This window comes from Castanea sativa, chromosome 9 (genome assembly GCF_040712315.1).
Source record: "Castanea sativa cultivar Marrone di Chiusa Pesio chromosome 9, ASM4071231v1".
Lineage (NCBI taxonomy): Eukaryota > Viridiplantae > Streptophyta > Magnoliopsida > Fagales > Fagaceae > Castanea > Castanea sativa.
In genome coordinates, this window is record NC_134021.1 from 12,529,739 (window position 1) to 12,601,827 (window position 72,089).

The 72,089-nt window shown below is 33.6% G+C and overlaps 7 protein-coding genes and 1 pseudogene across 7 annotated transcripts; 2 read left to right on the forward strand and 6 right to left on the reverse strand.

Annotated features, from left to right (window-relative positions):
- Positions 1-3,320: 3,320 nt before the first annotated feature.
- On the reverse strand, positions 3,321-4,306 carry LOC142611085 (NDR1/HIN1-like protein 10). The gene has a single exon (XM_075783117.1). It carries the CDS (start codon positions 4,198-4,200, stop codon positions 3,523-3,525), a length of 678 nt encoding a protein of 225 aa, XP_075639232.1. The 5' UTR covers positions 4,201-4,306; the 3' UTR covers positions 3,321-3,522.
- Positions 4,307-10,309: 6,003 nt separating this feature from the next.
- LOC142610849 (NDR1/HIN1-like protein 10) lies at positions 10,310-11,462 on the reverse strand. Its single transcript, XM_075782803.1, has one exon. It carries the CDS (start codon positions 11,336-11,338, stop codon positions 10,664-10,666), a length of 675 nt encoding a protein of 224 aa, XP_075638918.1. The 5' UTR covers positions 11,339-11,462; the 3' UTR covers positions 10,310-10,663.
- A 7,631-nt stretch (positions 11,463-19,093) lies between these two features.
- On the reverse strand, positions 19,094-20,247 carry LOC142610804 (NDR1/HIN1-like protein 10). Its single transcript, XM_075782745.1, has one exon. The coding sequence runs from the start codon at positions 20,124-20,126 to the stop codon at positions 19,449-19,451; it is 678 nt and encodes a 225-aa protein (XP_075638860.1). The 5' UTR covers positions 20,127-20,247; the 3' UTR covers positions 19,094-19,448.
- A 4,650-nt stretch (positions 20,248-24,897) lies between these two features.
- Positions 24,898-26,057, reverse strand: LOC142611338 (NDR1/HIN1-like protein 10). The gene has a single exon (XM_075783449.1). The coding sequence runs from the start codon at positions 25,825-25,827 to the stop codon at positions 25,159-25,161; it is 669 nt and encodes a 222-aa protein (XP_075639564.1). The 5' UTR covers positions 25,828-26,057; the 3' UTR covers positions 24,898-25,158.
- A 19,016-nt stretch (positions 26,058-45,073) lies between these two features.
- LOC142610065 (zinc finger BED domain-containing protein RICESLEEPER 2-like) lies at positions 45,074-47,320 on the forward strand (annotated as a pseudogene).
- Positions 47,321-51,431: 4,111 nt separating this feature from the next.
- LOC142608764 (uncharacterized) lies at positions 51,432-53,887 on the forward strand. Its single transcript, XM_075780445.1, has 4 exons — positions 51,432-51,704; positions 52,005-52,382; positions 52,565-53,212; positions 53,363-53,887. Exons 1-4 carry the CDS (start codon positions 51,432-51,434, stop codon positions 53,885-53,887), a joined length of 1,824 nt encoding a protein of 607 aa, XP_075636560.1.
- Positions 53,888-62,049: 8,162 nt separating this feature from the next.
- LOC142611199 (NDR1/HIN1-like protein 3) lies at positions 62,050-63,043 on the reverse strand. Its single transcript, XM_075783243.1, has one exon. The coding sequence runs from the start codon at positions 62,959-62,961 to the stop codon at positions 62,272-62,274; it is 690 nt and encodes a 229-aa protein (XP_075639358.1). The 5' UTR covers positions 62,962-63,043; the 3' UTR covers positions 62,050-62,271.
- Positions 63,044-70,531: 7,488 nt separating this feature from the next.
- Positions 70,532-71,453, reverse strand: LOC142609535 (NDR1/HIN1-like protein 10). The gene has a single exon (XM_075781136.1). The coding sequence runs from the start codon at positions 71,323-71,325 to the stop codon at positions 70,693-70,695; it is 633 nt and encodes a 210-aa protein (XP_075637251.1). The 5' UTR covers positions 71,326-71,453; the 3' UTR covers positions 70,532-70,692.
- Positions 71,454-72,089: the final 636 nt, after the last annotated feature.

Below are 72,089 nucleotides of genomic sequence, written 5' to 3' on the forward strand. Positions count from 1 at the left end.
AGGAAGAAGTGGGGGGTTTAAATTGTAGGTATGAAATAACACACATGATGTCATTTTTTTTTTTTCGTTGAGAAACTCGTCATTTTCTATTTTAGAGGCCTAATGTTAGGCTTTTTTTGGGCTTTTATCTAATTTGAGGTCTTGCCCTATATAGGAAGCCCAATGTGATTGCTCTAGCACAATTAAAAAAAAAAACCAACTAATTCACTCTTTTTTAGCTAATCAGTAAATTTGATACACGTTTCACTTATCACACCTATTTGGCCATCCACGCCACTTTTTTTTTCTTCCCCAACCATTTTTTTCTCAATCTCTTACTTTTTCACAGTTTCAAAGTTTGGTTTTGCTATAAATCCAACTTTTAATTATTTATAAAAAACAGAGAAAGAAATTATAGTTTACATTTATCTTTGACTTTGTATTACAATCACTATTGTTTATAATTTATTAGTTATATTAATTAGTAATTTATGTTATTTTTTTAATATTGTCTATTTATTTTGTCATCTTGAACTAAAATCCTAGTCCGCCATCGCATTAATAGACTATTACTTGAACCCTAAATCTCCACCCATTGAATCCTTCAATTTTTATTTAGATAGAAAACATGTTGCATTTAAAAGTCAAACAAATTCTGTGTTTTACATCCAACTAAAATTATGAGTAGTTTATAAATTAAAAAAAAAAAAAGAGGAAATAGGGAGAAGGGAATCTTTTTGAAGTATGGATGAACATGAATACTCATAAGTAAAACTTATGAACGATCTGACTCTGAGAATTGCGGAGCAAATCATAAGTGTCTTCAAAAACCATCGAGAAGTAATGCAACAATTGGGAATGACAAAGCTAGCCTGGCTGTTATTGGCAGATCAAAAGGCAAAAATAAAGTTCACTCGGATTAAGCTAATAGACTAAACTGACCACTGATAACAGAATCAAGAGCAGCTCTGTTAGTAGCAAGAAAAGCAAAGCAAAGACTGAAGAGAATAATCATTGAAGGCGATGCAATTAAAGATCATTTATAAAATGAAGAGGGTAAAAGTAATGTGGACGGTTAGAACTTGTGAATCCCACAATGGGACGACGGGTAAAGTTATACGACGACAAAACCCATGAACAGTGGACATATAGACAAATCACCTTCAGTGTACGGATGGTTCAAGAAGGACGGGCCGTCGGGAAAGGACGGATAGCCTCCTCGGATGGACACTAAGGTAGACGGGACCAAACACACGTGACGATGACATGGCTTACGTGATTTCCAAGAACATTTCGAATAATAATAACTTGTGAACCACGCTTAACCCTAGTCAATAAAACCCTTATATGGGAAGGGCCTCTTAAATCACGCACATTTATGAAGATTTTCTCTACAAGGAAATATTACTCTTCTCCAAGGAACCTAGGTCGGTCCCTCATCACTACAAAAAGGCTGTAACCCACAAAGAACAGGTATGCACAATTTACTCTAGGTCTGACACAGTTGTGACAATCTCTCTAACTTAACTTTTGTAGGGTATTCGGCCGGTACCACACCGATACTCTCTTGAAGTCTTTTTCTTTCTTGGTGTTGTGCAGGTGTTGTCGTGAGCACGTGAGAACTGTGTGGCCTACTAACGATTTTCGGCATCATCATAAAACAACACAAGTTCGCCCTCATTGGTCGGTAGAGAATACAAGTACTGAGATCTACTAATTTCAACTGTCTTTTTAGTCTTCTTCTAGATTCTCATGTATCTGTCCTCATTTCTTGTGGACAACTCATTTTGTATTATAGAAAAATTGCTACATCACTAACTAATTAAACAAAATATAGTAATTAAAACCCATTACCACGTTTGAAAAAAAAAAAGAATATATATATATATATATATAAATATATATTCGCTAACACATCATTCTATCTCAAAGAGAAACTAACTAAATGTCAAATTGAAAAACTATTGAAGGTAAGTCAAACCTTTCCTCTCAAGCTTGGTTCTTTGTTCAATAAAGTTTGTTTAGTTAGAAGAAAAAAAAAAGTATCATGCATGATTGAAATTAACATAGAGGATTTGATCTCCTCCATTTAAAATTAATTTATTTCATAGTTCAAATTATATATTATAAATTTAGAAGTGTATCTAGTAGCCACACCTTTTAAAATTTTAAATAACGTAACATTTTGTAAATTATTAAATCTAAAAAATAAAATCTTAAAATATATGGAGAGGATCATGCTCTATTGTCATTTGGTGTGCCTGAGATAAGTAGAACCAAGTAGTAAATGTAATTAAAGGTGAGGGCCATGGGGCATTGAGGGAACATTTATGTCAATAGAATACAAATTTGGTGGTTGGATTTGTACCTTACGGGAAGAATTTTATCAATAAAACAAGTCATTCTTTTTATTTTTAAAATTTTTTCTAAGAGTATAAAACGTGTCATTCATTTGTTCTTAAATGCTTATACCTACAATGCGTGTATTTCAGAGGCCACACACGTAACATTTTTCCATAGATAGGTTCTTAATGATAGGAACTTAGGATACTAATTTAGAAAATTATTAGACATTTTTGAAGTATAATGACGTGATATTCTCCTTTCTGTTTATTTTGATAATAATGTTTTCTAAAAAACTTAGTAATTTTCTAAAAAAGTATTTTCTATAAAATTATTTTACTTTCCTATATTTGGTAACAACCTTATATAAGTCGAAAAATAATATTTCAACTTCCCTTATTTGGCTTGATGTGTAATAAAGTTGTTTTCTAAAAAAATTAGTGGAAAATAATCACATTAAAAGTAAATCATTCTTTTTATGTTTACCAAAAATAGTTTTTCCTTTGACCAATTTTTTCTAATGCTACGAAATACTAAAAATGACAAAATTTAGGTACAATACTTTAAGTGTTGTTCTTTAAGTTCTTCTTATAAAAGTTATTCATGTGGCTACTTAACTAAAAAATACACTTCATTTTCATGAGAAAAAATCCACATAGCAAAATCTTAAAAAGGAAACCTATGAAACAACTCTTAAATATTGTACTCAAGTCTTATTCTACTGAAAAATATATAAAACTATCTTTACACAAGATTTTTCACCGAAATAAACAGAATAATACACTGTAAATAATGTCGACTTTAATTAATGTAATGTATTGCTATGTGTATTTTCATCCCAAAAAAAAAAAAAAAAAAATCATCATTTCTCTTCTAACAAAGTATGAGCGCCACCTTTTGCGGCAGTCACTATATTTCAATCATCCCACCTTCAACCATTACTTGGCTCAAACGTGCTTTAATATTTATGATTAAGAAAAAATTAATATTCCAAAAAATTAATATATACTCAATATGAATATATGATACGCATGATACACTAACATTATATGACAAGGAAGTCCAACAATTATTCTTAAATTAATTTTTTTTTAAAAAATTATACAAAAGATAGAACCTATAAAGACTGAAAGCCGATAAAATAAAGAACTACTAAGAATTATATTATCCTGAATCAAATGTAACAATGGTCTCGGGCAATTAGAACAAATGGACGTCGCACCCGGTAGTCTCAAATCGAGCTGTTGATAAATTTCCATTAGAACTCAATGGCACTTTCAGTCCACACTTAACCTTGGGCTTGTGATCCCCACCAATGAAGTCTCCAATCCTGAACCTAATACGAAGATAGCATTTCAAATCAATGCTATAAACCCCAAAACTTTTTTCCTCATTGAAGTCAAGCTCATTAGCTCCAAGCTCCATCCATTGCTGACCTGCAAACGTTGCATTCAAAATATGCGTACTCTTGCGTTCTACTTTAAAACCCCAAATCGTCAAATGCTCTGTATCGAACCTCTGACCCTCGTAGAACGCATTGGCCTCGATTTTGTCGAAGTAGATAGCCATCTTCTTGTTGGGGTTTCTGAGAGTGATGTTGAGGTCAAGTTTGTATTGAAGATTGTTGTTGTTGTTTGTGAAATTGAACTGAGTGAGCTTGGCATCCGTGATATGGACCTTGAACATTCTGGGTTGAAGGATAAGCCAACAGATGAAGATAGCAAGGACAATGATGAGAATCAAGGCCACTATGGTTTTCCAAAGGCAGCCAAAAAGGCAACAAAAGCAGCCACGGCCTTTGCGTTTGTCGGCTTGGTTTGGTGGTGGTATTGATGGGCCGGGGTAGGAACCATTCAAGTGGGTTTCTTTCTCTGCCATTGTTGACCACAAAATTAAGCTCAAGAAATTCACTAAAAGAAAGTTTTGGTTTTTTTTTTTTGGTTGGTGAGGAATTAAAGCTAATAGAAGATGATGGAAGAGTGGTACAATTTACAAGTGTGATGTGTGTGTGTATATATATATATATATATATAGCGGTGGACGAGTAGTGTTGAAAGAGAGGTGGTGGTAATTTCCATTGTCCAAATTGGTGAGCTACGGTTTGGCTACGCGGGGTTGCATGATACAGTGACATAGGAAACGCGTGTTTGCTTTGGAGAAGTTCTGTTCCAAATCCAACATTAGAATTCCAACAAAGGTGGATTCCAACAATACCGAAATCAATTTGGCGGCTTTGGATTGGGCCAACATTACCAAATTCAAGTTTATCTGCAATTGATTCTAAAAAAATAAAATAGTCTGCAATTGGGCCTCTTTGACTTTGGGATTACATTGGACCGGATTTAAAGATTTATATACTTATTTAAATTTGATAATTGGATAAAGGGGTATTTGGACCTAAATAATTTAACATCAATAGGTGTCGGATTGTTTGTTATATACGAGGCTCTTGGCAGTTTTAAAATTCCTTCAAAGTTGTTATAAGAAAAAAAAAAAAAAAAAAAACCTATCAAAAGTTATACATTCTTATGAGTGGACTTTAATTTTGTAATTATATTAAGATATTAGGTTGTATGGACCAATGCAATATAAACAATGTTATCATTTCTAAATTCAATTGAACTCAATACAAATATGTTATTGAATTTATTGTGGAAATTTAAAGTATATTGCCTAATAAGGAAGTGTACCTAAAATTTACCCTTGTGTTAAAAAACTTTTTTTTCCTTAAAATTAAAAAAAAAAAATGAAGGAATTCCAAACTATAATCTTAAATGCTTAAATGCTTAAAGCTTTTTAGTGCACTATTATATCCACTTTAATATGTTAAAATGTGGACATTCATGTATCAAATGTGGATATTGATGCAAAATAGTAGATGTAAACGAGTGTGCATAGATACTTTTTCCTATTTTAAAACAAAAGGAAAAAAAAAAAAGAAGCAAAAGCAAAAACAAAATGAACAACAGTGCAAATTAAAACATGGAAAACAATGAATGCTTTAGAAGATGGTGGAAGAGTAAGTGTGTATTTAGACTAGAGACTTGGCTTGGATCTAGTACTTTAAGGTATTAGATTTGTTGTGATGACATGACACACATGTCTCCTTTTAACCACGTATTACCATCGCAATGGCCTTGGATGCACGGGGGCAGCTAGACCTGAGTTTTGTCCTATAACTAGATATAACAATGGAAAGTGAAAATCAATGTTAGTGGTAATTTTGGATTTCCAATTTGGAAAATCATAAGCTGAGGTTTATAAATATGTGGCTACATGAGTGTGATGTGAGTTAAAACTTAAAATGTGTTTCTTAACGACTAAAATAAATATTGGGTGGTTCTCAAAAAAAAAAAAAATATATATATTGGGTGAGAGGTTACTTGTTGCATATTGGTAACACAACTAATAATATCGTTGAATTGTGGGCAATTGTGCATGGATTAGACTTAGCTTGGAGATTAATTGGCTAACGACCCATGGTGCATCGGCATTAGAATTGGTTTGTGATTAAAAGAATTTATTGGAGCATGAATGGACCGTCCATCCATGTCACATACACCACAAAGCTAACGGATTTGCAAATGAGTTAATGAAAAGGGTCGAGAGTTACCCAACAACCTGAAAAATATGATAATTGCCCATCTTTTGTGTACCAGTGTTAGGGGAATGCTACAAGTTGCCCCCATAGATTGCTGTCTTTTTGAAATACTCTTTTTACATATAAATGATACTCCCCGACACGTTTGCCTTGGAAAAGTTCTGTTCCGATTTATGTTGTGTGATTTTTTTTTTTTTTTTTGAAGACTATTATTATTTTTATTTTTTTTGGTTCTGTGTGAATTAATGCACAGTGCTCTGAACTTTCTTTTTGGACAATTTCCATTTTGATTTTTGAGAGGACTAGCGTGTGTTGCTCGGAAATAGATTTCACGCGAATTGAATTCAATGGGACCAATAAGAATGTATTAAAGGTATAGTAGAAATGGTGGGAATTGCATTGAACGGAGTTTTTATTTTTTTTATTTTTATTTTTTTTGAGAGTCATTTGAACCGAGTTAAATAGCTTTAAATATCCATTTTAAAGTTCCTTTGGCAAAATTGTCAAGGACCCAAGAGTATTCGAAATGTGATATGATATTACATATTCTTATAAGGTAAAACCGATCTCTCCCTGTAATTATAACTCCTGAATTACAAAAATAATTCTTCTAAAAAAATAATTAAGATAATAAATAATTTTTAAGAAAAATTTGTTACTTGTTTAACAGTTTTGTTAAAAATAACTGTTACTTCCTCCTAATTTTTTTTTTTAAAAACATTTAACTAGAAGTTAGGAATATCACCAAACTCTAGTGTTGAGGTACCCGCCTTTAGTAGACTATTCCAACTTTTAAATTTTTAATGGGTAAGGAAAATTCACATCAACCATGACATATAAGGAAATTAACGACAATAATCCAAAAAGTTTTGCAAAAATGATCGTCCTATTCTTGACTTTTGTGAGAAACATAACAAAATACAAAAGCTAATTTTTTCTTGAGTGACCCAATTAAGCATTTTTACTTTTTGGTAAATTAGGTGAATCAAATAGCTCAATGGAAAAATAAACTTCATCAAAGACTGAAGAGCAAATTAATAATTGTAAAAATAATTCATGTATGGGTGGTTTGATAAGGTTTTTTTTTTTTTTTTGGAGAAAATTTCACTAACTATTCCTGAGGTTTGGGCTAATTTCAACTAAGTCCAAAACAATTCAAAACTAACTGTTTCAGTCCTAAGTCCAAACGGACTATAACGCTGTTAACTCACCCCTCATCTCTCTCTCTCTCTCTCTTGTTTTGCTGACTTTGATTAAAAAATCTCTATAAGAAGAACAAGAACTTTCTCAATAAAAAAAAAAAAAATGCTTGAATGAAACCAACAATCAAAACTCATTGAATGAGGAAAACATAACAAATTTAAACCCAAACCATAAAACGTGCAATCAAGAATCAAGAACCGTGACAAAAAATTAGCTTCTCAACTCAAAATCCTAATCTAAAACCAAAACTCAGTCAATAAAAACATCCTCTTAACCGAACCCCCGAATTCACAAACCTTAGCAAGAAAAACCATTTGCTCTTCTTTGTGGCATTGTGACCATCCACCATCCACCATCCACCACCAACTCCCCCCCTCCCCCCACAGAGCAAACCCACCACCTTCGATCGAAATCTAACCACCCCTAACGCACACCATGTCATTGCTACAAACACCACAGGAGAGAAAATGAAAACCCTCCAAGGCCTCTAAACTCAAAATCCAAATCCAAAACCAAAACTCAATCAATCAAAACACACTTTTAAGAAAACCCCCAAATTCATAGGTCTTAGCAAGAAATAAATTTTGCCCCACTCTGTGGCTTTGTGACCGTCCACCACCAACCACCCCCACAAAAAACATACCATCACTGATCGAAACCTAACCATTCCTAACCCACACCACGTCACCTCAACAAACACCACGAGAGAGAAAACCAAACCCTTCAAAGCTGATCCACACTAAAACCCACGAATCACCACTTACCCACACCATGACGCCGTTGCAAAGACCACGAGGGAGAGAGAGAAGGGAGAGACTCCAACACCGATCCATACCAAAATCCAAAAACCACCACTTACCCATACTACAATGCCGTCGCAAAGACCACTGGAGAGAGAAGAGAGTGGGACGAGAGAGTAAGAGAGGTTTAAGAGTGAGAGGGATTAGAGAGTTAGAGAGTGAAGACTGAAAATTGTGGAACTAGAGAGAAGAAAGGTATAAGAGAGAAGCTAAAATAAATAACGCTGTTAAAATAGTTTTAAGTTTCAGGATTAAAATGATTAGTTTTGAATTGTTTTAGACTTGGTCGGCATTAGCCCAAATCTCAGGGGTAGTTCATGAAATTTATCATTTTTTAATAAAAAAATTTAGTTTTTTTTTTTTTTCCTTTTTCCATAATTTTTTTTTAAAAATATTTCCTAAACCAATATCCTTAAAGTATCTCTCTTTTTAGGATACACACACACACACACACACACACACACATATATATATATATATATTAATCATTCAATTCCAAAAACTATCAACTTTCCTTTCTTTCAGTAGGGAAATTAAAATTTCCAATGGGTAATTGATTATCAAGTTTTACTAATTAAGAAAAAAAAAATTCAAGTGTGTCTTAAAAAAAAAGGACAAAACTTATGTACAATACTTTAAGTGATGTTTTTTGGTTCTTCTCTTAAAATTTAGTCATGTGACTACATCACTAAAAAATATACTTTCATTTGTAATATATTTAAATCTTAAAAGAAAAACCTAAGGAACTGTATCTAAATTTTGCCTAAATTAAAAATTATAAGTGTGATATTGTTTAAGAGAAGTCTCACATGAAATTTCGGGTCGCTCTCACAAACTATTGACCGATGTGTGGGTGGGTATTTATATGAATATCTTAAAGGTCATTAATCAATTGCATGACCTACATGTTGATATACATCAAAACAGAACGCCATCCATAAGGAAATTTGGCAAATATATATGCAAATAGCAAAGTCAAGGTTAGGCCTGTATGGGCCCTACAAGGTAATGGCTAGACCCAGGAGGGAATCAAGGCTTGAATTGGGTTCAAAGTAAGGCCCAAAAAATGACCCAAGCCTTATTAACTAGATATCAAACAATGCACGAAGTCAAGTTTTAACACAACCCACGCATTCTAGAGTGAAGAGCCCATGAGCCTGCCCTCGCTATGGCTCTCAAGTACTTGTAATTGTAGGAGCGTAGATAATCTTTCCCCTGTTCCCTAAGGCCTGTTTGGATTGAGAGGAAAAAGATAGGGAGTAGAGGAGAGTAGAGTAAAATTGACTTAAAATAGATTAATTTTAGGTTAAAGCTACTCTACTCTACTTTACTTCCCTTCTTTCCCAGTCCAAATGGACCATAAACTTTTGTAATATGATTTTAAAAATAGCAAATTTTTAGACTAGCCTGTGTCATTGCTCTTCCTTTAACCTTTGAAGGTTTTCCACATAAAACGATATATAGTAATTGCAATCTATTTCATTCATGTACAATAGTATTATCCTATTGTTTTTTTTTTTTCCTTCCTCAAAGTTATTCTGGACCACAATTTTTTTGTTATAACTTTTTCACAACTTTAATATGACAAATTGTAAGTTGTTACTTATCACTTTTATATGAATTCATAACTCATATTCAGCCACATTAATATTGTTGCAAAAGTTGTGACGCAAAAGTTGTCTTCGCATATTTTCCTTTTACTTTTAACAATTTAATTGTATTTAACGTCGTGTGGACCCAATGGTGAAGTCAATTTTTTTTTTGGGATATATATATATATATATATATATATCCGTGGCTGAGTTGGGCTCCTTGGTCCTTTAGTGTCCTTTTGGATATGCGGTACAAGGCCCATATCTAGTTAGGGCTTATTAAGAATCCATGGGTACAGCAGTAGAGCTAGAGGAGTCAAGAGGGGGGGGGGGGGGAATGCCTCCTAGCCCGCCCAAAAAATTTTCTGTCCCACATATTATAATCTAAACCTTTTATGGGTCTACATTAACCAAAATAATAGAAATTCACATATATTGCACTCAATATTTATTGAATTATTAATAGTTTCATTCATAACTTGAGTTTTGGCTCTAAATTTTTTTTTTAAAAAAAAGATCACTCATGTGAGAAATATCTTAATAGATAAATACAATATTATGAATAAGCTTTTTTCTTGGTAGAGTTTTTTTTTTATATTTTATTTTATATTTTATTTTTAAATAATAATGTGTGTAAGTGCGCGTATTATATATAAATTTTGCCCCTTTCCCACTCAATCTTGGCTCTGCTTCTACATGGGTATAACTCATCATTGAAAACCGGCTTACAATGGGAGAGTACTCAAGAGTTTAGAAATAGTTAGTCCATGTGAGACGCTATCATCATAAGATAGATACAAAAATAATAACACACTATTTATTTGAATTCAAATATTGATGATATGACAAAATTTAATCCTATTAGTCTCTCACAAACTCACTAGATAAAGCTTAGCCTTTGCTCTCAATCTATACGGAGTGATACATTTCTTCTTCTTCTTCTTCTTCTTCTTTTCTTTTCAACATGGGATAACTATTTCTAATATAATTAGCATACATATAATCTGTTATTCACCAGCTCTATATCACGTAAACCCAAGTGCATATTTTACACAGAATAACAAAACAATGAAGAAACCATGATAAAATAAAGACTACTAAGAATGACACCATCCTGAATCAAATGTGACAATGGTCTCGCGCAATTAGAACAATTGGACGTCGCACCTGGTAGTCTCAAATCGAGCTGTTGATAAATTTTCATTAGAAATCAATGGAACTTTCAATCCGCACCTAACCTTGGGCTTGTGATCCCCACCAATGAAATCTCCAATCCTGAACCTAATACGAAGATAGCACTTCAAATAAATGCTATAAACCCCAACACTTTTTTCCTCATTGAAGTCAAGCTCATTAGCTCCAAGCACCATCCATTGCTGACCTGCAAACGTTGCATTCAAAAAATGCGTACTCTTGTGTTCTACTTTAAAACCCCATATCGTCAAATTCTCTGTATCGAACCTCTGGCCCTCGTAGAACGCATTTGCCTCGATTTTGTCGAAGTAGATAGCCATCTTCTTGTTGGGGTTTCTGAGAGTGATGTTGAGGTCAAGTTTGTATTGAAGATTGTTGTTGTTTGTGAAATTGAACTGAGTGAGTTTGGCATCTGTGATATGGACCTTGAACATTCTGGGTTGAAGGATAAGCCAACAGATGAAGATAGCAAGGACAATGATGAGAATCAAGGCCACTATGGTTTTCCAAAGGCAGCCAAAAAGGCAACAAAAGCAGCCACGGCGTTTGTGTTTGTCTTCTTGGTTCGGTGGTGGTATAGATGGGCCGGGGCAGGAACCATTCAAGTGGGGTTCTTTCTCTGCCATTGTTTATCACAAAATTAAGCTCAAGAAATTCACTAGGAGAAAGTTTTGTTTTGTTTTGTTTTGTTTTTTTTGTTTGGTGAGGAATTAATGCTAATAGAAGATGATGGAAGAGTGGTACAATTTACAAGTGTGATGTGTGTGTATATATATAGCGGTGGATGAGTAGTGTTGAAAGAAAGGTGGTGGCAATTTCCATTGTCCAAATTGGTAAGCTGCGGTTTGGCTACGCGGGGCTGCATGATACAGTGACACAGGGTTTGGAAAAGTTCTGTTCCAAATCCAATATTTGGAAGAGATTAGAATTTCAAAACTTGACCTTCCAATTTCCATTGTCTATCTATTGTGGATTTGTCCAAACAATACCGAATTCAATTTGGCGGCTTTGGGTTTGGGCCAACATTACCGAATTCAAGTTTATCTGCAATTGGTTCTCAAAAATAATAAAATAGTCTGCAATTGGGCCTCTTTGACTTTGGGATTACATTGGACCGGATTTAAAGATTTATATATTTATTTAAATTTGATAATTGGATAAAGGGGTATTTGAACCTAAATAATTTAACATCAGTAGGTGTCGGATTATTTGTCATAGACCAGGCTCTTGGCCGTTTTAAAATTCCTTTAAAATTGTTCTAAGAAAAAAGAAAAAGAAAAAAACCTGTGAAAAGTTATACATTCTTAGGTGTGGACTTTAATTTTGTAATTATATTAAGATATTAGGTTGTATTGACCAATGCAATATAAACAATGTTATCATTTCTAAGTTCAATTGAACTCAGTACAAATATGTTTTTGAATTTATTGTGAAAATTTAAAGGATATTGCCTAATAAGGAAGTGTACCTAAAATTTACCCTTGTGCTAAAAAACTTATTTTCCTTAAAATTGAAAAAAAAAATGAAGAAATTCCAAACTTTAATCTTAAATGCTTAATGCTTTTTAGTGCACTATTACATCTACTTTCATCTATTAAAATGTTGATATTCATGTATCAATTGTGGATATTGATGCAAATAGTAAATGTAAACGAGTGTGGATGGATACTTTTTCCTATTTCAAAACAAAAGGAAAAAAAAAAAAAAAAGAGCAAAAGCAAAATGAACAACCGTGCAAATTAAAACATGGAACACAATGAAAGCTTTAGAAGATGGTGGAAGAGTGAGTGTGTATTTAGATTAGGTACCTGGCTTGGATCTAGTGTTTTAAGACACTGGATTTGTTGTAATAGCACAAGTCTCCTCTTAGCCACGTGTTATCATCACAATGGCTCTGGGTGCATGGGAGCAACTGGACTTGAGTTTTGTCCTATAACTAGATATAGCAATGGAAAGTGAAAATGAATGTTAGTGGTAATTTTGGGTTTCCAATTTGGAAAATTGTAAGCTGAGGTTTAGCAATATGTGGCTACATGAGTGTGATGTGAGTTAAAACTTAAAATATGTTTCTTAAAGACTAAAATAAATATTGGGTGGGAGGTTACTCGTTGCATATTGGTAACACAACTAATAATATTGCTGAATTTTGGGCTATTATGCATGGATTAGACTTAGCTTCGGGATTAATTGGCTAACAACCCATGGTGCATTGGCATTAGAATAGGTTTGTGATTAAAAGAATTTATTGGAACATGAATGGACCGTCCATCCATGTCACATACACCATAAAGCTAACGGATTTGCAAATGAGTTAATGAAAAAGGTCGAGAGTTACCCAACAACTTGAAAAATATGATAATTGCCCATCTTTTGTGTACCAGTGTTAGGGGAATGCTAGAAGTTGCCCCCATAGATTGCTGTCTTTTTGAAATACTCTTTTTACATACAAATGATACTCCTCGACGCGTTTGCCTTGGAAAAGTTCTGTTCTGATTTTTGTTCGGTGTGATTTATTATTATTTTTTGAAGACTTTTAATTTATTTTTTGCTTCTGTGTGAATTAATACACTGTACTCAACTTTCTTTTTGGACAATTTCCATTTTGATTTTTGAGAGGACTTGCTTGTGTTGCTCGGAAATAGATTTCACGTGAATTGAATTCAATGGAACTGATAGGAATGTATTAATGTGGCTTTTGGTATGGGGGTAATGTTTTAGGATTCTCAGGAATATTTAAAGATTCCTATATTTTGTTACAAATCATGCCAGAGAATCAGATGTTAGGAGAATCTGGATTCCCCCTTTAAACTTCTCTTAGTAGGAATGTTGATTTCCTTTAAAATAGGTGTGTATCTAGATTCCCAATCTTAAAGGTAATTGTATTTTTTATAAATTGACAATTTTAATAATTTTTCTTTATAATTTAAGTAATTAAGATAAAATATAAAACAAATCATCAATATCTTTTCCTTTATCTTTATCTTTTCCCGCCAAAATAATATAAGTAGGATAGAAAACTCTGTTGATATATTCTTTAACAAAGTTCTATTTAGATTTCACTTGTGGAAAAAAAAAAAAAGTTTGAAGGGAACCCTCCATTATTGCTAGGTATTCACTTTTGATGTTGTGTGTGTGTTGCTCAACAAATTATTAATAGTTTATATTTTGTTTTTCATTATTTATTTAGGTGAATATTTTTTTAAAGGACTTGGTAGTTCACGTTCAAATCTAAGGATATAATGGGAAAAATAAATAATTCATTTAAGATTCTTGGGAGTAAACTAAACATTATCATCTCACATTTCTAGGAATCTCTAATAAAACCAAACATAGGAATAGTTATTTTTAGGCATCTAGATTGTAAAGAATCACATTTTTAGGAATATGGATGCCAAAAGTAATGTGGATTCCCCTGTATCAAACGCCATATAAAGGTATAGTAAGAAATGGTGGGAATTGCATTGAACCGAGTTCTTCTTTTTTTTTTTTTTTTCTTTTTTTTTTTTAGAATCATTTGAACCGAGTTAAATAGCTTTAAATATCCATTTTAAAGTTCGTTAGCAAAATTGTCAAGGACCCAAGAGCATTCGAAATGTGATATGATATTACATATTCTTATAAGGTAAAACCGGTCTCTCCCTGTATTTATAACTACTGAATTAAAAAAATAATTCTTCTAAAAAAAGAATCAAAATAATAAGTAATAAATAATTTTTAAGCAAAATTTGTTACATATTTAACAGTTTTGTTAAAAATAACTGTTACTTCCTCCTTAATTTTTTTTAAAAACATTTAACTAGAAGTTAGGAATATCACCAAATACTAGTGTTGAGGTACCGGTCTTTAGTAGACTTGTTGGAGAAATTACTAATAAAATGATATATTAATTACAATAGAAATATAAATATAAACAAACAATGTCGGACTGAGGCATGGAAATCTCACTCTCTTTAAGGAGATTCAAGCCCTCTGCGGTTGTCAAAGCCTAGAAATTGATGCAACAGAAATTCACTTCTAACTTGTTTCCTCTAGGATACAATAGCCCAAAAGTTTGCTGTGTAGCTCAAACCAACTTTGCATAAGTGGTTGAGCTCAAAGCTCCACAAAAAAAAAAAAAAAAAACACCTTTGTTTGGCCCAAAATCTCCAAGTATTTAGGAGAATTATTGAATTCATTCTCTCACACAATACTCATTACTTTAACTATTTATCTTCATTCACTCTTGATATGAAATTAACACGTAGCATAACCATATATATAGTCTTCCAATCCTTCTCATAACCTACATGTTATTTATTATTTTAGATAACTCTTCTAAATTTATTTAATTTAACTTACATACATGTTAACTCTTCCTTTAACAAATTCCACAATAACTCATCCCTTTATTAATCTTCAGTTGGTTTAAGTTTTAGCGTACTTTAAATTAAAATGCACTAACAATACTATTCCAACTTTTAAATTTTTAATGAGTAAGGCAAATTCACATCAACCATGACATATAAGGAAATTAACGACAATAATCCAAATTTTTTTGCAAAAATGATGTCCTATTCTTGAATTTTGCGAGAAACATAACAAAATACAAAAGCTAATTTTTTCTTGAGTGACCCAATTAAGCATTTTTACTTTTTGGTCAATTAGGTAAATTAAATAGCTCAATGGAAAAAGTAAACTTCATCAAAGAGTGAAGGGCAAATTAGTAATTGTAAAAATAATTCATGTATGTGTGGTGTGATAAGTTTTTTTTTTGGGGTAAATTTCACTAACTACTCCTGAGGTTTAGGCTAATGTCAACCAAGTCCAAAACAATTCAAAACTAACCACTTCATTCCTATGTCCAAACGGACTATAATGCTGTTAACTCACCCCTCATCCCTTTCTCTAATTCTCTCTCTCTCTCTCTCTCTCTCTCTCTCTTCTGTTTTGCTAACTTTGATTAAAAAATCTCTATAGGAAGAACAAGAACTTTATCAGTAACAAAAAAAAAAAAATGCTTCAATGAAACCAACAATCAAAACTCACCTTCATTGAATGAGGAGGAAAACACAACAAATTTAAACCCAAACCATAGAACATGCAATCAAGAATCAAGAACCATGACAAAAAATTAGCCTCACAACTCAAAATCCTAATCTAAAACCAAAACTCAATCAATCAAAACATCCTCTTAACCGAACCCCCGAATTCACAAACCTCAGCAAGAAAAAAACATTTGGCTTTTTTTGTGGCTTTGTGACCCTCCACCACCAACCCCCACAGAGCAAACCCACCACCTTTGATCGAAATCTAACCACCCCTAACCCACACCACGTCACTCCCACAAACACCACAGGAGAGAAAACCCAAACCTCCAAGGCCTCTAAACTCAAAATCCTAATCCAAAACCAAAACTCAATCAATCAAAACAGGCTTTTAAGAAAACCCCCAAATTCATAGGTCTTAGCAAGAAATAAATTTTGCCCTTCGTTGTGGCTTTGTGACCGTCCACCACCAACCACCCCCACAAAAAACATACCATCGCCGATCGAAACCTAACCATCCCTAACCCACACCACAACTTCGCCACAAACACCACGAAAGAGAAAACCTAAACCCTTCAATGCTGATCCACGCTAAAACCCATGAATCACCACTTAGCCACACCACGGCGCCACTGCAAAGACCACGAGAGAGAGAAGGGAGAGACTCTAACACTGATCCACACCAAAATCCACAAACCACCAATTACCCACACCAAAACCCACGAAACACCACTTACCCACAGCATGCTGCTGCCGCAAAGACCACTAGAGAGAGAAGAGAGTGGGACGAGAGAGTAAGAGAGGTTTAAGAGTGAGAGGGATTAGAGAGTTAGAGAGTGAAGATTGAAAATTGAGGAACCAGAGAGAAAAAAGTTATGAGAGATAAGCTAAAATAAATAACATAGTTAAAATAGTTTTAAGTTTTAGGAGTAAAATTATTAGTTTTGAATTGTTTTGGACCTGGTTGGTATTAGCCCAAACCTCAGAGGTAGTTAGTTAAATTTACCATTTTTTTTAAAAAAAATAGTTTTTTTTTCTTTTTCCATAAATGTTTTTTTTTAAATATTTCCTAAACCAATATCCTTAAAGTATCTCTTTTTTTAGGACACACACACACACACACATATACACATTAAACATTCAATTCCAAAAACTATCAACTTTCCTTTCTTCCAATAGGGAAATTAAAATTTCCAATGGGTAATTGATTATCAAGTTTTACTAATTAAGAAAAAAAAAATTCAGAAGTGTGTCTTATATATATAAAAAAAAAGGACAAAATTTAGGTACAATACTTTAAGTGATGTTTTTTAAGTTCTCCTTTTAAAATTCAGTCACGTGATTACTTCACAAAAAAATCTACTTTTATTTGTACTATATTTAAATCTTAAAAGATAAATCTTAGGAACAACATTTAAGTACTATATCTAAATTTTGTCTAAATTAAAAGTGTGATATTGTTTGAGATAAGTCTCACATGTAATGTCGGGTGGTTGTCACAAACTATTGACCGATGTGTGGGTGGGTATTTATATGAATATTTTAAAGGTCATTAATCAATTGCATGACCTACATGTTGATCTACATCAAAACAGAACGCCACCCATAAGGAAATTTGGCAAATATATATATATATATGCAAATAGCAGAGTCAAGGTTAGGCCTGTATGGACCCTACAAGGTGATGGCTAGACCAGGGAGGGAATCAAGGCTCGAATTGGGTTCAAAGTAAGGCCCAAAAAATGATCCAAGCCTTATTAAGTAGACATCAAACAATGCACGAAGTCAAGTTTTAATTCAACCCACGCATTCTAGAGTGAAGAGCCCATGAGCTTGCCCTCGCTGTGGCTCTTAAGTACTTGTAATTGTAAGAGTAAAGATAATCTTTCTCCTATTCCCTAAGGGTATGTTTGGATTGAGGGAGAGACGGAGGGAGAGTAGAATAAAATTGACTTAAAATAGACTAATTTTGAACTAAAACTACTCTACTCTACTCTATTCTACTTTACTTTCATTCTTTCTCCCTCAATTTAAACGGACCATAAGCTCTTGTAATATGATTTTACAAATAGCAAATTTCTGAACTGGCCTGTGCCATTGCTCTTCCTTTAACCTTTGAAGGTTTTTCACATAAAACGATATGTAGTAATTGCAATCTATTTCATTCATGTATAGCAGTATTATCATACTGTTTTTTTTTTCTTCCTCAAAGTTATTCTTGGACCTCAATTTTTCTATTATAATTTTTTTCACAACTCTGATATGATAAATTGTATGTGGCTACTTATCACTTTCACACGAATTCATATTGTAGCAAAAGTTGTGATGCAAAAGTTGTGTTCGTGTATTTTCCTTTTACCTTTAACAATTTAACTGTATTTGAAGTCATGTGGACCCAATGGTGAAGTCAAAATTTTTTTTTTGGTATTAATATATATATATATATATATATATATTCGTGGCTGAGTAGGGCTCCTTGGCCCTTTCGTGTCCTTTTGGATATGCGGTACCCCATATCTAGTTGGGGCTTAATGCCCTAGTGAGTAGTTGATCGTAAGCGGTCTTCATCTTGTCCACAAAGAATTTCGTCCCCTTAGCGGCCCAACGCATCAGTTATTAGTGAGCTTGGGCCCTTATGGCCCACCATAAAACATACTTCTAAAAAAGCCTTGAATCAGAATAATTACTCTTCATATTGAGATCATTTTGAGTTCTTTGAGTAACTTTCTTAAAATCTTATTTATATTATCTGACATATTCAATGAGCTACATCTAATAAATTAGGGTGATGGTTGGCTTTGATACTAAATATTAGGAACCCATGAGTATAAAGGCAAAGCTAGGAGAGTCGGGGAGAGGGAGAGGGAGAGGGAGAGGGATTGGGGGGGGGGGGGGGGGAACTGCCCCTGGCCTGCCCAAAAAATAGTCTGTCCCTAGCATATTATAATTTGAACCTTTTATGGGTCTATATTAACTAAAATAATAGAAATTCATATATATTGTACTCAGTATTTATCTAACTACTAATAGTTTCATTCATAACTTGAGTTTTGGCTCTAAAAAAAAAAAAGATCACTCATGTGATAAATATCTCAATAGATAAATACAATATTATGAATAAGCTTTTTATTTATAGAGTTTTTTTTTTTAAATTTTTTTATAATAATGTGTGTAAGTGTGTGTATCATATATAAATTCCCCCCCCCCCTCTCCCTCAACTCAAATCTTGGCTCCACTTCTGCATGAGTAGAACTCACTCTTAAAAACCGGCTTACAAGGGAAGAGTGCCCAAGAGTTTATAAATACATGGTTAAAATTATACTTAATTCATGTGAGACACTATGATCATAACATAGATACAAAAATAATAATACACTATTTATTTGAATCCAAATATTGATGATATGACAAAATTTAATTCACTTAGTCTCTCACAAACTCACTAGATAAAGCTTAGTCTTTGCTCTCAATCTATACGGAGTGACCGAGTGACACTTTTTTTTTTTTTCTTCTTTCTTCTTTTCTTTCCAAGATGGGATAACTATTTCTAATATAATTAGCATACATAATCTGCTATTCACTAGCTCTATATCTCGTAAACCCAGGTGCATATTTTACACAAAATAACAAAACAATGAAGAAACCATGATAAAATAAAGAACTACTAAGAATTACACCATCCTAAATCAAATGTGACAATGGTCTCGCGCAATTAGAACAAATGGACGTCGCACCTGGTAGTCTCAAATCGAGCTGTTGATAAATTTCCATTAGAAATCAATGGAACTTTCAATCCGCACCTAACCTTGGGCTTGTGATTCCCACCAATGAAATCTCCAATCCTGAACCTAATACGAAGATAGCACTTCAAATCAATGCTATAAACCCCAACACTTTTTTGCTCATTGAAGTCAAGCTCATTAGCTCCAAGCACCATCCATTGCTGACCTGCAAACGTTGCATTCAAAAAATGGGTACTCTTGCGTTCTACTTTAAAACCCCATACCGTCAAATTCTCTGTATCGAACCTCTGGCCCTCGTAGAACGCATTGGCCTCGATTTTGTCGAAGTAGATAGCCATCTTCTTGTTGGGATTTCTGAGAGTGATGTTGAGATCGAGTTTGTATTGAAGATTGTTGTTGTTGTTTGTGAAATTGAACTGAGTGAGTTTGGCATCCGTGATGTGGACCTTGAATATTCTGGGCTGAAGGATAAGCCAACAGATGAAGATAGCAAGGACAATGATGACAATCAAGGCCACTATGGTTTTCCAAAGGCAGCCAAAAAGGCAACAAATGCAGCCACGGCTTTTGTGTTTGTCTTCTTGGTTCGGTGGTGGTATAGATGGGCAGGGGCAGGAACCATTCGAGTGGGGTTCTTTCTCTACCATTGTTGATCACAAAATTAAGCTCAAGAAATTCACTAAGAGAAAGTTTTGGTTTTTATTTTTGTTTGGTGAGGAATTAATGCTAATAGAAGATGATGGAAGAGTGGTACAATTTACAAGTGTGATGTGTATGTATATATATAGCGGTGGATGAGTAGTGTTGAAAGAAAGGTGGTGGCAATTTCAACTGTCCAAATTGGTAAGCTGCAGTTTGGCTACGCGGGGCTGCATGATACGACGACATGGGAAACGCGTGTTTGCTTTTGGAAAAGTTCTGTTCCAAATCCAATTTTTGAAGAGAGTTGAATTTCAAAACTTGACCTTCCAATTTCCATAGTCTATTTATTGTGGGTTTGTCCAAACAATACCGAATTTAATTTGGCGGCTTTGGGATTGGGCCAACATTACCGAATTCAATTTTATCAGCAATTGATTCTTAAAAAATAAATTAGTCTGGGCCTCTTTGACTTTGGGATTACATTGGACCGGATATAAAGATTTTCTTTATATATACATATATATTTGATATATAATTGGATAAAGGGGTATGTGAACCATAAATAATTTAACATCAATAGGTGTCGGATGTTTGTTATATACAAGGCTCTTGGCCGTTTTAAAATTCCTTTAAAGTTGTTCTAAGAAAAAGAAAAAAGAAAAAAGAAAAAAAATAATGTTATCATTTCTAAGTTTAATTGAACTCAATAAAAATATGTTTTTGAATTTTTTGTGAAAATTTAAAGTATATTGCCTAATAAGGAAGTGTACCTAAAATTTACCTTTTGTGTTAAAAAACTTTTTTTTTTCTTTAAAATTGAAAAAATACATTTAAGCAAAATGTTGGAATTCCAAACTTTAGTCCTGAAGGCCTAAAGCTCTTTAATGCAATACTATGTTTTCTTTCATGTGTTAAAATGTGGATATTCATGTATCAATTATGGATATTGATGCAAATTAGTGAATGTAAATGAGTGTGGAATGATATTTTTTTCTACTTTAAAACAAAAAACAAAAGGAACAACAATGCAAATTAAAACATGAAAAATAAAGAATGCTTTAGGAGATGGTGGAAGAGTAATTTATACTAGTGTGTATATAAAAACTAGAGACTTGGTTTGGGTCTATTACTTTAGTGCACTAGATTCGTTATGATGACACACATGTCTACTTTTAGTCACATGTCTTCATCACAATGGCTCCAAGTGCATAGGAGCAACTATACCCAAGTTTTGTCCAATAACTAGATACAACAATAGAAAGTGAAGAGGAATGTTGGTGGTAATTTCCAATTTGGTAAGTGTATGATGTGGTTTAGCAACACATGGCTGCATGAGTGTGATGCGGGTTAAAACTTAAAATGCGTTTCTTCAAGACAAATAAACATTGGGTGAGAGGTTAGTTGTTGCATATTCTTATACAACTAATAATATTGTTGAGTTGTGGACTGTTAAACATGGATTAGACTTAGCTTGGAGATTAGAATATAAAAAGTCTAATTTTAGAAATGGATTCAAAACTTGTGATTAATTGGCTAACGACCAATGGTATATTGATATCGCCACATCAAATATTTATGTGTTAGTTTGTGATTGAAATAATATATTGGAGCATGAATGGACCATCCATCCGTGTCACATGTGATTGAAAGCTAAAGGATTTGCAGATGAACTAACAAAAAGGGTCAAGACTTAAGAGCAACCCAACCACCTAGAAAAATATGACAGTTGCCCATCTTTTGTGTACTACGTATGGGGAAATTGCTAGAAGTTGCCCTTGGACTGCTGATTTTTTGTTATACCCTCTCTTTATATACAAATTATATAATACTCCCTTACACGTTTGCCTTGGAAAATTTGTGTGTGATTTATTATTGGAAAGTATTAACAAGCACCATACAGTGCTTGTTAAGATTTCCCTATATAGGTCTCACTTAATAAAAAGAACAAAAAAACAAAAGATTATTAAAAGTGTTGTCAAAAAGGATAAAAAAAATTGCTAAAAATTAGCAAAAATGACAAAAAAAACTGCAAAAAGTAGACAAAAAGTTACCAAAAAAAAAAAATTTGTTGTTAACGGGCACCTTATGGTGCCCGTTAACACAACCCTTTATTAATATATATATATATATATATATATATATATATATATATATTTTGGTTTTGTGTGAATTATTGCACTATACTCTGAACTTTATTTTTGGACAATGTCTATTTTGACAGGACTTGCGTGTGTTGCTTGGAAAGAGATTTCACGCGAATTGAATTCAATGGAACCGATAGGAATGTGTTAATTGAAGTAATAGGTATTACATACTATTCACTGAAAGAGGTAAGAAAAAGTGGGAATTTCGTTGAACCGAGTTAAAATATCCATTTTAAATTTTTAATGAGTAAGGAAAATTCACATCAACCATGTGATATAAGGAAATTAACGATAATAATCCTAAAAGTTTCGTAAAAATGATTGTCCTATTCTTGAATTTTGTGAGAAACATGACAAAAATACAAAAGCTAAATTTTTACTTTTTGGTGAATTAAGCTAATCAAATATCTCAATGGAAAAATAAACTTCATCAACGAGTAAAGGGCAAATTAGTAATTGTAAAAATATTAATGTATGAGTGGTGTAATAAGTTTTATTTATTTGAAAAAAATTAATAATTTTTTTTCATAAAAAATTTCTTCAAATATTTCCTAAAACAATATTTTTAAAGTATTAGCTAACTCCCCCCCCCCCCCCCCCCCACGCACAAAACATTCAGTTCCCAAAACCTATATATATTCTTGTTTAGTGAAAATTGATAGTCACTGGAAATTTTAATTTACATATGGTTTTGGGAACTGAATTTTTAGTGTTTGTGTGTGTGTATATATATATCAAAAGTTTGATATTGTTTGACATAAGTCTCACATGTTGGTGGTTCTCACCAACTTTTGACCAATATTGACCGATGATGTGGGTGGGCATTTATATGAATATTTCAAGGTCATAAGTTAATTGCATGACCTACAGATTGATTCTACATCCTTTCTCCAAAATGAAAAAGGTCGATTCTACATCAAATCAAAACCCTACCACAAGGAATTGGGCAAATATGCAAATTGTAAAGTCAAGGTTAGGCCTGTATGGGCGGGCCCAACAAGGTGATGGCTAGACCCGGGTGGGGATCAAGGCTCGAATTGCGTTCAAAGTAAGGCCCAAAAAATGACCCAAGCCTTAGTCACTAGACATCGAACAATTTACTCAGTCGAGTTTTAATACAACCAAGCATTCCATGAGTGATGAGCCCATGAGCCCACCCTAGGCCCTCAGGTACTTGCATTGTTTCTTAAAATAAATAAATAAATAAATAAAAAACTTGTAATTGTAAGAGCAGAGATAGTCTTTCGGCTCTTGTAATCTGATTTTACAAATATCAAATTTCTAGATTAACTTGTGCTTTTATGGTCCGTTTGAACGAGGGGAGTAAAATAGAGTTAACTTAAAATTAGCATATTTTTACTCCTTTTCACTCCTATTTCCTCCCTCCTCAATTCAAACAGATCATTAACCTTTGAAAGTTTTCCACATAAAATAATATGTAATTGTACTGTTTTTTTTTTCTTCTTCAAAATTATTTTAAGACCACAATTTTAACGTGAAAAATTATGAATGGTTAGTTATTACTTTAATATGAACATGTGACAAATATTTTCTTTTTACCTTAAACGATTAGCACTGTATTTGACGTCTTGTGGGCCCAAGGGTGAAGTCAAATTTTTTTTGGGGATTAATCTATAGAGCATTTGTGGCTGAGTTGGGCTCCTTGGCCCTTTCGTGTGCTTTTGGATATGGGGTACAAGGGCCATATCTAGTTAGGGCTTACTGCCCTTGTCAGTAGTGGGCCATAAGAAGCCTTCATCTCGTTGGGAAAGGATGTCGTTGCCTTAGTGGCCCATCGCATCATTTATTAGTGAGCCCACCGTGAACCATGTTCCAAAAATAGCAATGAATCAGAATAATTACTCTTCATATTGAGATCATGAATTTCTTAAAATTTTATTTATCAATATTTCCCACTTATCAATAATAAACAAAAATACACTATTTATTTGAATGTTGATGGTATAACAAAATTTAATTCACTTGGTTCAAAATAGATGTACAGAAAATATTAATTCCTAATTATATCTCTATTATGTTGATACTTCTGACTTTTTTTTTTTTTTTTTTGAGAATGTTGATACTTTTGACTTGATTACACATCTTTGCTCTTCCCTGCCTAAACAATAAAATTACAAGAACTACAATATACAAAAATTAACGCAATTAAGTTAATTTATTGAAGCCTACATACTCGGACAATGCTAATTGAAATTCACTATCAACCTAGTCTCTCACTAGATAAAGCTTAGCCTTTGCTCTCTTTTTATAAGGAGTGACTCATTTTTTTTCTTCTTCTTTTCTTTTCAAGATGGGATAACTATTTCTAATATATTCAGTGCACCAGATTATAAAATCAATAAAAAAAAAAATTCCCTAAACTTCTTTTAGCCTGGGCTGCTGAACTGAACAAATTGAGAAGGTTCCTGAAATATTTAATTGGGATTAATATTGTTGCGCTTATGTTTGACGGACTCAAAGATACTGATTGCTTAATATGTACGTGTAATCTGTTGAAGGGGCCAATAGCTTTTCTCATATATATATATATATATAGAAATCAATGACTTGATCAGAATCAAAAGTCTAATGATCACATCAATATACTTAAGCAACATTGGCAACATTAAAAAATCAAGAATAGCGGCTATATATATATATATATATATATAGTCGTGGCTTTATTTATTTATAAACACAACGAAAGTAACAAAGAAGATATCATAATAAAATCCAATCATCTAAATAAATAAATAAAAAGATAATAACCGAGTCCATCTCTCGCAAACCTAATACTATAATGTATAGAGAAAACAAAAGAATGAAGAAATCCCAATAAAAGAAGAACTAAAAATAATAATATATAAAATCAAACATGACGAAGGTGTGCCAATCAAAAATCAATGTCGCACTTGGTACTCTCAAAACCAGTGGCTAAATTTCCATTAGAACTCAATGGAACTTTCAACTCGCAGTCAACCTTGGGCTTCAACTTCCATGTCTTCAACTTTCCTACCTTCAACCTAAGCTGAAGATAAAGCTTCACATCAATGTTATAAACCCCAGCAGTCTTCTCGGAATTAAACTCAGAAAGCTCCTCAGCCGCAAGCAGCACAAAATGCTGCCCTGAAAACTCTGTGTTCAAAACATTCGTACTCTTATGCCCTTGGTAAAACGGTGTCAAACTCTTGGTATCAAACCTCTGGCCATCATAGGAAGCCCTAACCTCTATATAATCGTAGTAGACACCGATCTTCTTGTTGGGGTTTCTGGCAGTGATGGTGACGGCAAGGTTGTACTGGAGAGTGTTGTTGGACGTGAAATTGAATTGGGTAAGCGAGGCTTCTGTGGCGTAGAATTTCAAGTTGGTGGGGCGGAAGATAAGCCAAAAGATGAGAACAGCAAGGCCAATGATGACAACCAATGAGACTATGAGTCTCAAAAGGCAGCCAAGGCAGCCGCAGCCTCTGCCACGGCCAGGGCGGTGATAGGCTTGGCGAGGCGGCGGGACTGAGGGGCCATAGTAGGCACCATTCAAGGGTTGGTTTTGTTTCTCTGCCATGGTTGAGAACAAAAATAAGAGCAAGGAAGAGAAACAAGGGTTTAGCTAGTATTTGATATGGAAGGTGATGGAAGAGTTAGAAGAGGAATAGAGATATTGAAGGTAAGGGTACATATATATAGAGAGAGAATTAAGACTGCGGTGGAGAGTTGAATTTGAGAAAGGAACGGAATAGGATTGTTCGTGGTATTTGGTAAAGCCGCGGATTAGGTTTTCTATGTGGTTACATACGGCACGGCTGCAATTGCATGAGAACTCACGTCGGTTTATAACGCGTTTGCTTTGTAAAAGTCCTCGTTGGATATTTGTGTTCAATCTGTGTGAACTTAGTACCTATGTTGAGAACTTTGCAACCAAGTATATATTTATTTATTTATTTAGAACTCATGCTATTATTGCACCTTACACGAAGTTTCTTTTTTTCTTAAAGAAAAAAAAAATTGATATTATAAACCAATAGAGATAAATGATTATAGAAAACGATTATAATATGTTATTTTATTTGATGATTTTTTTTTATTGATGTGGAGACTGGAGACTTGGGTATTATGTCGAAATATCCTTAATAAAATAATAATGACTCATAGGTTATTAATAAATAATTTCCTATGAAAAAAAAATTATCGGATAATTTCAATCCTTGACTTGCGTGTGTTACTGGCCATATTTGTCTACTGAGATTTCGTTTTCTTGGAAGATATACGCGCATTCAACTGGTGGTAATCAATTTAAATTCAATGAATATATATATTAAAAAAATGTAACGTTATTGCTTGATATCAATAGACAAAAGTTTAAAAGTGTAATGTTGTTGAAGAATTGAGAAAGTATCATATATACCACCATAGTATACCCTTGTTGTAATGGTTACTCTACAAATATAAGTTCTTATAGAGTGAAGGAAGCAAATGCTAGAATTCAAGTTTTCATGAAATTGATTCATATACATTTAGATTAGACTCGAATCAATTTCTATGTGTTGCTAATTTTTGGTGCAACTAACAACAAATTTCTCATAACTACAATAAATTTGAACTGAAAGAGATATCAATTAGTTTTAGTGTAGGAGAGATTCAAACCTAATTGCCTTTCTTGAAGAAATTTTTTTACCAATGTGTTATGCTAAATAGAACTCACCCGCTAGGATTTATAATTTTTTATGGCCCATAATTTGAAATAATTGGTAGAATACATTCTACATTTATAATTGAAGCAATTAAAATAACTAGCTTGTAACCCCATGCATATGGATGGATACACTTAAAGATATATAATAAGATGTATAATATAATTCCTATATATATAATTTAAATACTATTGATAGTCATTTTAATATTTTGTTAACTCTTTAAAAAAAATTGTAAGGATATTATTAGGTATAAAATGTAAATGTCCATGTTATTTATTTATTTATTATTGTGAAACACTTTTTTTTTTTTTTTACGATTTATTTACTCTAAACTCTTTAGTTTTTGTACATAATAACTCACTTAGATGAATATTTATGATGTGATCCCACATTTAATTCTAAAATTAAGAAATAAAACTCTTTAAGAATAAATAAGTTAGGACACATGGCTTAAAATTGGAGTTCTAATTTGGAATTTTAATTTAAGTTTCTCTCAGCTTCACCTATTATTATATATAGATGTGGTAATCATAAACTGATTATAAATAGTTAGTCTATGCATGCACAAATTTTTATATATACTAGCTTGTAGCCCTATACATATGTATGTATATACTTAAAATATACACATTAAGATGTATAGTATAATAATCTTACATATATAATTTAAATATTATTGATAATCATTCTTATTTTTTTAACTCTTTAAAAAGTCTTGTAAGAATGTTATTAGGGAGAAAATTGTCTATTTTTTAAATATTTTTATATTCATTAATTCTAAACTCTTTGGTTTTTGTACACAATAACTCACTTGAATGGATATTTAAGATATCCACATTTGATTCCAAAATTAAGAAATAAAACTCTTTCTAAAAATAAATAATTTAGGACACATGGCGCAAAATTGGACTTTAATTGTAGAATCTAATTGGATTTTCTCTAAAATTTACCTATTAATTTATGTATATAATTTTTTGTGTCAAACGAATTATTTTTCGTTATAAAAAAAATGCTCATAAATATAAATCATTCAAACTCTCTCTTCCTCTAATTTTATATATAGTGTTAGATATATGATTATGTTTTTTTTTATAATTTATTTATATTGGACTTCTCATTTTCTATTTTAAATTAACTCATTTGGGACAAAAATTAAATAATTTCGATTAGATGGAACACTTGCCGTAACATTAAACTCTAATTGAAATCCAATTTTTATAATGAACTAATTAACTTGGTTCAAAAATTTAAAATTTTTGATTAGATGGAACACGTGGCGCAAAATTAGACTCTAATTGAATTTCAATTCAAAATCTAATTGGATTTCCTCTTAGTTTTACTTATTAATATATATTAGTTTGCAATCTCATGCATATGCATGGATACACTTAAAGATATACAATAAAACGCATATGTGGGGAGTGAAACGACCCCGGTAGGTATATGGGCCTTTGGGCCATGCTAAGGGGTCCGACCTGCTCTTGGGTTAAGATTTTGTTAGTACTACAGATCGGCCCATACGCCGAGGATTCGAGGATTCATCCGAGGGGTGATTTGCTCCTCGGACGGGTATGGGAGAACCAGGGACTTCATTATAAAGGTTAAGGGACGACTCGGTGAAGACCAATGGTTAAAGGGGGACATCCTGAATCTTCTAGATGCACCAGTATTAAAGAAAATATCAAGAGCAAAGGCTGCCACCTCCGCATTAAATGCTCCGCACCTACCTCCCTAGCCGCATTAATGAGGAGGTGACCCCTGAACAGTGAGGTAGAAACTTCTAGTTACTGTTCAAAAAGTATCAGGGAGGGAAGTATAAAAGGGGGGTGAAGGCCAAAAAGAAGGGGGATGGGGAACTAAGAAAAGAAAATTAAGAAATTGTAATCTTCAAGGAAGAATGAGGAATAATAAAGAAGCAGTCCTCGGCTCGAGTCCGAGGAGATCCATTTACAATTATCGTTTGTTATTCACCTGTATTTGTTTCCTAAAGCCTGTTATCAAGCTCCTAGTACTTCAAATCTAGGTTTCAAGCCCACACTCTACAAATTTTATTGTTTAAGGCTCATTGGGCCTGAGCCCGTGATTGTCTTTGGGTCCAGGTGCAATTGTGCACTTACAGCATAATATAATTCCTATATATATAATTTAAATATTACTGATAGTCATTATTATATTTTGATAACTCTTTAAAAAAATTTGTAAGGATATTATTAGGTATAAAATCTAAATTGTCCATGTTTTTTTATTATTATTGTGAAGCACTTTAACGATTCATTTATTCTAGACTTTTTGGTTTTTGTTTTTAATAACTCACTTAGATAAATATTTATGATATGGTCTTACATTTGATTATAAAATTAAGAAATAAAACTCTTTAAGAATAAATAATTTAAAACACATGACACAAAATTGGAACTCTAATTTGGAATTCTAATATGAGTTTCTCTCAGCTTCACCTATTATTATTATTATTATTATTATTATTATTATTATTATTATTATTATTATCATTATTATTATTATTATTATTATACATTCTTGATTGTATGTCATTAAATTGTTTTTATTGGAGTTTGTTACAAGCTTCAAAATGAACTAAATTTGAGGAAAAATAACATATTTCAAATAAAATATATGTTTCTTATATAAATTGGAGTTGTTAAAGAAGAGATTTAAATTCTCGCACTTTGAAGCATCTTCTAATCTCTTGGAATGGTCTTGAGATATCTTTGTCCAACACTCTCAGCATGCTATTAACGATGTTGGGTATAATAGTTTATTAGTTTCAAAATTCTCTACTTAAAATACTAAGTTCCTTTAAATTAATGTGAAAGTGTCTCCATAAACTTCAAGAATGAAGGACTTAGTGACTTAGAAAGGTAATTGAATTTTGCTTTGATATTTGTGTTTTGCTATAATATAGATTTTGTAATATGTCGTTCTTAAAAGTTTGCATGGTCATGAAAAAAAAGAAAAGAAAAAAACAACTTTTTTATAGGGTCCCTTGCCGGCTTACGCCCTTTTATGTTCAAATTTCGATTAGGTTGGAGATTCAGCTCTGTACTTGGGTTTGTTGGGGTTGTTTGTTAATGAACTTGTAGGCAAGTAATTAGCAGGTCCTTTTTTGTTACTGGCCTATTTAGAATTTTAGACATGGTTTGGTATCTTAAAACTCTCTACCCTCCACGACATGGTTTGAGAATAGGGAGAAGTCTTGGGAATGAGATCGAGACAATTCGGTGATTTGCTTGTCCATGAACTCCGACGATATCAAGATTGTGTATTTTTTTTCCTCTTAATTTTTCCAAATTTCAAACAGAGGCTTACGAGGGGAGCTGTAATAAGAGACTCTAACTAAAGGATTGGGAATCAATTGCCACATATTGCCACTAGAAACAGGGCCGGCCCTAGACATTTCGGGGCCTAAGGCGAGAACTAAAAATGAGACCTTTTTTATACCTATATATTAATTAAATTAATATTTATTTTATATTTTTATATTATAATATATTTTATTTAAAATATATTTTTCTTACCTTTTGAGACATTATTTTTGTAAACTATCATTATCTAGTGACTTCAATTTTGTGATGTTAAATAGAAAACTAAAAATATCTTCATATATTTGAAATTGTTCAAATCTATTCTCACTTGAACTAATTGCTTTATCTACTATACATAAGAAATAATCAATTCTAAAAGATTTTTCAGCAGCACGTGTTGTCTCATTATGAACATTTTCATCAAATTGTTTCTTTCTATGAATTATACGTTTTTCACGAAATACAGGTTCTATTTCCATTTCCAATGCAATTTTTTTAGATGAATTCATTGCAGATGTTAGTCCATTTTCTCTATATTCTTTGAAATAAGAAATGAGACATTTTGATTGATCTATAGCAACATCAATGTGCATGTCTTTTGATTGTAAGTTTTTACTAACAGAGTCAACAGCAAATAAGTTTCTCAATTAATTTTTCTTCTTTTTTTCTTTTTTTAAGTTTTTCATATCCAGATGCATATTTTCTAGTAGATATTTCTAATCATACAATATATTTATAAAGACTAAAATAAAAAAATAACTTTCAAGTGTAGAGCAAATGAGAAATAAAACCTGATTTATATAGAAAGTATTGTTGTAGTTTCACCGAACAATAACAAGTTTTTAGCAATCTCAACCTGCATAAATAAAGACTTATTTAATATATTACCACTAGCTAATATATATATAAACACAAGATTAAAATTTAAAAAAGAAAAATAAGCACAAGCATATCAAAAATTTAAGCACAACTATAACATTAGGCTTAATAATTTATAATACCCACCCACAAAAAAACACAAAGCAAATCCTATCTATAACTCAAAAAAAAAAAAAAAAGGGCTGAATCAGAATCATTACAAATACACGGCAGAATCATTAAATAAAAAGGGCTCAGGGCCGAATCATTAAAAAAAAAAAAAAAAAAAAACTTTAAACTTGAAGGCCCAAAACTTGAAGGCCCAAACTGGACCCCAAATCCCAAATATTTATACTTGATAATTTATACCTGAAGATCAGAAGATGGATTGAAGTGAACGGCTGTATTGATGAGGGAGGTGGAGAGCAAAGCAGATTCAGAGAGGCGGCGATGAGGCGGACTGTACTGATGAAGGAGGCCAGCGGCGCCGAGGCGGAGGCAGTCCAGGCTTGCTGCGGTGCTGCCTTGCTTCAGTTGCTTGAGTTGTTACCTGTAGCGTTGAGCTTGAGCAGATGAGAATTGATTCAAGTGAAGTAGTGAACAAAGGAGTGGAGAATCAGAGAGAATGAGAGACTGAGTACAGAGAGAGGCAGAGAGCAAAGAGAAACTGAGAAAGGTAAAATTTTTAGGGTTTGAATTGTTTTATTTGTTTTGATTTGTGATTGTTTGATGGTTAATCCCTTAGATTGGATTTGTAGTTTATCCGGATGATTTTTGGTTTGTCCAAAGGAAAACAATGTTTAGCCGGATTTTGTAATTAATCTGATACTAATTTTTTTTTTTGGTTTAAATCTGATACTAATTTTTTTCCCCCTACTACCCCTTATTTTTTAAAATTTGGGGGCCTCCCTTCCACTTGGGGCCTTAGGTGATTGCCTAACTCGCCTAAGGGAAGGGCCGGCCCTGACTAGGAATCTGTGAACTGTGATCTACTTTCCCAAATAACCAATTGCAACCTTTTATGATTAAAAAATTGCATTTTTTAACTTTCTGCTTTTTAAGTGAAAAAAAAATCTTTTTTTTTTTCTTTTTTTAAATGGCCTAACATATATTTATTAATTCAAAAGTAGCAAATTAAATCATGAGGATTCATAAAGAAAAAAAATTAAACATTATATATTTAGATAAGTGACATGTCCACAACATTTTCAAAATACCTTTATCATAATTTATAAGTGATAAGTTATTTTTAGTTTTAATTTGAACCCACCAATAAAATTACTTTTTTATATACTAATAACAGCCAGTAATAACTTACCACTTAAGATTTTTTGTTAAAATATTGTAAAAATTGTATGGATATAACATTTCTCATTTATTTAAGTTGAACAAAATTGTGTTCAGCTAATGGTTTAATTTGTTATTTTTGAAATTTTGGAATTTAATTTGTTACTTTATAAATTATAGGGTTTAATTTATTCATTCATAAATTATAGATTTTAAAAATTTAATCTTCTCTAAGTTTTAATTTTATTCCTTATTAGCATAGATTTATGAAGAGATAAAACATTTTAGCTATGATGTTTAATATATATGGTGAAAGATTAAGTTAATCAAATAACTCACGAATAAACTTGAGCTTGTTCGATAAGAAAATTAATCAAGCTAGACGCATTAAAAGTTAGAGGATAATTAAAAGCTAAACACATCAATCAAGCTAAACATATTTGGGAACAGCTTATCTAGCCTTTTGCTTTAAAAGTAAAAGGAGAAATAAAAATATATTGAATGTAGGACGCATAAACAGTAATATTACAGTAGGCAAAGACAGTAATATTACTGTTGCCAAAGCTAAATGCACGTGGGACTCACAAACAATAATATTATTGTTGATAGAGACAGTAATTTAACCTTTGCCAATGCTAAATGCATGTGAGACCCCTAAAATAGTAATATTACCATTGGTAAAAAAGCTAAACGCATGCATCTTATAAGCTTCATTTTGCGGGTCTCATGTGGACCTAAAATAGTGGTGTTGAACCCACAAACAGTAGACAAAAAAAGCAAAAAGCCAGCTAAAAATTACTTCCCAAACACATGCATCTAATTTGATGATGAGCTAGAAATTGACTTGTATTTGAATAAAATTGGGTAAATTCCATTAACATACCTTGAGATTTAGACTAATTACAACTAACTCCAAAACTTTTAAAAACTGACAAATTTAGTCCTTAAAGCCAACTTAGTCCGTAAAAACTATTAGGTCAGTTAGATATTTTTCTCAACTATCTTAAGAACTAAGTTGGCTTTAAGAACCAAATTGATTAATTTTAAAAATTTTAAGATTTGATTGGTATTAACCCAAACCTCAGCAAATATTAATGGAATTTACCCAATAAAATTAAATGAATTAGTCCTGAATTTGTAATATTCAACTTGACTTGACTCATTTACCCTAATTATAATTTTTTCATTAATTATTTAAGTATAATAAAATTTTGATGTCATTTTTTCAAAAATTATATAAGAAACATATATTTTATTTGAAATATGTTATTTTTCCTCAAATTTAGTTAATTTTGAAGCTTGAAACAAACTCCAATAAAAACAATTTAATGACATACAATCAAGAATGTATAATAATAATAATAATAATAATAATAATAATAATAATAATAATAATAACAACAACAATAATAATAATAATAATAATAATAATTGAAGGATATTTGCATTTTTAATATATCAAAATGATATTTTCATTCTTAAGTACGCATAAAGCATGCTATATATATATATATATATATATATATATATATATATATATAAATATATCATGCAATTATTAAATTTGTACATGCATATAGTATGATTAAATCACTCCAATACCCTTATTGTGTTTCTATTTTGCCTATAAAGTAAAACACTAAATATTACCCAAAAAATTATTGAAATATTGGAGTAAACTAATAACAAATGCCCTACACATATTTTTCTCATTCAGTCCACTAAAACCCTTTCATCTCTTTCAGCTGAAGTTTGTCACACCATCATCATCTCCACTACCGCCATTCAAGGTATTGACTGCTTTGTTTTGTCTTTTTCTTTTTTTACTACTTTTTCTAAGCTTTCTTTCTTTCTGTTTTTCTTTTAATTATGTGTACTTAACTTTGTAGTAGTATAGAGTGATTATGTGGATGGCAAAATGCAAATTTGAGGGAGGACTTTGAGAGTGATTTCTTGTTGTATGTGTTTGTACAGTGTAGGAACCTATTTGTTGTGTGTTTGTATAGTGTGTCACCTTGCAATCCGTTTTCCATGTTTGCATTTTCTATTAATGAGTTGATGGTAAAAACTAAATTGACTACAATTAAAAAATAATATGGATCAAATTAACTGTTACCAAAATGTAAAAACCAAATTGACTATAATTCCAAGATGTATGGACCAAAATAGTATATTCACCTTTATACAATTCTATCCCCACGAAACCCTACCTCCTTCTACTGAATACTCCCCTCCCCCCACCCCACCCCACCCCACCCCAACAATCCACCATTTTTATGAAAAATAAATTAAAGTACATATAAATTAAATGTTTGTAACTATGCCAGTCATCCTACTTTCAATTCTTCTATATTAATTTTTCTTCTCAATTGGTATCAATTTACCTGCTTAATTTTCTTGTATTTACTTTTTTGATTAATATATGTAAGGGCAATCAAATTTTTTTTTTATTACTTAAATGTTTGCACATCTTGCTAAAAAGATGGTAAACATGAAAATTTGCTTTTTATCTAGTCAGTTATGTATACACTCACAAAAAATCACGGGTTTTAAGTATAAATATTATTTATTACAAATTACGGTCGACATTAACTTTGTATTGTAGATGACCAATAATATTATAGTTTAATGGCATGGGGCCCATGTTTGTGCAACTGTTTACTCTGGTCACTAATCGCCTCAACTTTGTATTATATATGACCAATAATATTATAGTTTAATGGCATGGAGCCCATGTTTGTGCAACTGTTTACTCTGGTCACTAATCACCTCAATTACTTAAACGGCAGAAATGAGTTCAACGGTTCGTTGAGGAAAAGCATGTAAATTTCAACAATGATAGAGGGAAGAAGAAAATGGTTAGAGGTGAAATTTATTGGTCGAATCAATCAGGTTAAAGGGAACGATGAAGGGGATGCTAGAATTGCAAAGGGAATTCGTACTGATGTTTCAAGTCTTCATGAGCTGGTGAATACAGTCACAAAGAAACACGATTTTGTTGATAAACCAGAGGTGGTAACTTGTAACATTGTTCTGTAAGAGCTTGTACGAAGCAAAAGAAGGCATGTCCTTGTTACAGGTTAAGAAGATTGCTTTCTACACCTACTCCTATCCCATTTTCTTTGACAAGGAAAGAAGGTGCAAATTTATTTACAAGGTATAAGGAATTCAAAAAAGGAATACCACTGAGTTCAGAAAATATGTAAGTTTGGATAAACCACCAGTAGACATGACTGGTTGGATTAATAAGCTCCCATTGGATCAAACTATTCCTTCGGGTAGTATTAATCAATCACCTCTTTGGCAAGTGCTTTACGGACCTAGGAAATCTCAAAAAAATCATCAGCAACAACAACAACCACTTGTAATTCAACAACAGTCACTTAAAATCCAGCTGGGATTTTTAGATCCTGTTCCGGCGTATCTGAGAACCGTTTGTGAACATGGGAGAGATATTACTACAAATACCTGGTCGGGAAAACTTTTGAAGTATGTAACCCATGCTACCGCACGGGAATTGATATAATTTAATAAAACAATGAAAAAAAATTGCATTTTATTATTTAAGTGATACTATTGGTTTTATTTTTTGTTTTTGATTAATCATGAGTTTATTGATGTTTAAAAAGCTTAGTTAAGTCTAAATTCATATTATTAACCAGAAAATTTCATTAACAAAACTTAGCATTATGTATTTTTTTTACAATTGCATGGATATACTTAAAAAATACACATTAAGATGCATAGTATAATTCTTATATATATAATGTAAATACTATTGATAAATAGTCATTTTTATATTTTGTTAAGTCTTTAAAAAATGTTGTAAGGATATTATTAGGTAGATTTATTCATGTTTAAAAGGTTTAGTTAAGTCTAAATTTATATTATTAACCAGAAAATTTTGATTAACAAAACTTTGCATTATGTAATTTTTTTATAATTGCATGGATATACTAAAAATATACATTAAGATGTATAATATAATTCTTATATATATAATTTAAATACTATTGATAACCGCACGGGAAATGGTTAATTGTAGTGATACTATTGGGCAGTTTCGTTTTTGTCTTTTTGGGTTTATCACAAAGAGGATAGAATTAGATAAAACATTAAAAATATATATTGCATTTAACTACAAATTTTTGATAATCACAAGGATAAGGTTGATTACACTTTGAATATTCCACAATCTATAATCATTGATTTTGGCAAACCATTAAGGAAATCATAATTGTAAAACTTTTGCAAAGCTTAACAAACAATTAACAATGGAACAGAATATTGCATCTTAATATTTAAGTGATGCTATAATCAAAGTACAAAAAATATAATAAAAGAGACTTAAAGAAGCCTATGCACCAACTTAAACATTTCAAGGTCGATTGAGCATCTTTTGCACATCACTACAAATTCTTCATAACCGTAAGGATAAAGTTCATCTCGGTTCCAATGTCCCATTCCAATTTTATGGCATGCTTGAAAGTTTGGAATTTTATACATGTCGGTTCCTGCAGTAAGTAGTCGAAGCATTTTTCGGCATTTGACAAGCCAATGCTTCCCTGTTCATCATTTAAAATTTCCAAAAGGTTATCAATGCCTTCATTATTTGACTGACAAAGTAGCATGATTCTATAAATATAAGATGCAATAAAATTGCCACATGGAAGAGTTTTTTCAATTTTTTTTTCCTACAATGACTTCTTCATTCAAAAAATATTGGTAACTTCCCACTATCAGTAGCGCATAAGGATTTTCTGCTTCATAACATGAAAATATTAAACTTTTTTCTTTGTCATGTAGTAGAGCTGGATGATTGAAATACGGAGTCAGCTCAATTTGTTGGAGGACTAACTTCTTCTCTGTTAACTTCTTGAAGCGTTTGCAACTAATTAAGACAAAGGAAAAAAATTAAATTAATAGACTGAATTATTTATATAGAGGGAAATGAATAAATAAATACAAATTGAAGAAATAGTTTTTTTACCTTAACTTAATGTTTCCTAAGAGTGTTGCCGAATCTTTGCCCACTTTCGAAAAGATTTCAACCCATATGTCATTAGGAAGGTTTTTTTTAAGTTTTCATATTGTTTTTTGTTTGAAATAGTATTATAACATTTCATCTACTATATATAATAAAATCAATTTTTAAGGTTCATAGTATGATATTAAATAACAATACATAATAATCACGTGTTTAAGAATTTTGAAATGATTATACATGAATTTGATGGTGAAATGGTTCAATTCGTATAGAATTTTGTATTGCAATTGGTTCTTAATGAATTTCATTGTTTCTATCCGTTAATATTAATACTTTACAGTTAATGTTAGTGGTTAATTAGGTTTATTGAATTGCTATTTTAGTACCCTAACTATTCACAGTATTAGAAAGTGGGCAATGATTTGGATCCCAAGAATATAACACAAAACAGTTCAATGAATCAACAAAAATGAAAATCAATGTAAAACATAAAGGAATTGAATTTGCTTAGAAGGAAGGGAAAAAAGTCATAACATAGAGAAGAAAATTGATCAAACTTATTAATTATTACTTATTGAACCGTACAATGAGAAGAATCTAGAAACAACTATAAAGATAGATTCAGAATTGGGTCACTGTTTTCTTCAAATTTATATTCAAATATTGGTAAATTATTAAAGAGTGACAAGAAATGTGATTCATTTAAATCAATCAATATATTATGTATTCAATTTTAATTAGTATATATCTAGTCATTATGAGTTTAGTCATGGATGTTTATGTGTGATCTTATTATTATATGTTTAAAGTGACAAAAAAATGAAAAAGAAAATAAATATGAGCTATTATCACGTGATATGGTGAAACCTCCCATCGAATTTGACTCTTGTCATAGTTTATAGTTTGGAAAAAAAATTATCAAAGACTTGTGGGGTTACTGTTCAATGTGACATGAATTATTAATTGATATGATATAATTCTTGTCATGTATAAGTCAATATAACCTTGTTAGTTTCTGTTCAAAGTGACAAAAATGAAATGAAAGAAAATAAGAAATCTAGCTTTTTACAATGCAACGTGGCAAACCTAATTAACTACTATGTAACCATGTCATGGTCTAACTTAAAATATAACTACGAAAAAAATGGTGGAGTTATTACTTGATTTGTAATGTTATAGTCCAACATGAAATATAAAATATAAATAAATAAATAAATTGAAAAAAGTTGTTTAGTTACCCACTTGATTTAAGGTTATCAGCAAATATAACAAATTAAGTTACTATTACCTTTTTGTTAATTAATTATTTAAATACAATATGATTGGAATATATAATATTTACTTTATAATGATTATTTTTTATCATTAGACTAAGATATTAATGAATTAAAATAATTTATTTATTTATTTAATCGGGGCTTTCATGCACTAAGAAAATAATCCTTTTGAACATAGATCTTTTCTACAAATTTTTCAAAAATAATTGAATGGTTACAAAAATTATGAGAGATTAGAACTATGATTCAACTAATTCAGGAAAGGATGCTATCCATTGAGTTACAAAATACTTTTGGCTTATCTTAAACTTATAAATTATGTTCCGTCTAATAACTATGCTTTTGAATTTCATATTTGATTTGTCTTCTTTTCAATATTTACAAAATACTGTTGGCTTATCTTAAAATTAAAAATTATGTTCCGTCTAATGACTATGCCTTTGGTAAGGAAATCAGCAGTTCTAAAGACTCAGTTCGTTGGCAACAAAGTTTCCAATATTATGACAATCTCCTGTGGGGGAAACAAGCACAGCAAATAAGGACATAAACTGTGAAAACATAAACAACCTTTGTCAAGACAATAAGCTGTTTACAGCATATACTATTACGCAATCAGGGGAAACCTAATTAACATAGGCAAACACAAAAACTTTTATGAAACATGAAATAGGAAATAAACATGTAACATCAATCACAGGCAAACAAAATTTTTTTTATAATTAAAGAATAAAAATTGTTCACAAAAAGGACAGAAACAATAGGCAGATGAAAGAAATGAGTAATCAAACCTTAGGAATGGTTGAAATTCGTTTTGCAGACCATAAACCAAGACCATTAAAATTCTGAGTTTCCTTGTAACTTGTTATGAAACAAAAAATAAACATGCAATATCAATGATAGGGAAACAAAAAAATTTTATATAGTAACAATTATTCACAAAAACGAACGAAAGTATAGGTAGATAAAAGAAAGAAGTAATCAAACCATAGGAAGCATAAACCAGGACCATTAAAATTGTGAGTAAAATTCGAATCTATGGAAAATATCTTTTTATATAAGATACAGAAATACCCAAATACATGTATCATTGATACCGAAAGATTCTTATCAAATTCCATAGCATTCATTGGACAACAAGAGAGTTGTATATGAAGGTTATTATTGGAGAATGGGAGATGAACCTTGAAATACGTAGGTGTGGGGAGATGAACCTTGAAATATGCAGGTGTGGAAAAAAAAAATGAGCACACCGGAATTACAACTGATCCACTTAAATTTAGACAAATAGAACCAAATGAATCTTGACACATTGGCACAAAATTAGGATTCTAATTTAGAATTGTAATTGGAGTTTCTCTCTGCTTCACCTATTTTATATATATATATATATATATATATATATATATATATATATATATATATATATAGATATATATATATAGGTAGGTAAAGTTTATAGAAAATTGAATTAGAATTTGAAATTATAATTCAATTTTGCGCCATGTGTCTAAGTTTATGTAGGAACTACATCATAATTATCCACTTAAACTTGTGCTATGTGTCTACTTAAGTTTTTAATCTTTGTGTCAAGTGAGTTAATGAGTACAAAATATTAAGAATCTAATATTAATGAACTTTAATTTTTTTTAAAAACAATCACATATACTCAATAAAAATCACCACATGTTTCTCAAAAAATAAATAAAATAAAAATTACAACATAACAAAAATCACTGCATGTTCTATCTTATTAAAAATTAGGAAAAAAAAATGATCATAAGTAGTATTAAATTTAGGTAAGAATTTTAATATGTGACTAATTACGTTTACTTTTAAAAAAATAATTTTACTAATTATCTATATTTTATAATAGAAATTGTGTTTAATTTTAAATGTATCTATATGTATGCATGAATGCATGTGTTACATGCTTTAAAAAAAAAATTAATTTGACTAATTATTTATATTTTTATAATAAAAATTTTGTTTAATTTTAAATGCATCCATGCGTTTGCATGGAGTTACATGCTAGTATATATCTATATATATAATAATAGGTAAAGTAAAGAGAAAATCCAAATAAATTTCAAATTGGAATTTAATTAGAGTCTAATTTTGTGCTATGTGTTTCATCTAATCTAAATTTTAGAATTTTGTTCCAAGTGAGTTAATTTAGTATAAAAATTGAATTTTATTAAGAGTTTAATTTTATGCCATGTGTCCCATCTAATTTAAATTTATAAATTTTGTGCCAAATTAGTTAATTTAGTGTAAAAAACGAGGAGTCCAATATATTAAACCATAAAAAACATAATCATATAAATAAATAAAAAATCAAATTTATAAGTCATCTATAAATATACATATATATATATATATATATTAATAGGTAAAGTTTAGAGAAAATTGAATTAGAATTTGAAATTATAATCCAATTTCGTGCCATAATTATCCACTTAAGCTTGTGCCATGTGTTTACTAAAGTTTTTAATTTTGTGTCAAGTGAGTTAATGAGTGCAAAATACTAAGAATCTAATATTAATGAACTATAAAATTAAAAATAAAAATCACATATACTCAATAAAAATCACCACATGTTTCTCAAAAAGTAAATAAAATAAAAATTACCACATAACAAAAACCACCACACGTTCTATTTAATTAAAAATTAGAAAAAAAAGGATCATAAGTAGTATTAAATTTAGGTAGGAATTTTAATATGTAACTAATTATGTTTACTTTAAAAAAATAATTTGACTAATTATCTATATTTTATGATAAAAATTGTGTTTAATTTTAAATGTATTTGTAAGGTCACAATTTGCACCTAAGCCCAATAATAAGAAGGGACTAGGCCCAAAAAGTCCAATACAATGAATTTGTAGAGAGTGGGTTAGAAAGCTAGGTTCTAATGAGTGTAAGTAATAATGACAATGGGCTAAGATGATAGTATAATGAAGATTGAATAGTTTGTATAGTGTAAACTGTCCTCGGACTCAAGCCGAGAAGGTCGATTCTTATATTTCCTTCTTCTTAAAGTTAGAATTACAGATATTCTTATGAAGTCTACAGTGTTTTCTCTCTCTCTTTTTTCCCCGATCCCCTTTTCTAGGGGTTTCCTCTGCCCTTTTTTTATCTTTCTTCCTCTTCTCCTTTACCTCCACGTATGGATCAGCTTCTTTTTCTTGGATACTTGTCCCATCAACCCCTTCCTGAAGCCTTTGGAAACAACTGTAAGGCTGAGCCATACTACTTAGACATCACTTCCCCATTAATGCAAATAGAGAGTTAGCTGTAACCGTAGGGGTGTCCAGCGGGTGGACGACCCGACCAACCCGACGGGGCCCGACCAACCCAAGGCCAAGCGGGTGGACCTGATGGCCTTGGTGGGTCGATTTCAGGTCCCTCTCTCATAAAACCCGACTGCTTGGTTCGGGTAGCGGGTTTATGGGTTAAAAACCTGTAGAACCCGACCCGACCGACTTATTAGGATAAAAAAAAAATGTGGATTGGCCTGTTGATCACGTGAAGTCTGAGAGTAGAGTTGAGTGTTGATTGGACTAGCTAATGGTTGTTTAGCTACTAACACACACAAGAGTCAAGACAGCCAGCAAGGGATGGGACTTGGCCCACTTGGGGGACTAAAAGGCTGAAATTTACACTTTGCTACATGCATAAGAAAAGACTCAAAAGACTAAAATTTTTTATTCAAGTTCCTTTTAGACTTTTAGTTCAGTCTTCAGTCTTCCCTTTCAGTTCAGTCTTGGTCTCAAAAATCTGTAGTCTTTTCTCTAAGTTCTCTTGATCTCTTCACTCTTCAGTTCAGTCTTCACACTCTCTCTCTCTCTCTCTCTCTACCCGCCCCAACAGCTAGCCAGCTACCCTTCAAATCAAACTCAGATATTCACGTTCCCATGCCTCTAGCTCTAGTCATGAATCATGGACGGATGGACCATACTTCTCAAAATCAAGACTCTACTCGGCTACAAGTCTACAACCTACAAGACTCCACTCGGGTCTCGGCTACACTTACCAAAGATTCACGCTCTGTTTGTTTCAGCATTAACGTTTTCTAAAAAATGGTTCATTTTCTAAAGAGCATTTTCTAGAAAACTATCTCATTTTTCAGTGTTTGATAACGACCTTGAAAATGAGCTTGAGAATGTATTCTGGTGTTTGGTATGCAATTTTTAAAAAATATTTTTTGTATAATTTAAAACATGTATATTATGTAAACTAACTAATGTAATCATTATGAATAAAAAACCAAGAATGAATTTGGTTTTTATACTAAAATTTTGAAAATATACAATCAAAATTAATTAGTTATCAAATTTTCATGATCTCTACCACTCATCTTGTTCATATATATAGATAGTAACGTACGTACGTACACACATATATCAACCATTTGCCTATATATATAAATTTGACAGGGGAATATATTTTCAATAAGTATAAATAACAATAACTTTTAATTATCTACTCTTTTTGTTGGTATACTAATTGTTTATTATGATCAACCACAAGTCTTCAATATTACTCTAAATTATGTATTTACATAATGTACTGCATAATATATCATCACTGCATAGTATCTGCCAACAAAAAAAGTATTTACCAACAAATGCAATTTTCCTAAAAAATTATCATTCATTATATAACAATATTATTAGTCCACGGTAAATATTGTCCCATGTAAAAGCAATTTAGAGCAATATAGGTACTATGTTTAAAATTTTTATCTTTTACTTCATTCATTCTTTCTTCTTCTTTTTTTATTTTTTTGCACTTTATGTATGAAAAAGAAGTAACTTCTGCCTGGAGAAATAGTTAGAGAGAGAGAGAGATCTATGGGAAGAGGAGAGACCAGAGTTAGTGACAGTGAGGGTGTGAGGAGAGAAAAAGCAAATGGAAGAGAGAAAAAGTGAGAAAACTTACTATGAAAGAGAGAAGACACCAAAAAATTATGTTTCCCACAGCTATAGACGAATATAATATTTATAGAAGATGCACCGTGTGAGAGAGAGATTGTTTTCCAAAATTTTTTTTTGGAAAACAACTTATAGAAAATAAGCCTTATTTTTATTAGGGTTTTCCGTTGACCAAAGATAGTTTTCCATTGACCAAGTTTTTTTTGTGCTACCAAACACTGAAAAATGTGGAACACTATCTTTACAGAAGGTTTTCCAGTGAAACAAACAGAGCATCAAAATCAAAATCAGATTTTCCAACTCCTCCAGGTTGAAACACTCTCAACACTCATCTCTCTCTCTTATAAATTTGCCTTTTCTAAGTGTTCTCCGTTCTCTCTGCTCTCTTGTCTCTCTAGTGATTTCAAAGTCTCTCACTTTGTTTCCACTTTGTTTTTCAAAATCTCATATCAGACTCGGCTTCCTAGTCTCAGATCAGGTAAAATTTCTTCCTTTTTAATCCCTCTTTTTTCAGTATTTTGTGCTTGTGATATGGGTTTATCATTTTGTTCAAATGTTTTTTTTTTTTATAAGTAATAAGAATCATATGAAAAGCAACTTAAGGGGTCTTGTTCAAATGATTTAAAACTTAAAGATTAGGGACCAAAACTAACCAAGAGATTGGATTCAAAAATGAAACCCTAATTTTTTTTTTATTTGATTTGTTGGTCAAAGACTTGATTTATCACTTTTCAAAGATGGAACCCCTAATTTGAGTATGTTTGTTTGTGTTATCATTTTTCGAAGACTTGAGTTATTACTTTTCTGAGTGCTTTGAGTATGTTTGTTTATTATCGTGTATACTCTTTACAGATAGACATTATAGTTAGTTTGATTTATTATTTTAGTGCTCTGGCCTCTGAGTGTGATTTGTATCTACCCTGTTTTATTTATAGTTTTTTTTTTTTTTTATGATCAATATACTTGTATCTTCACTGTAAAAAAAGAACGTGAACCCCTATTTTAACAAAATGAAATCCAAACACATTTTTATTTTCTTATCTGCCTGTTTTATTCCTTGTTTTGTTTTTTTTTTTTTTCTATGATCAATATACTTATATCTTCATTATAAAAAAAAAGAAAAAAAAAAGAAAAAAAGAAGATGAACCCCTATTTTTGAAAGATGAAATCCAAACACAATCTTATTTTCTTATCTGATTGTATTTTATTGCTCATTTGTTTGATTCATTTTGCTTTCCTAACTTAAAAATTTGAAATCCTAATTTTATACAGGAGTTGAAAGTTGTTCAAGTAGGCTTTTTGCTTCCTTTTCAAAGTTGAATCCCTAATAACTAAGAGATCTCTGAGGTATCATTTCTTTCTCTTTTAAGAGGTCAACTACAATGATCTTTCTAAGGATTAGTTTTTTTTTATGGTTGTTTGCTAATGCATAAATTTGATGTCTTTAGGTTATGGAACCCCCTAGTGATGCACCCTCTTCCCAAGCTGAACCTGTTGCCCAAGCTGAACCTATTGCTACTCCAACTAATACTGAGGTTCCCCCACTTCCACTTAAAGGTAAAGGCAAGGTGTGTAGTAATAGGAAAAAGTCTATTGCTTGGGGCCATTTTGAAAAAGTAGATATGGGTGACGGTCATTTTAAGGCCATTTGCAATTACTGTAAAAAAACTTATCTAGCTGATAGTAAGGGGTATGGTACTGCTAATTTATTGAATCATACGTCAGTTTGTGTTAAGAACCCTAATAGAGATACCCTTAAAGGGCAACAAACCTTAGCGTTTGAACCCAAAATGGATGGGGAGGAAGAGTTTCAGCTTGTACCAACAGCCTTTACTGTTGAGGCTTCTAGAAAGGCACTCGCTGAAATTGTTATAATAGATGAGTTGCCTTTTAGGTTTGTTGAAGGGTATAAGTTTCAAAGATATTCGACAACCTTACAACCTAAGTTGCGAATTAGGGATATCCTATCTAGGGATGTAATTGGCATTTATGGTGTTGAGAGAGAGAAACTAAAGGGGGCTTTGAAGGGTCGTAGGGTGTGTCTTACTACGAACACATGGACTAGTATTCAAAATCTGAATTATGTCCCTTACGGGTTATTTTATTGATGATGATTGGAAGCTGCATAAGAGAATTTTGAATCTTTGTCAAGTTGAAGACCATAAGGGGGAGACTATAGGTAGAAAGATTGAGATGTCTTTGCGTGAGTGGGGTATTAATGGCATATTCACTTTAACAGTGGACAATGCTAGCTCAAATGGTGCCACCATTAAGTTTCTGCAAACTGTAACTAAAGATTGGGAGGGGACTGTTTTAGAACATGAGTTCCTACACATGAGGTGTTGTGCACATATCCTAAATCTGATTGTGGGGGATGGTATGAGAGAAATTGATGCATCCATTGCTAAGATGCGTGAAGCTGTGAGGTATGTGAAGTCCTCACCAAATAGGAATCAAACTTTTATGGGTTTTGTGGAGAGACTAGGTATTGAGTCTAAGTCTAGATGTGCCAACTAGGTGGAACTCTATCAACCTCATGTTAGAAACCGCACAAAAATTTCAGAAAGTGTTCATACGAATGGACTTTGAGGATGAAAGTTATTCTTCATACTTTATGAACAAGGAGAATAGTGGTGGTATGGGATCTCCTAGTGGTACTGATTTCCAAAATTGTAGGATATTTGTGGGTTTTTTGAAGCTTTTTTACAATGCAACTAAAAAGTTTTCTGGTTCATCATATGTTACTGCAAACACCTTTTTTGATGAGATGTTTGTCATTCAAGAGAATATTTCCCATTTAAGTAAATTTCAGAACCACCTCTTGAAAAACATGGCAACTAAAATGGAATCTAAGTTTGATAAGTATTGGGGGAATGGGGATAAAATTAATCATCTCTTGTATGTGGCTGTGGTTCTTGATCCAAGAAAGAAGTTGAGGTTTTTGAAGTTTTGTTTTTCTGAAATTTATGGGAATGAAGTGGCTGATGTGATGGTTGAATTGGTGAGGGGTTCCTTGGTCAAGTTGTATGATTATTACTCTTGTGTTGATTCACCAAATGTAGAAGTACCAAGTGGGAGTGAGAGGACACACATAGAAGGTGAGTCAATTGGTTGTAGTAATCCATATGCGATGGTTAATTCTAGGTTTGACCGTTTCTTGGAGGCTGAGCAGTCCATAGGGTGTAGAAATGAGATTGACAAATATTTGGCTGAAAATTGTGAAAGTAGAAGGGGGGATGTGAAATTTGAGATATTGGGGTGGTGGAAGGCCAATTCAAATAGATATCAAGTGCTATCTAAATTGGCTAGGGATGTTCTGGCTGTACCTGTTTCTACTGTTGCTTCTGAGTCTACGTTTAGTACCGGAAGACGCATACTTGATCCATTTCGGAGTTCACTTTCTCCACTCATGGTTCAAAATCTTGTTTGTGCACAAGATTGGCTTCAAGCCTTGGTTCCAATTTCATTTCGCAAATCAAAGGATGAGGTAGAGGCCTTGGAAGATGAATTTCATGATTTAGGTAATATGTTAACTTTCAAACTTTTTGTTTATTAAGTGCTATTAAATATGTCTTACGCAAATGAATTTAAATCTAATAGCCTTCATTTCTTTCTCTTTTCTAGTTATACGTCAAGCAGCAGCAGGTGGTGGAAGTTCAAGCTCAAGCAAAGGTACCTCAATTAATCTTGATGATTAATCACTAATTGGGTAAGTTTATGCCTTACTGTTATTTCTATTGAGTTTGGTTCTGCCCTCTCTATTGTTTTTGGTTATTACTATTCTGTATTGTATTTCTATTGATAAATATCTTTTTGCCCATTTTTGTGTAGGAGGAAGGACACATTTTTTATAGGAGGCAGATTTTTGGATACATTTTGGAAGTTATTTTGGACTGCTTTTCAAACTTATTATTTATAAATCAACTCTTGCTTATAGGAAAGAAATCGTATTAAGTTTATAGGTTTTCTTTTCTATAAGTCATGGACTTATCACTTAACTAGAGAGTAGTTGCTCTTTAATACTTTAGAAAAGCTATTTTTTGGAAATACTTAGGTATTTCATGATTGTAACTAATTATAATTAGCTACTGCCTTTAGTTAGTTTACTGCCTTGCTCACTTGCAGTAACTATCTGCCTTCTTTGACTCTATGGAAATATTGCAAGATGCTCTTATTATCTTTTATTAACAAACTTGTGGTGTGGTATGGCTGTGATTGATTTTATTTGTTAGAATTTGTTTGCTAGCTTGTGTAAGTTGTGTTACATGTATGGAATGGGTGGCACAACTTGGCATGTTTAATAGGTTGAGATGTGCTTTTGTGGTTATTGGACTTTTCTTGAATTGTTTTTGGATTTTTAAGGTACTGCCCAGGTTTTAAGTTGTGTGGTTTTAACAAGTGGTTAGAAAGTGATATTATGTATGTTTTTATTTACTGCCCAAGTTAGTGATGTTATGTGTGTTTTTATGTGCTTGCTAATTGCCCAGGTTTTTACTTGTTATTTACAGTATATGTTACCATTATATGTGAGCTAGAAACATTAAGTTTGGACTGATAAAGTTGTGTAATGGCATAAAAGCTGAGCTTGAAGGCCCAAAATGAAATAAAGGATGTGGAAAGCCCATATAATATGATATATATACATGGTTAAAAAATATATAAATTTTTGTTAAAAGTAAGCCCATTATTTTGGGCCCAAAAGCCCTGTCAAAAATGGAGTTTAAAAAAAAAAAATCAGTCAAATTCTCAAAATTAACCCAAATTGAAGCCCAGCCCAATTCGAAGCCCAAACCCGCCTACCCGAAGAATCCGACCCGTTCAACCGATGATCCGACCCACCGGGTCTGACCTATATATCGGGTCAGTTGCGGGTCACATTCTTGATAACTCAACCCAGTCGGGTCGAGTCCGGGTCAGGCCCAAACCCGACCCGACCCGACCTGTGGACAGCCCTAGCTGTAGGATATTTTATGCGGTGGTAACAGCTTTCCCTTTAGATATTTCATAATTTCCTTTTGTCCTATACCTTGGTGGTGCATATCCTTATCAACAGAGTCCTATGGGATGTTGCCTCTAGATGGCAGATAACACATTCCGACCTCTGCTTAGCTGATCCAAGGAGATATTCTTCCTCGGACCAACTTCTCGGATAAGCACAATCAGACTTTGCTTCTCTATAAACTAACATGGATGCTTAATAAGATGTTTACCCATCTTCTGATTGCTTAATGTCCTTGGAATATGCATATAAATATGTACTTCTGGACCCATCTCCCCCATAGTATCTATATGTATGCATGAATGCATGTGTTACATGATTTAAAAAAAAAAAAATTTTTGATTAATTATTTATATTTTTATAATAATTTTTTTTAAAATTTTAAATGCATCCATGCATTTGCATGGAGTTACATGCTAGTCTATATAATAATAATAATAATAATAATAATAATAATAATAATAATAATAATAATAATAATATGTAAAGCAGAGAGAAAATTCAATTAAATTTCAAATTGAAATTTAATTAGAGTCTAATTCTGCGCCATGTGTCTCATCTAATCTAAATTTTAGAATTTTGTGCCAAGTGAGTTAATTTAGTGTAAAAATTGAATTTCAAATAAAGTTTAATTTTGCGCCACGTGTCCCATCTAATCAAAATTTTTAAATTTTTATACCAAATTAGTTAATTTAGTGTAGAAAAAGAGGAGTCCAATATAATAAACCATAAAAAAAAATCATATAACTAAAAAAAAATTCAAATTTATAAGTCATATATATATATATATATATATATATATATATTAATAGGTAAAATTTAGAGAAAATTGAATTAGAATTTGAAATTATAATCCAATTTTGTGCTATGTGTCTAAATTTATATGGGAATTACACCATACTTATCCACTTAATCTTATGCCATGTATCTACTTAAGTTTTTTAATCTTTGTGTCAATTGAGTTAATGAGTGCAAAATACTAAGAATCTTATATAAATGAACTATAAAATTAAAAAAAAAAATCACATATACTCAATAAAAATTACCACATGTTTCTCAAAAAATAAATAAAATAAAAATTACCACATGTTCTATCTTATTAAAAATTAGAAAAAAAAAATGATCATAAGTAGTGTAAGGACCAAAAATCACGTAAAAGACTTAACAACAACAATAACAGCGTTTTATGACTAAAGGTCCTAAAACAACGAATTTGTAGAGAAGGTAGCAACAACAAAGTTTTTGACGTCCTTACAATTATTGGCGCCGTCTGTGGGGACAATAAAGTGGAGCGTTCTGGTTTAAAGGTGAATGGCGGAGGAAAATTAGGAAAGGGAAGAATCAGTAGGTTCACAAAGGAGAAACCTAACCATAAATATGCAACGGGGAGTTGCAAAGAAACACACCCCAAGTGTGGTGGTGGAATCGTATCGTAGTGATCAAGTGGCTGGGCAACGATCACCGACTGAGAGGCAAATGTCTCGTGATGATGTGTTGCAGCAAATGCAGTCCGAGATAGATTATCTGTGCAAGCGCTTAGATCGTAAGAAGCGTGGTAGGAAGAGCCCGTCTTACTCTTCCAGTGATAGCTCTGAGGAAAAACATGGAGGAAAGGAACCTTCAGCATTTGAGTCTCTTCACAGTGAGGCCCGTTTGAGTACTTCTTTGGGTGCTAGGACAAAGAGGCGGGAGGAGACGCAAGGTGAAAATGGGGCATACCAAGATGAGGGGAATGATGCAATGGGTAAAGCTTTGAGGCAAATTTCTAAATCCCCTTTCGTGGCCAGGATAAATGAGGCAAAACTCCCTCACAGATTTTCTCAACCTATATTTACTATTTATAATGGAAGGACTGATCCTGTAGAACACGTCAGTCATTTTAATCAAAAGATGGCAGTCTATTCGAATAATGAAGCGTTGATGTGCAGAGTGTTTCCTTCCAGTCTGGGACCAGTGGCCATGTGGTGGTCTGATGCTTTGGCGGAAGGTTCCCTAAAGTCCTTTGAAGAGTTGACAAGGGCATTCGGGGCTCGGTTTATAACTTGTAGTAGGATCCCAAAACCCTTGGATGCATTACTGTCTATGGCCATGAGGGAAGGAGAAACGCTCAAAACTTATTCTGATCAATATTGGGAAATGTATAATGAAATTGACGGAGATGTTGAAAATGTGGCTGTAAGAACTTTTAAGGTGGGGCTCCCCACGGAGCATGGATTGAGGAAGTCCTTGACAATGAAGGCAGCTGTAGACATGCGCTAGCTTATGGACCGTACAAATATAAACGGGTGGAGGAAGACCATATTCAAAGCAAAGGAAAAGCGAAGTTATATCCGGGGAAGAAAGATCTTCGGGGAATGGGGTATCAAGGTAGTCGGCCTAGGCGAGACTTTCCAAGTCGTCCATTGCCAGTTGAAACTCCTTTGGTTAATTCACTGTTCAAGGAGCCTATACATCACATATTGGAGAAAATTCGAAATGAACCATACTTTAGACCACCTAACAAGATGAGTGGAAATGCATCTACGAGGAATCAAAATCTTTATTGTCATTATCATCAAGACAAGGGACATACCACAGAAGAGTGTCAGATGTTGCGTGACCGTTTGAACCAATTAGCCAAGGCGGGAAAGATCAATCATTTCTTGTCTAGGCCGGACGGGCAGGTGGGGCATCAAGGTACGTGAATGTATTGTGGAAAAATTCCTCGGCCAGCTTTAGGCACCATTAACGTTATTTTGGCGTAGCCGAGAAGAGAAGTTGAGGATCCTTCTCAGATCATATCCGTGCATAGTAGTTTTGGAAACGAAGACATGGAGGGAAACAACCAACTGGCTAAAAGAATGAGGTTCTCGGCGACGCCAGTATTGGGTTTTTCTGAGGAAGATAAGGAGGGAACGTATCAGCCCCATGATGATGCATTGGTAGTAACTATTTGTATCGGGGGATATGACGTGAAACGAGTCTTGGTAGATGATGGAAGTGGTGCAGAAATTATGTATCCCGACTTGTTTAATGGTTTAAAGTTGAAAGAAGAGGATTTGGAGAAGTATGATTCCCCGTTAGTAGGTTTTGATGGGAAACAGGTGATTTCGTAGGGGATGATTAGGCTGCCTGTACAGGTTGAGGATACAGAGGTCCAGGTTAACTTTATAGTAGTCAGGGCGTATTCACCTTACACGGCCATTTTGGCTAGGCCTTGGCTCTATGCAATGGGGGCAGTTTCTTCGAATTTGCACGTAATGGTGAAATATCCTATCTAAGGAAGGGTGGGGATATTACACGGCAGCCAATCGGTAGCCAGGCAGTGTCTGATGTCTGCAAGTATTAGAACAGGGCAAGGTTCATCAACCGGGGTGACTCCGAAAGTGTTATAGTAATTAAAGAAACCTGCTCGGGGGATAGATGTTGATGATAATGGAGGTTCCGCTGAAGAACTGGACAAGATATTTATAGGAGAAGGTAAGGAGAAATATTTTCAGGTGGGATCCCAATTACCAATACCGGAAAGGGAGGAGTTAGTTAAGTTCTTAAAGGATAACATTGATGTTTTTGCATGGACGGCCTATGACGTCCCGGGAATTGATCCAGAATTCATCTGTCATCATTTGAATGTTAGTCCCAACGCAAAGCCTCGTAAGCAACCTCCTCGATGTGCGTTCCAAGAGCATGCCGAAGCAGTTAAAGAGGAGGTTAATAAGTTAAAGCAAGCGGGGGCAATCAAGGAAATCTATTATCCTGAGTGGCTTGCCAACACTGTTGTGGTTAAAAAGAAGAGTGGAGAGTTTGTGTCGATTTCACTGATCTGAACAAGGCATGTCCAAAGGATCCTTTCCCTATTCCAAGAATTGATCAGTTGGTGGATGCAACTGTTGGACATCCACGGATGAGTTTCTTGGATGCTTTTCAGGGTTATCATCAGATACCTGTGTCATTGGGTGATTAGGAGAAGACAACTTTTCGTGCTCCTAATGGCAATTACCATTATCGAGTAATGCCCTTTGGTCTTAAGAATGCAGGTTCCACCTATCAAAGGATGGTGACTAGAATGTTTGAGTTGCAGTTGGGGCGTAATATGGAAGCATACATTGATGGCATGGTGGTTAAAAGTAAGGAAGTAGGAGACCATTTGAGGGACTTACACAAAACCTTCTCAGTCCTTAGGAGGTATAAATTGCGTTTGAATACTTCCAAGTGCTCCTTTGGAGTAAGTTCGGGAAAGTTCCTCGAGTATATGATAACGCATCAGGGAATAGAAGTTAATCCTGATCAAATCAAGGCTATCTTAGGGTTGCATCCTCCTCGGAATCCTAAGGAGGTACAAAAGCTAACTGGAATGTTTGCAGCCTTGAATTGGTTAATATCACGATCTGCGGACAGGTGCCGACCTTTTTATCGCCTTTTGCATAAATGGAAAGATTTCCAGTGGACAGATGAGTGTAATTTGGCTTTTAAGGATTTGAAGCAATATTTGGCGAATTTGCCAATACTATCACGGCCGAAGAAGGAAGAGGTGTTGTATGCCTATTTAGCAGTCACGGACTATGCTGTAAGTCTTGTCCTAGTACGGAATGATGATGGAGTTCAAAAACTGGTATATTATATTAGTAAATCCTTGCAAGAGGCCGAGCGGCGATATTTACCTTTGGAAAAGGCTCTTCTAGCCGTCGTACATGCAACAAGGAAGCTTCCCTATTATTTTCAAGCCTATACGATAGTAGTACTTACCCAATTGCCTTTGTAGGCTATCATGAGGAGATCTGATTACACTAATTGCGTGGCTAAGTGGGGAACTAAGCTTGGAGCTTATGATGTTAAGTATATGCCCCGGACGGCTATTAAAGGACAGGTTCTTGCCGATTTCGTGGTTGAATTCATGGAAAGTGGCATTAAGCAAGAAGATGTTATGCTAGCCGTAATGTCTATTGGGCTTGGGAATGTCCTTCTTTGGGAAGTTTATACGAATGGGGCATCTAATCGAAAGGGAGCCGAGATTGGAATTGTTCTAATTACCCCTGAGAAGTTAGTTATGGAAAAGTCACTACGGCTAGGATTTGTAGCCACTAATAATGAGGCCGAGTATGAAGCTCTCTTGGCAAGCGCTCAAATGGTTAGGCATTTGGGAGGAGAAGTAGTGGAATTGTATTGTGATTCTAGATTAGTTGTCGGGCAAGTTAATGGAGAGTTTGAGGCAAGGGATGAAAGAATGAAAAAATACCTCGAACGAGTCAAAGATGTGTTAGGTCTGTTTAAGAGCTTTAAAGTATGACAAATTCCGAGAGGGCATAACACTCATGCCGACTCGTTGGTCATGTTAGCCACATCCTTGGGCTTAAAGTTACCACGGACGGTAATGGTAGAGGACTTGTTAACTTCTAGCCTTACTGGCATCCCGGCAGTCGGGGTTCACAGCATTCACGTTGGCCCGAGCTGGATGGATCCGATTGTGACCTTCTTACAGTATGGTGTGTTACCCGAAGATAAAGTGGAAGCCGAGAAGGTACGGAGAAGTGCCCCCTGATATTGGCTTTTTGGGGAGCATAAGTTGTACAAACGTTCCTACTTGGGGCCAAATCTGCTCTGCGTACATCCTAAAGCTGTTGAGCCTTTATTGGAAGAGTTACATGAAGGAATATGTGGAAGTCATACGGGGGAAGATCGTTAGCCCACAGAGCCATGACTCAAGGGTATTGGTGGCCAAATATGCAGAAGGCCTCCCAGGAGTATGCAAGGAAGTGTGACCAATGTTAAAGGTTTGCACCAAACATTCACCAACCAGGGGGAGTCTTGAATCCATTATCTAGCCTATGGCCTTTTGCTAAGTGGGGCTTGGATATCGTCGGACGTTTTCCTCGGGCAATTGGTAATAGAAGATGGCTCCTTGTTGGCACGGATCATTTTACTAAGTGGGTGGAAGCCGAACCATTATCTAATATCAGGGATGCAGATGCTAAGAAGTTTATTTGGAAGAATATCGTAACTCGCTTTGGAGTCCCGCATACTTTGATTTCTGATAATGGACTTCAATTTGATAGTAAGGCTTTTCGTAGGTATTGTGCTGATATGGGAATAAGAAATGGATATTCAACACCGGCCTGCCCTCAAGAAAATGGTCAAGCTGAGGCTGCAAATAAAGTCATTCTGGCAGGACTAAAGAAGCGATTAGACGATGCTAAAGGAAGATGGGTAGAAGAGTTGTCTCATGTGTTGTGGACTTATCGTACTACGCCCCGAAGATCAACAGGCGAGACACCCTTTTCAATGACATATGGAATGGAGGCGGTACATCCTGAAGCTGTTGAGCCTTTATTGGAAGAGTTACATGAAGGAATATGTGGAAGTCATACGAGGGAAGATCGTTAGCCCACAGAGCCATGACTCAAGGGTATTGGTGGCCAAATATGCAGAAGGCCTCCCAAGAGTATGCAAGGAAGTGTGACCAATGTTAAAGGTTTGCACCAAACATTCACCAACCAGGGGGAGTCTTGAATCCATTATCTAGCCTATGGCCTTTTGCTAAGTGGGGCTTGGATATCGTCGGACCTTTTCCTCGGGCAATTGGTAATAGAAGATGGCTCCTTGTTGGCACGGATTATTTTACTAAGTGGGTGGAAGCCGAACCATTATCTAATATCAGGGATGCAGATGCTAAGAAGTTTATTTGGAAGAATATCGTAACTCGCTTTGGAGTCCCGCATACTTTGATTTCTGATAATGGACTTCAATTTGATAGTAAGGCTTTTCGTAGGTATTGTGCTGATATGGGAATAAGAAATGGATATTCAACACCGGCCTGCCCTCAAGGAAATGGTCAAGCTGAGGCTGCAAATAAAGTCATTCTGGCAGGATTAAAGAAGCGATTAGACGATGCTAAAGGAAGATGGGTAGAAGAGTTGTCTCATGTGTTGTGGACTTATCGTACTACCCCCCGAAGATCAACAGGTGAGACACCCTTTTCAATGACATATGGAATGGAGGCGGTAATCCCGTTGGAGTCAGGCTTTCCCACCTTGAAATCTGATCAGTATAACGATGCGAGTAATCATGATATGTTGTGCGATAGTTTGAATACTATTGAAGATGGGCAGCTACCAACAGAAACTCAAGCAGACATATGACAAGGGAGTAAAGTCAAGACCTTTAGTACCAGGAGATTTGGCATTAAGAAAAGTGGTGGGGACAGCGAGAAATCCTACCTGGGGTAAGTTAGGGCCTAATTGGGAAGGACTGTATAGAATTACGTCTGTAGCAGGTGTGGGGGCTTATCGTTTAGAAGATTTAGATGGAAGGGTAGTTCATCACCCTTGGAATGTAAACAACTTACGACGTTATTACTATTAAAGGAAGAGCCTTCTTTTGTATCAATTGTAGGCTTATTTTGTTTCATTAGTCTGTGTTTCTTTTTTTTACTGGAATAACCTCTACCCAAGTGTTAAGCTGACCTTAGCTCTTGTTCGGCTCCTCGAGCCACAAGTCTAAGAGAAATTAACAACTTATAAAAAATCCAAGTGTTAAGCTGACCTTAGGCCTTGTTCAGCTCCTCAGGCCACAAGTCTAAGAGAAATTAACAACTTATAAAAAATCCAAGTGTTAAGATTACCTTAGGCCTTGTTCGGCTCCTCGAGCCACAAGTCTAAGAGAAATTAACAACTTATAAAAACTTCAAGTGTTAAGCTGACCTTAGGCCTTGTTCGGCTCCTCGGGCCACAAGTCTAAGAGAAATTAACACCTTATAAAAATAAAAAAAATTCAAGCGTTAAGCTGACTTTAGGCCTTGTTCGGCTCCTCGGGCCACAAGTCTAAAAGAAATTAACACCTTATAAAAAATCTGAGTGTTAAGTTGATCTTAATTCTTGTCCGACTCCTCGGGCCACAAGTTTAAGAAAAATTAACACCTTATGAAAAATCTAAATGTTAAGTTGATCTTAGCTCTTGTCCGGCTCCTTGGGCCATAAGTCTAAGAAAAAATTAACATTCTATGGAACATCCAAGTGGTAAATTGATCTTAGCTCTTGTACGGCTCCTTGGGCCACAAGTCTAAAAAATAATAACCCCTTAAAGAAAAGTTAAGTGTTAACTTAATCTTAGTTCTTGGTCGGCTCCTTAAATCATAAGTGTAAGATGAAAAAATGAACACCGTTTTTTGTTGGCTTATGTTGCAAAGTTGATGATCGCGTTACGTTTAGATGTATAAGCAAAATTGATGATCGCGATCTATGTTATGTGTGCATGAAAAGTTATTATCTTAGCGGTAAGGCATTGTACTTGGCAAATGAGTAGAAACAAAGTAAATACTTGAGTATTGTGATATGTTAACAATAAATAATATGCACGGCACGGCTATTAATTCCTTCCATTCAGTTAAAAAAAAAAAAAGGCAACAAAAAGAACAAAAAGAAAAGTAACAGCATCAAGTGCTTGTTTGTTTGTCTTTAGGGTTCTTCTTCTCTGCTATTTCTTGGCTATTTCTTGGCCCTTAGGATGAACAGAAGAAGGTTTTGGGTCCGGAGTGGTTGCAGCTGCAGGAGGAACGGAACTGGAGTCACTTGTTGGTTTAGGAGGAGCAGGAGCTAGTTGTAAGGCAGAAGGGTAATAAACACTGTCGGGATTTCGAAGCTCGGACTCGGTGGATACTCCGGCAGCATCTAAGGCCCGACCCTAAACTTCTAAACAGAACGCACGGGCAACCCCTTTTAGTTGAGCGGTGAGGCTGTCAGCAGCTTTCTTCATACCGGCATCATATGCTGCTTGCTCAGCATCAGCTTTCTCCTGCTCCTTAGAGGCTAATTCCCTTTGCACCTACTTAAGCTCCACCATAGTAAGAGCAAGTTTGTTTTGAGCTTATTTTTGGGCTTCAAGAGCAATATTAGCTTGCAACTCATAACTTTGCAAGGCAGATTCTGCGTTTTTGTGAGCCTTTTCTACCTCGGCTAGGCGAATGAGGGTTTCCTTCAAATTCTGTTCTGCTTCGTTCTGAGCCCTCACAGCGACCTCGGCATTGTGCTCAGCTTTTCTGGCTAAGTCCAAGGAATGATCCACCCATTCCTTAGCCATGAATGAAGCCTAGACAGCCTATAATGTACATAAATTATGAAAGTCATATGAGTAATGCTTTCAATAATAATAAAGATAAAATGATATAGAGTTGGGAAAATATCTTAGCTAAGTCCTGTTTTAGAGACAGGAATACTTCTCTTTTGTGGAAAGACCGCAGTTCAGCCATGTCCTCGAGAAGGCATAAGGCCTTTTCCAAGCACTCGGCCACCAAACTTGAGCTTCCCTTTTTCGGATCTCTAAGATTGGCATCATCAAGAACGGGGCTGCCTGAACTTAGGGTAAAGTTGGGGCGCCAAACCGATGCTTTCCTTGTTGGATCGCTACTGGTGTCCTTAGAAGATCGAGTATGAGCGGGCTTCTTGGAGAGGGTTTTCCCTGCCCTAGTATCTTTAGAAGGGAGGTCGGGGTTCTCTCCTTTTTCGATCTCTATAACATTTTTGCTACTTTGACCCCTTTTTCTTTTCTTGTCCACGACCTTGGAGGGAGGGGTACGTGTCACAGCTGGGGTGATTGGACCAGGGGGTACGGCCACAGCAGAGGAAGAGCTGCCAGCATGTGCTTGTAGCAAGGCCAGAAGATCAGGTTCTTTCTCTTGGAAGCCCATGTTGCTTGTTGAAGGATGTGAATTGCGAGGGGTGTCTTCACGGTAAAAAACTTCAAAGTCTTTATCCGTCACCTCGGGGTGACTCGGCTCGGGAGTTGAAGTTTTTTCCTCGACCGCTAGATCAGTGGATTGCTCTTGGGGGTAAAGTAGTCTAGCTGCGAGAGGGGCAGGAAGTTGTGCGTCTTGTGTTCCTGCTGGAGGAGGTGCAGGTAGTAAGAAGCCAGGCACCGCAACGTCAATACGAGCTAAACGAAGATCCCTGGCTCGAATTACGTTCTTTGGACTTTGAAAGCGTTTGGTGGAAGGGGTGTAGCCGAGGATGACGTGGGCTGCCCGGAGTTGACCGTCTTTGTGCAAGAATATTTCTGACTGGAGAATTCTGTTAAGATCTTAACGGTTCACAGCGGCTTTGTTTGGAGTGGTGTGGTAGTCGTCTGCAGTGAGGAATAAAAACCGTTAGGAAGAATTAATCAATGTTAGATTATAAAAGAAGACTGTTATTCCTAAGTATTATATCAGTTCTCGGGAACCCTACTTGGCACCCCATCTTGGGTAGGGCAGTGTAAGCCGTCATGCCAATTTCCCGAGATGATGAGGTAATCCTCGTCCATGCCTTTGCTTGAGTTAGGCAAGCAGGAGATCAACCTAACGGCTGGGACCCTACACTTCATGTAGTATTTGATTTTTTCCCCTTTTTGGCAATTGTACACCCAGTTTACATCATGCCAAGTTAAGTTGGTTCCCATTTTACGATTTAGGGTATCTACACATCCTAGGATCCTAAGAACATTGGGCTGGGGTAAGTCTATAGTTTATAAGAAAATCCTGGGTCACCCTGCCCATGGGGATTTCCATTCTGCCTTTGATAAAAGCGATCATGGGAATTAAAACTGACTCGGGTGGCTGGGGTACAATTAGACAATCTTCTTCCTCACAATATTGAATATCTACATCGTCAGGAATCCTATATTGGGCCTTTAAAGCGGCCTTCGCCTCATTTGTTTTTACTAGTTTAGTGTATCTACCCATTAAACCTTACGATAGAAAAAGAAAAATAAACAATAAAAAAGAAGCAATAGGGGAGCTGACACACCTCTGAAGAATGCTTAAAACTGCTCCTCGGGAGGTCCTTTTTCCTTTAATCCTTCAAAACGCCAAAATGAACCTCAGCCAGCCTCAAGGTTTGCTTTTATAGGGGTAAAAAAGAAAAGAAAAAAAGAAGGGTGGTAACTTTCCTGCTCATAATTAAGATCGCCATTTGAACCGTACGATGCTAATCCAGCCGTAGAACGTGCGTAGGTAAGGAACCGTCTGACACCATAAATGCTCCATCGTGGACTACGAGGCGTCAGAAGCATGTCATGGGCAACGAAAAGACGTCCGTACGTGTGAAAGCAAAATGCACATAAGAAGTGTATCCGAGAAGTTAAAAATTGGCTATTAATTCGTGGTTAATAGCCCGACTGTTAAGGGGCTGTTGTGAGGACCCGAAGATCTGAGGACTCGAGGACCCAAAGATCTAAAGACCCGAAGACATACTAGAAGGCATAAGGAGTAGAGAAGGATAAAAGTCAAGGTCCCGAGGATGAAGTGGGATGGCTTGGCAAAGGACGAAAGATAGATTGATGATGTATGGGGTACATTGCAAATATCTGGGTGGGGGTTGGATAACTATGAACGTTGCATTAAATGTTCTGCACCAACCATTCTGGCTGCATTGAGTATGGAGTACCAGTTTTATCCGTTGCATTAATGTAGAAATGACCTGAACAATACAAAGCACAGAGCTAAAGCTTCTCTTCATTACCGACTACAAGGGAATGGACAAGTATCAGTAAAGGGGGTTGAGTAGATTAGAGGTGTAGGGCTAAGATAGTAAGGGCAAAGGGTATAAATAAGAGAGGAGAGACACAGGAATGGGGGAGACAGGACGTCAAAAACTTTGTTGTTGCTACCCTCTCTACAAATTCGTTGTTTTAGAACCTTTAGTCATAAAACGCTGTTGTTGTTGTTGTTGTTAAGTCTTTTATGTGATTTTTGGTCCTTACAAGTAGTATTAAATTTAGGTAAGAATTTTAATATGTAACTAATTACGTTTACTTTAAAAAATATTTTGATTAATTATCTATATTTTATGATAAAAATTGTATTTAATTTTAAATATATCTATATGTATGCATGAATGCATGTGTTACAAGCTTTAAAAAAAAATTAATTTGACTAATTATTTATATTTTTATAATAAAAATTTTGTTTAATTTTATATGCATCCATGCGTTTGCATGAATTTACATGCTAGTATATAATAATAAGTGAAACTGAGTAAAGCTCAAATCAGAATTCCAAATTAGAGTTCCAATCTTGCGCCATGTGTTCTAAATTATTTATTCTTAAAGAGTTTTATTTCTTAATTTTAGAATCAAATATGAGACAACAACGTAAATATTTATCCAAGTGAGTTATTAATTAAGTACAAAAATCAAAGAGTCTACAACAAATGAATTGTAAAAAAAATTGTTTCACAATAATTAAAAAAAAAATGGAGTGTGGGGGGCAAGGGCTGGGTTTAAGTCTCTAGGAGAGAGCTTCACACACATATACACTTAGATTAGGCTAGGGTAGAAATTCTATCTTGTATAAAAAAATGGACAATTTATATTTTATACCTAATAATATCCTTACAAAATTTTTTAAAGAGTTAACAAAATATAAAAATGACTATCAATAGTATTTAAATTATATATATGAATCATATTATGCATCTAGTTGTATATATTAAATGTATCTATGCATATACATGGAGTTACAAACTAGTTATATATAAATAGCCTATTCAAGTCATTATTAGAATTGAGCCAATTGGGTTGCCCGTTAGTAGGTAAACCCAGGCCAGTCAAATTCGCGCTATTAAATGATATTAACTCTAATGTGACCTCACCCAAAAAAAAAAAAAAAAAAAAAATTTAACGTGACATTCATTACATGGGAGTGGGTTGCAAAAAGTGCATAACATCTCATTTGTGTAAATAATGAAAAATAAATTCCTTCGAGTAAATCCAAGAGCATGGGAGAAAGGTAGAAAGAAGGATTTTATTTCTCCGATGCTCTTGGATTTAGTCCAAAGATTTTTAGGTTGTGGGTTTTATGGATCTTACTCTAGTAGTAAGCACCTCCACCATTACCAACAATTCTTTAGATTATGACGGCATAGTTTTATATGGTGGAATAAGTGAATAACCCAATTTAAGGTCCTCCAGAGATATTACTCATTTTATTTTGGTATTAGTATAACCTAATTATAGGTTGAAACTATCTCTAAAACAAATTCTAACACTCCATAATTCAATATATAGGCCAAAAGCCGGAACTGGCTGTGAAGTTATAATAACCCTCGAGAGATATGCATATAGAGAACAGTTTTGGGCAGGTTTCATAAAATTCGGGGGCCATCACTTTAAAGGTCTTACAAACATGAACTGGGCTTCTTGACCCAACAGCAACAGCAACAGCAACAGCAACAATAATTGATTCCGTTTACTTACCTTTCAAAAAAAAAAAAAATGATTCCGTTCTTTAAAACTGGAAGTGCAGCCGAATTTCTTAATTCATAAGGCTTTTCATTGGCTAAATTTACAAGCAATTGTTTCCTGACACGTTGAGCAGGTGTAAAGGTGTATTCATTTGATCAATTTAGAATCTTCTAAAGAATTGATTTGTTCACCTGCTACTTGAAAAATACGCTAGTTTTATTCAACAAAAGCATCATAGAGTAGAAAAAAGCACCAAATGCAATATTTTATTTATATACCAACGAATGTGACAAATAAAACTCAATGATAAAAACAAAATATAATGTCATCGGGAATAAAAAAAAAAAAAAAATACATGCTACCCTCCCCCAAAAATAAAAAGTATATGATAATACAATAGAAACCAAAAATCAAAAGACCCAATCAAAGTTCATAGATGAACAATCCCTGCTGTGATGATCATCAGAGCTTCAATTTGCACCTGGTAGTCTGAAAGGTACCTCCTGCACTCGAAGGAACTGATAAGTCACAATTGATCTTGGGTTTGAAGTGCCCAACCTTGATCCAACCCACCTTAACTCTAAGCTTAAGATTGAGCTGCACATCAATGTTATAGTACCCATTACTCTTCTCAGAATTATAGTTAGAAAGCTCACTAGCCCCCACCAGCAATTGTTGTCCATCAATCACAGTGCTCAACTCAGTCGTATTCTTGTGTCCTTGGTAAAACGGTGTCAAATTCTGTGTATCAAATCTCTGGCCTCCGTAATAACCGTTGACTTGGAAGGTATCGTAATATATACCAATCCTCTTGTTGGGGTTTCTAACGGTGAGATTGAGATCAAGGTTGTATTGAAGCATGTTGTCGGTGGTGAGATTGAATTGTGTCAATGAAGCACCAGTGGCATAGAATTTAAGGTTGTTGGGGCGAACAAGGAACCAGAAGATGAGGGCGGCAATGCCCACAAGGATGATGACAGTGAAAACGAGTTTGAAAATGAGGCTGAAAATGCAATTGCAAAGGCAGCCAAATAGGCAGCCGCAGCAGCCACAACCGCCGCCACTGCCACGGCCAGGGCGGTGGTAGGCTTTGCGTGGCGGTGGGACTGAAGGGCCATAGTAGGCACCGTTCAAACCCTGTTTTTCTGCCATGGATATTAAGCTGAGATTAGTGTGACTTATAAAGGAAAAAACAGAAAGCTAGAAGTGGATAGATACCAATGTAATCGATCTAGAAATAAGGGGGGGTTTGAATTTATATATAGGAGTTTGTAGAGATGTGAAAGGGACTTGGTAATTTGTTGAATTGGTAAGCCACGGTGTGTGCGGGCTGAGGAAGGTGTTATGTTAACGCGGTTGCTTTGCTGGATGCTCTATCTTATGCGCGTGTTTGTGTGTAGATGGTGTGTGAACTTGGAACTTTCCAAAGCCATTGACTTTAGGCATTATGTCCTACTCCAATCAACAAAAGTCTAAAAGGGTTACTTCACCGCAAATTATAGCTTTTATACGCGCAATGTTTTCCTACATATGATGATATTATTAATTTGCCTAAAATACAAAACTTGGTCTCTAAGTTTCACAAATCCACTATAAAAAGTATTTTTCAATCATTACTTGGGTTTTTTTTTTTTATAAAATTTGAAAGAAAAAATAAAAAATTTGAACAATTAGCCGCAATACTTAATAGAAGTTGATCGGGATACCTTGACTGAATAAATGTTTAATTGAAAACTATATACGGATATACCTCTAAAGTTTGGGTGTTTTTGGATTTTACGTCCTAAAGTTTTAGAATTTTGATTTTACTTCCTAAAGTTCTATTTTGTTTGCATCAATAGGCAACAGCCCCTCAATCCATATTTTTCATTAAGCATCGTATAAACTTGTCACGCATATTTAGTTTGTTCAATAAAATGATGTCACATCATTTTTGTAGCCTAAAAATCAAAATAATTAAAAATGACACATCATAATAAAAAAGATGTAATATCATTTTATTGGATGGACTAAACGTGCACGTCAAGCTTATGTGGTATTTAACGGACAAATATTTAATTAACTGTGAGTGGTGAACACAACTAACATTCATGAGATTGAAATAATAAATTTTTTTTTAAAAGTTAAATAACTGAAATAAATTCGGATAAAACTTAGTAGATAGGTTTTATATTTTAGCCTATTTCTTCTCTCGAAAATAATCATGTAATAAGTGCTCAAATCTTTTCGTAATTTATAAAATAATTTTTAAAGTACGTAATTGATTGTGAGCGGTAAACACATCTCACACTTTCATGCTCTCACTATTTTTCTACAAATCACAATTGATCACTCTAATAATGGTTCAACAACTATTTTATCTTTTCTTTGATGTGAACTCGGATGGAACCTCCTCTCTAACTTTTGTAATACAAGGAGGAAAATTTTAGTTTAACAGCAGCATTAAAAGACCGACACAAAAGAAGCCTTAGATTTTTTCCACTTCTGTTGGCTAGGTGGACTAGGTGATCGTTTGCTCACTTTTTTATTAGCAGCAAAGGTTCAAGGGTTGGTGCGCCCTAGCGGTCAGATTTTCCCACTTCTGTGATCTAGTATTCAGGACCTCTCTTCGTTAGTTGAACTAATTCCTTAGTCCTTATATGGAGTATTTCTAAGGAATTGGCCCTCCCTAAATTCACTTTGTAAAAAAAAAAAAAAAAAAAATATATATATATATATATATATATATATATATATATATATATATATATATATATATAGAAAACGCTGGTCTTTCCCTCAATCAATGCCTCAACACACGAGAAGTCAAGTAATTTTAGTGGAAGCTGTCAAGGACTCAAGGGCTTGATTATTTACTGGCATTGTTTAAGTCTTCCTTTAAGAAAGAAATAGTATATAGCCGCGTGGCAATTAAAAATAATTATAACTTCAAATAAATGGGTTTAAATTATATTTAGGGTAAGAGTTACATAATTTTAAGTAATAGATATATACGTGAGATTTAATCTCTTTTCTTATAGTTTTTTTTTTAGACACACACGAGTTTACTTTTTTTTTTTTTTTTTAGTTTATTGGGTTTTTGGTGGTCTATTTATATTAGACTTTTCATTTTTTACATAGCATTAACTCATTTAAAACAAAATTAAAAAAAAAAACTTAGATAGGACATATGAATCAAAATTAGACAGCAATTATAATCTAATTTAGAATCTAATTGAATTTTTACTCAATTTTGTCTTTCAATATATAACTAGAATATAACCCATATCCATATGCATAGTATAATTAAAAATAATTACAATTACATATTGTGGGGGGTAAAAAGATCCTGATGGGAACATGGGCCTTTTGGGCCGTGTTAAGGAGGGCCGACCTGACCCTGGGTTTGGAAATTGTTAATACTATGGGTCGGCCCATGCGCCGAGGGTCCGAGGACCCAGCCGAGGGTGAACTTACCCTCGGACTGACACCAGAGAACCCGGGACTTCATGGTACAGGTTAGGGAATGACACGGTCAAGACCAATGGTTAAAAGGGGTGAACCCTTGAATGCCCCAGAAGCACCAGTGTTGAAGAAATGTCAAAGACAAAGGCTGCTACCTCCACATTAAAGACCCTGCACCTACCACCCTGGCCGCATTAATGGGGAGGTGACACTTAAACAGTGGAAGGGAAACTTCTAGTTACTGTTCAAAGGCACTAAGAAAAGAAATATCTATACTAAGGGAGGAGTTGAGGGCAACACGTGTATAAAGTATTAAGAAGAAGAGTATTTAAAGAAAGACTTAGAACAGAAATGAGGACGGAACTTTTTGTAACCTAAAAAGAAAAAAAGACAAAGAGAGAGAGATAATATAAGAACAGCTCTCGGCTTACGTCCGAGGAGACCTATTTACATTACTCTTTGCTGTTTCCTAATACTGGCAATCTTTAGTTTGTCATTTAATCTTCACTCACTTCTAACCTGGGTTTCAAGCCCACTCTCTACAAATTTTCATTGTTTAAGGCTCATTGGGCCTGAGCCCATAACTGTTCTTGGGTCCAGGTGCAATTGTGCACTTACACACATATATATATATATATATATATATATGAGTTCAAATTATACTTGGTGTAAGAGTTACACATTTTTTAAGTCATAGATATAAGTTTTACTCTCTCTCTCTCTCTCTCTCTCTCTCTCTCAATTTTTTATTTTTTTTTTATATACACATGAGTTTACCTTTTTTTTTTTCTATTTTTTTTATTGGGTTTTTGATAGTTTATTTATTTTAGACTCTTCGGATTTTGCACAACATTAACTCACTAGAACAAAAATTAAAAAGAAAAGAAAAAAAGATAGGATACATGGCCTAAAATTAGACAACAATTGCAATCCAATTGGATTTTCTCTTAACTTTGACTTTCATTATATATTTATATATATATATATATATATATATATATATATATATATATATATATATATATATATATATAGTCATAGATGAATTTTACTCTCTCCCCATCTCTCTCTCTCTCTCTCTCTTTAATTTTTTATTTTAGTTTTTTTTTTGGATATACACGGGTTTACTCTTTTTATTATTATTGGGTTTTTTATGGTTTATCTATATTAGACTCTTTGTCTTTTGCACAAAATTAATTCACCTAGAACAATTTTTTTTTTTAAATTTAGATAGGACACGTGATGTAAAATTAGACAACAATTAGAATTCAATTTAGAATTTAATTAGATTTTCTCTCAACTTTGACTTTAATTATGTTTCTAAAAATAACTCATAAACCAATGTCCTTAGGATATCCGTTAACTTTTCCCTTATATGAATACCGAAAAATATTGTAGTGCGTCTAATTCGCCTAAATCTTTTAATGCAAATTTATCATGGAGATTTTTTATCATTGTGAGCAAAATATCGTCAACATAAATTTGTATATTATATACTATATAATAAAAGTTGAGCTCAGAAACCGTGATCACACTAAGTGGCTTCACCAAATTGCATAATTTTTTTTAGATTTTGAAAAAAAATGTATAATTTTTCTTTTCCTATAATTTCTAAGTTGATAAAAACCTTAATTTGATTGAAATCTAAATTCTAGATATCAAAATTTTTTTCTTCTCTTTTCATGTGTATATATATATAGTTCATTTTTTATAGGATAACTTTGTAACTATCCTAAGTGACTATTTGGATCCAACTTATCTTGGCTGCGTTTTGCGTTTGGGCGTTTTCAATTTTTTTTTTTCAGCCGCAGTTGTTGACCAATTCCCCCATGAACAGTGCATCCGTGCACTATTCATGGACCCACAAATTTCACTTTTCAGCAACTTTTTCATTAAAAATGGGTCCTACGGTACTATTCACACATTTAAAAATTATTTTGCTACAGTGTTTTCAGTTTTCAATTTTCAATTTTCAGCAATAAGTTCTATCCAAACGGACCCTAAATGACCTAAACTGCATTTTAAAAAAAAAAACCCCTAAAAAAACTACATTAATTTAAAAAAAAAAATTAAATGTACAATATGGGAGGGAAGGCATAAGTTTGAGCTTAAGTTAAATTCTATCAATTAAAAAATTACAGTAATTTTTTTAAGATAGAAACAACACAACCTAATTATTCTTATCAACTTTCTCAAAAAAAAAAAAAAAACTATTCTTATCAACTTTTTCTCTATTGTTTTATTAATTTTTTAAATAAATACAAAAGCTTAATCGTGGATATGAAATTTTTTTAGAGGTAATGAAGTAACACTACTACCACAAATATATAACACTACTTCCACAAACATAATTTTATTAGGAAAAAATAATAAATAGAGCCTTTAGGTGAATCTATAAATGTTATTTTCTACAAGTGTATGTTTTGGTACGTGTATACATATATATAGCGTCTTCTATTGTTTATAGGACTTATGCGTACCCAAATGGGCTTTAACCAAGATGGACCAGTATTTGGGCTCACAACTTATTTATATGGTGGGCTTAAGAGTTTTCTACTATGGGTGGTTATTTGCCACGAAACTCAATAGTACCCCCTAGTTTTGGTGAATTGTCCCCTCCCTTTTGGTTGCTCTCTTCCCCGCTGATACTGTCGCTCTTTTTCCTCTCTATTTTCTCTCTCCACTTGCCAACCCCCATCTCTCCTTTTGTTCTCCTATTTATAGTCTCAGATGGGTGGAGGGGTCGTGATTGATTCCAGACCTCACTTGTGTGGGTGAGGTTTGGTATCATCGTTTTTTGTAAGAAGATGCTCTATTGTGAACTGTGGTAGTTGCATTGGAATTGGTTCTAGTCTCCAAAAGACTAATCGGTAGCGATATTCCCCAAGGCAATACCGGGCAGCCGAGGACATAAGATGTTCGAGGCATGTGCGTTTCCCGATCAACGCACAACTGATCAGCGTAAGCCTTTATTGATGTTCAGGAAGAGAGGGACCCATTTTGGATATTTGGGCTTATGTTGGGCCTGAAAGAGTGTTCGGATTAAGACCACGGGTCTAACGGGGTCAGGGTTGTAGACCGTATTATAAGGCCAGGGCCCAAAGCCCATTGGGCCTAGGGTCTTGCCCTGTACAATCCCCGCTTACACCAAAAACTGATTAGTATCTTGGTTTGATGATAAAGAGTTATTATTAAGAGCGGGTGGCATAATTTGAAACTCTCTTAAAAAATATATTAGTAGAGTATTTCATAAATAAACCCCCTCTTTTTACATTCAATTCTAATTAAAATAATTTTTCATTTTTTATAATCTATATTTAACATCAAAATATATTTTTTAATTCATATATAATTTTTTATCAAGCTATTTAATTTACATATGATTTTTTTTATTAAGCCGTGCATCATGCAAGCATAATACTAGTATAAGTGAATATTAAAGTGATGAAAAGTAAATAAGGATGCATTAACGAATTATTCAATAAACAGAAAATGACTCTCTCTCTCTCTCTCTCTCTCTCTCTCTCTCTCTCTCTCTCTCTCTCTCTCTCTCTCTCTCTCTCTCTCTCTCTCTCTCTCTCTCTCTCTCTCTCTCTCTCTCTCTCTCATATTTGTTACAAGTTCATTATCAATTTTTTTTGTTTTTGTTTTAGAGAAAGAGTTCATTATCAAATTGATTACATCTATTCCATGGTAAAAACATATAAAAAATGTTATCATATAAGATATGATTTACAATATATTAAAAACAATCATTAACTGATAGAACATATATTAAGAGTGAAAAAAAAAAAACCATGTGCGTCATGGTGGCCTATTGGGTGAACCTTTAGACCATGAAGGGTTAATTGGATTCTTCTATAATAATAATAAGGGTCATACTAACAAATACCCTTAAGGCATTGGTTAATAATCCAATTTATGAAAGTTTTGACACCATTTTTATGAGAAATGAAAAAAACTGTCAAAACATTAATTGTTTTATTTTCTTTTCTCATAAAAAATTTCTTTAAATAGATTATTAACTAATGTCATAAGGGCATTCATTAGCATTTTTCTAATAATAATAATAATAAAAGAAAAAGGTTAACTGGGTTCAAGAAAAATGGACCCATTATAATTGGGCCATTTTGACCCAAACATGACTTATTAAAATATGAATTCGACCCATTGCCTGGGCCGGTCAAGTTAACAGAATAATGAATTTTAATTTGAATATATACAAATTGGCAATTTTTAGAATAAAGACGAGTTGTTTCATTGTATAATTAATTAATAATGTCACTTTAATTTGATCCATTCTCTTTGCGACGAAATCAAGATTTTATTTCGCTTGTCCAATAGCTTAGAATGTCTTTCTGTTTTTCCACAACAAAAGTGACTTCATCCAGAAGCACTTCATGCCATTAGTGTGTTTCCAAAAGGATTTCGAATCTAAGATAAAAGATAAATTCGAAAGTGATATAAAGTGGGAACCTCATCTCTTCACAAGAATCACACAAATCTTAATTGTCATCTGTTTATTAAAAAAAGGGTTCGGTTAATTTGTGCCCTAAGGGCACACGTTGACCAATCTATTTTTGAAATTTTTTTTTCGAAAAATTGAAAAAACTGTCAAAATTTTTTTAATTTTCGAAAAAATTTATCTAAAAATAATAAATTATTGTGTACCCTTAAAACACACATTAACAAAATCCTTAAAAAAATCATTTGCATACTTCAGGAAGCAAATGAAACGAGCACATATACAAACACGAGTGTGACACAATAACAAAAAATTTATATGTCATGAACATAGATACAAACCCAAGTATGACACTCTAAATAAGGTATATATACTTCCTAATTTATATTTCTTAAATAATAAGTGTAGATGGTTTTTTAACTGACAATAGTGTCGGTTGCATAAAAATTCTTACAACATAATTGCATAAAACCTTGTCGTTTGTTAAGGGACCCATCTTAACTCCCACGTTAATTTCTTCAAGTGTTTTTTAACTTTGAGGGCTTTGAGGCACACTCACGCGAATGTAGCCATGTGCTGATGTGCAGTGCAGAGCACGATGCAAGTGGGCCAATGCCCAACGGTCATATCCTTTCACTTTAATCGCACGAATACAACAACTAGTACACGTGTATCACTCTGATTGCCTAACCCAAACTTTTCTCTGATTCCTTCAAAATCAAAATAATTACACCCAAAAAGAAAAAACCCAAAAACTAACAATCCACATAATACCAATCGATATGAGGATCATCATTAGAGGCCAGAAAAAACTAAAATGAACCACTAATTAATATATATTTACCAAAAATAAAAACATAGAACAAGTCCTCTAAAACCAGGACATTTAGCCTAATAATGCTGAAACAAAAAACAAATTAAAGAATATTAGGAATAAACCATAGCAAACCAAAGAAGATCTGCAACAACATTGTTCAGAGATCGTAGCTGCACTTGGTTGTCTCAAACGCAGTTGATGATGTCCCATTAGATTTGAGAGGAACGTTTAAGCCACACTGGATTTTGGGTTTAAAGGTCCAAACTTTGATCCAACCCAACTTCGGTCTGATCCGAAGATTCAGCTTCAGGCTAATACCAAAAACCCCATCAGTTTTCTCCGAATCGAACTGGGAAACCTCGTCTGTGCCCAACAAAACCAGTTGCTGTCCTTGAAAAACCGTGTTGACAACGGTGGTGTTTTTGTGTCCCTGGTAAAAGGGTGTCAAGGTTTCGGTATCGAAACGCTTGCCTTGGTAATAAGCGTTGGCCTCGATGGTGTCGTAGTAGAAACCGATTCTCTTGTTGGGGTTCCTGATCGAAACGTTGAGAGCCAAGTTGTAGTGGAGGGTGTTGTTGGTGGTGAAATTGAACTGGGTCAATGAGGCATCGGTGACATGAAACTTGACCTCGTTGGGACGAAGGATTAGCCAGAATATGAAGGCGGCAAGAGCAACGATGACAAGAATTGTGCAGAGGATTTGGAAAAGACAGCTCAAGATGCAACTGAATAGGCAGCCACAAAGCCACTCACAACAACAACAACACCCAGAACTATCTTTTCTTCCCATGGCTTATAATCACAAAAGAAAGTTTGTAGCTTTGGTTTGAGAGCAAAGAAGAGAGAGATTTTTTTTTGTGATGTAGAAAGAGTGAGAAGTGGGTGGTGTATATATAGGAGGACGTGAAAGCCGCAGAGAGTTAGAATTTCAGTTTGGTAAGGAGAGGATTACTACAAAGTTAAGGGACCGCGTGAGGAGTTAATTAATAATTGACACGGTTTTTTTGTGTGTGATATTTGTGAGAAGAGCAATGTGTAATTTTTGGTATGAATTGAGAAAGTTCTTGGTGATTTCTTATTATGAAGTTATAAGCCGTTGGACTTCTATTTGGCTATAAATACATTTATTATAGGATGATTTAATTTTCACCTACGTTTTTTCCGTGTTTTCCATTCTTGGTTTGTCATTACAGCCGTGATTTTGTTTTTATTTTTTGTCCAGAAAAAATAACTATTTTTTTAAAATTTTTTTATGAATAATTGGTGAGTAATTACTCATTATTACATGAGTACGGGCATTTCCCCATGACTCAAAATAATGGATTCCTGTATCAAAAGAAAAAAAAAAGTATTCCACCTTCGTTTCAATTATAAATAAATAAAATTTTAAATTAATACCCATATTATATTCATTAACTTTTTTTTAATAAAAAATAATAGACTTTACCTAATTAAATTTATGGTGAGATTTATTATTAATTTGCGAGAAGCGACCATCATTCCCTTAATACTCCATGAATACCTAATAATTTTTCATATAACTACCATCAATCT

What these genes read in the sequence shown, in the direction of transcription:
- LOC142608764 (XM_075780445.1), top strand. Translation starts at nt 51,432, where the DNA reads ATGGAGGGAAACAACCAACTGGCTAAAAGAATGAGGTTCTCGGCGACG. An exon ending in TAGGTTTTGATGGGAAACAG is followed by an intron (nt 51,705 to 52,004) that starts GTGATTTCGTAG and finishes TAGTAATTAAAG; the next exon opens with AAACCTGCTCGGGGGATAGA. An exon ending in GGCTTGCCAACACTGTTGTG is followed by an intron (nt 52,383 to 52,564) that starts GTTAAAAAGAAG and finishes TTGGGTGATTAG; the next exon opens with GAGAAGACAACTTTTCGTGC.
- LOC142611338 (XM_075783449.1), bottom strand. Translation starts at nt 25,827, where the DNA reads ATGGCAGAGAAACAAAACCAACCCTTGAATGGTGCCTACTATGGCCCC.
- LOC142610849 (XM_075782803.1), bottom strand. Translation starts at nt 11,338, where the DNA reads ATGGCAGAGAAAGAACCCCACTTGAATGGTTCCTGCCCCGGCCCATCT.
- LOC142609535 (XM_075781136.1), bottom strand. Translation starts at nt 71,325, where the DNA reads ATGGGAAGAAAAGATAGTTCTGGGTGTTGTTGTTGTTGTGAGTGGCTT.
- LOC142610804 (XM_075782745.1), bottom strand. Translation starts at nt 20,126, where the DNA reads ATGGTAGAGAAAGAACCCCACTCGAATGGTTCCTGCCCCTGCCCATCT.
- LOC142611085 (XM_075783117.1), bottom strand. Translation starts at nt 4,200, where the DNA reads ATGGCAGAGAAAGAAACCCACTTGAATGGTTCCTACCCCGGCCCATCA.
- LOC142611199 (XM_075783243.1), bottom strand. Translation starts at nt 62,961, where the DNA reads ATGGCAGAAAAACAGGGTTTGAACGGTGCCTACTATGGCCCTTCAGTC.